The sequence below is a fragment of the Suricata suricatta genome, chromosome 3 (assembly GCF_006229205.1).
Source record: "Suricata suricatta isolate VVHF042 chromosome 3, meerkat_22Aug2017_6uvM2_HiC, whole genome shotgun sequence".
In the NCBI taxonomy this organism is placed as follows: Eukaryota; Metazoa; Chordata; class Mammalia; order Carnivora; family Herpestidae; genus Suricata; species Suricata suricatta.
In genome coordinates, this window is record NC_043702.1 from 133,300,968 (window position 1) to 133,372,444 (window position 71,477).

At 44.9% G+C, this 71,477-nt stretch overlaps 1 protein-coding gene across 3 annotated transcripts; it reads left to right on the top strand.

The window, feature by feature from the left end:
• Nucleotides 1-16,231: 16,231 nt before the first annotated feature.
• On the top strand, nucleotides 16,232-58,582 carry RGS8 (regulator of G protein signaling 8). Of its 3 annotated transcripts, none has more exons than XM_029935243.1 (7): nucleotides 16,232-16,424; nucleotides 30,098-30,171; nucleotides 34,612-34,713; nucleotides 35,753-35,817; nucleotides 52,117-52,283; nucleotides 53,523-53,644; nucleotides 54,723-58,582. In XM_029935243.1, exons 1-7 carry the CDS (start codon nucleotides 16,317-16,319, stop codon nucleotides 54,763-54,765), a joined length of 681 nt encoding a protein of 226 aa, XP_029791103.1. In that variant the 5' UTR covers nucleotides 16,232-16,316; the 3' UTR covers nucleotides 54,766-58,582. The 3 variants fall into 3 exon arrangements, with proteins under 3 accessions (XP_029791103.1, XP_029791102.1, XP_029791105.1); XM_029935245.1 differs by lacking the exons at nucleotides 16,232-16,424; nucleotides 54,723-58,582 and adding exons at nucleotides 29,736-29,749; nucleotides 32,038-32,167 and having other exon boundaries at nucleotides 53,523-53,890; XM_029935242.1 differs by lacking the exon at nucleotides 54,723-58,582 and having other exon boundaries at nucleotides 53,523-53,890.
• Nucleotides 58,583-71,477: the final 12,895 nt, after the last annotated feature.

Genomic DNA, 71,477 nt, shown 5'->3' on the forward strand with positions numbered 1-71,477 from the left:
ATTTACAGAATATATTTCTAAAAAGCTTATTGGGAATTCTGAGGCACGTATCTCACCCTCTTTCCCGGACTTGCTCCTAAACCTCTTCAATTATAGCAAAAGCTATTAAAATAGGTAGTTGCTTTTTCCTCGCTGAGTCAGGGGAATGAGAGGCATTTCTGGGAACTTGATTGCCTTCCAAGAATTGGAAAGGGCCAACAATTCTATACACAGCCTTTTTAAAAAAGGAACTTCACCCTCCACATTCTGTGTTCTTTTATTTATTTTGTCATTTGCTTGTACATGTACAAATATTTACTTTTACTTTAGCATTGATTCAGTGAGTATTATGGGATTGTTTCTAAGGCTTTTTGCTTCATGCTTACCTATATTAATGCTATATACTGTAGACAGAGTGACTTTTTTAAAAAAAACTGTGATACAAAATAAGGATATACTTGATGTATATGTCATTTCACATAACAATAGTTACTTTCTTTGTATATAAAAAATGCCATTTGATCTCTGAAACTGATTTCATAGGCCACTTGCAGCCAGGGGGGCAGGACTCATGTTTGTGCCTAGCTTGCATGTGCATAAATGGCCATATGTGGCGTGAATGCCTCTGATGATGGTGCTAATAATGTTGGCCCCTGGTAATCCTGGCTGGAGGTGTGTTCTGTAAATTCGTCACTCATTCCTAGCATGAGGCTACTTTTTCCTCCCAGCAATTTACCAAGGATGTCTTGAGTCTGAGGAGGTGTCCTAGAAATGGGGCATTAAGAGTAGATCTGGGATTCCCTAATCTAATGAGAGACACACACATAATCCACACCACCAGTTCTTTTTGGCAGAGTGGAAATTACAGAGAAAGCGGGAAGGACTCAGTTTTAATGGGGAGAATCTGGGTGAAAGTGTTGTGCCATGGAGCTACACTTTTGTCCCACTTTCCATACAGGTCCTTGCCCTTGCCCCCTTACTTGCTTTTCCCAAATTGGCACGTTTTCAGTGGGTGACTGAACTGGGAAGGACCTCTGCCCTCTGTGGGGGAGTGTAGCAGATTCCAGGCCTGGGGATATAGACCAAAGAGAAAGGGGTTATGGGGCTTGCCTTGAAATTGTTGAGCTGAGGACAACTTAAGACATTGAGTATTTGCTTCCTCAGTGATTAACTCATCAGTAAATTCAGACATGGAGTCTGAAGGGGAAACCTCTCCAACCCATTATTGGAAACGCTCGCATACTCTGGGAAATTATTCCCATGCTATTTTATATAAGCTGAGAACCTTGCATTTTATACAAGCAGAGAAACACAGAAACCTGCAGGATAGGAACTGGAGGAATCACTATTTATGAGTCCGATTAGATCAAAAGCGGATATTTGGGTTAAAAACAGTGCTATTTTGACTCACATGTAAGGTTATAGTTAAATCTAAATTGTATAAATATAAAGTCTTCATGTATTCTCGTTAGGAAGATGGGAAACTTTTTTCGGGCAGAGACTGTATCTCATCCCTACTGTGTGTCTGCCGCAAAACCAGATGCCGTGCTGTGCCATTTGTTGCTGTTCAATAAATATTTGTTAAGTGAATGATGCAACTAGAAGTTTTACTCCTACAAATTTTTATCTCGAACCAGCTTTTCTCAACACTCAGCCCACACCCTGTCCCTCTCCCTGACATCCCAGTCAGTGTGTGCCAAGGGAATGCAAACAAAACCTAATTAGGAAGGTAAATCTATTTGGAAATGCACACATATAAACAAATGTAGGCCAAAGGCAAATTTAAATGATTTCTCAGAATTGTCTGTGGTTATTATCCGTGACCCTGTGCTGGCCCAATTTTTACAGATAATCAGGTTATAGTTGATATTGGTTCTGCATTTCTACTTTAGAACAGAGGAAAAAGATAGGAGGATGCTGTGGGCACAGATTAGAAGAAAACAAAGTCATGGTGAGCTAAAGATACAAGGCAAAAAGGGTAGTATTTTTCTTAACTTAAGTCTCCGTGAATATACCTTTAGACCACCCCTGGACAAGTTCTATTTGCTCTCTCTTCAGGTTGTTTGGGATTGAAACGTGGGTGGTAGGTAGGATTTGTGAGACCAAAGCAGTTTGTCATTCGAATCAGATGCTACCATTTTCTCAGCCCCCAGGGAACAGTTCTGGGTCATAGCTTTTGCTACCACATAGGCATCTCTCCCAGAAATTTGGGTTGCAGGAGAAAGTGATCCTTCCCCTTCAGAGCAGAGGCACTGGGAGTTTGGAGCGGTGGAAGCCTGTAAGTGGGGCTCTTTGTAAAATTTATGTCAGGGCACTGACTTGGAGGTGTATGCTCAGTCTAGACCATTAGGAACCCCTCTATCTTGTCCAGCATTGCAGAATGAAGGACACAAAACAGGCCCTTCAATGAACGAGTGGATGAGCACATGAAAGCACTTGCTGGAAACAAAGTGTTCCTGCCCTTTTGTCATTTGCCTACACATTCCAAGGACCTAGTGCAATCCCATTTAGAGAAGGTGACTTACTGGACCATGTGCTTGGAGTTAGATGCCTGTGATAGAAGTGTGTTAGGCATCTGTTTGGTGTCAGTCATGAGACAAAAGTTTTTATCTCTCTGCACGTATTGGGTCATCACCTGGTGACCCATGCCTTGGACCTGGTCTAAAAACTCCCATCATTATTATCATTTAGGGGTCAGATAATAAAGAATTGAATTTCTTTAGGAAGTCACAGAAAAATGTAATATTTGCTTATTTAGGACATCATAGATAATGTTGGTATTTTACTTAAGATTGGACCTTTACCACTCTCCCAGGTTAGCTGTTTGTATCCTTTGTTAATGTGTAAATGAGATACAAGACAAGTCCTTTAAAAGCAAAGAAACCATCAGTGATGAAGGAAAGATCAGAGCACACATGACACCTCAAGGATTTCAGCTCAAGACTGATTGGAACTTTTGCCACTGTCTATTTATTTATTTATTTATTTATTTATTTATTTATTTAAAATATTTTTTTTGAGTGAGAGAGCCCAAAAGCATGAGTGAAAGAGGAGCAGAGGAAGAAGGAAAAAGACAATCTTAAGCAGGCTCCACACTCAGCATGAAGCCTGATGCTGGGCTCAATCTTATGTGACCTGAGCCTGGAACAAGAGTCAGACACTTAACCGCAGGGGCCACCCAGGTGCCCCTTGCCTCTGCCTATTTATGTAGAAGAACCTGCTTTCTAGTTTCTTCCGGGCTGCCGGATATGATAGATGCATCTAAAGACTAATCTTGGGGTCATCTCTGTAATCTTAGCTTCTTGGGCTTATTTCTGTAATCTTAGCTAGTCCCAGGAGTAGCAGTTCCCTGTGACATGAGCACTGAAGGAACCTCCTTCACGGTACACTTTGAGAGGCAAAGAGTTACATTTGTCCCAAAAGAAGATCAGGCATGGATATAGTCCAGAAGAAGTGATAACTTCCATCTGCCTCTTCTTCTGAGGCTAGTACTTTGTTACCAGGTAAGGTTTCCTGAAATGCTGCTGTTATGGTGCCACAGTTCTGCTGAGCGACAGCCAGGGGCTTGTCTATTGTCCATCAGCTCAAACTCCCACTCTTATTCTGCCACCAATTTAATTTCTTTGCCTCATTTGTGGTACACTTTCAGGTGGAGGAAGAAGCAGCCTAACTGCTAACGTGTGGGATCCATTTATCAGGTTTGCAAGAAAGCACAACAAGCATACTGGGTAAACGTATATGATGGTTTTTCAGTAATGCTTCACAGTATATGCAATTTATTTATTAAAATTGAGAAGGTAGGAGAGGCTATTCAGCTGGGATTGGGAAAACTTGAATATGAAGCCCAGTTCTGCTATATTACTCCAATAAATCCTTAGATAATTTGGTTTTCTTCTGGTGTCTCAATTTCCTCAAAGGTATTTAGTTGACTGGATTGTTGTGGTGATCAGATTAGAGGATTGCGTGAGAGTCCTTTCAGATATTAAATTTTAAATGCAAAGCACTTTCAAACACAAAATCTCATTTAGTTAATAAAAATTAGAGATGGCATTAATCCTTATGTAAAGTGTTGTTTCAGGGGGGTGTACTTAATAAAATGAGAATCTCATAAAAGGTATTCCATCCTCCCAAGACTCCTATGACTTCCAGTCCCTCTGCTGTTCCATGAAGGCTATGGAAATTCAAAAATGGGAGAGCCAGAGTCAGCCTGAGGAGAACCTGGAGTCTCACCCAGGATATGAGCCTGGGCTGGGACTTCCTTTTTTTTTTTTTAAGTTTGCTATTTTGAGAGAGACAGAGGCAGCATGAGTGGGGGAAAGGCAGCAAGAGTGGGAGAAAGAGAATCCCAAGCCGGGGTCCATGCTCAGCACAAAGCCCAAGACGGGGCTCAATCTCACGAACCCATGAGCTCATGACCTGAGACGAAACCAAGAGTTGGACGCTTAACAGAGCCACCCAGGCACCCCTGGTACTTCCTTTCTCTTGAGAGAGAAGTTAAGAACAGGGTTGTCCTTGGCTACATTTTAGGGAAGGGATGCTAAGGGGTGCACTCATTAAAATGTACAGGGACAAAGTAACCCAATCAGTTGTAAAGCGTCTGCAGGGTGAGGGGGTATTTTGGAGGGTCAGGTTGGGGTGAGTGGTTACACCTGCTTCCTTCCATTTTCCAGGGCAAATGGCTTCAGCTGCTGCCCAGCAACAGCCGGTTAATCAAAGCCTTTGAGAGTGGCTTTGAAAAATGTGTCAGCCAATAGCCAGGCAGGACCAGCCTAACAGCTGAGGGACGCCCCCTCCCCTCAGCTGCAGCAGAGAATGGGGAAGGAGCAGATGGAGGCCCTTCTCCCCTTGGCTGGCTCTCAGGGCACATTGTTATGCATTCGGGACTCAGAAGCTGAGACAGAGGCACACTCTTCACACACATCTGCCCTTGGCCCAGAGTCCCGGAAGGAGTCTTACCAACCCCTCTGTGGTCCTCTCAGCTGGGTGTGAGGTGTCGGATCTTATCCAGTTCAGGCACCCTAGAAGGGTTTGCTCTCCTATTAAATTTGCCTTCTCATGTGGCATTAATCAAACAGCTGAACCATGCTGGCACTGCCAGAGCACAGCATTCATTATAGTCCCCGAGGGATCCCTTTCTCTAGATTTCAGACCTCTGGCTCCTGGAATAGAGATATCCGTCCTGCCAGGAAGGCCCCAAGTCTGAAGCGTGTTGCAGTCCACTCAAGAGACTTTCCTTCCCTGCATCTTCATTGCAATCCCTGTGGTTCTGCAAGTCCCCTCGGATTCCTAAAGTTCCTGCGGGGATGAAGCTGACTTTCGGGAGCCACCGCACAGGAAGAAGAGCCTCCAATAAGGATGTGTTTGGGAGTTTTCTGAAGACACAGCCATATGGCGCATGTCTCACCTCTTTTGTAAAATATTTTCCATGTTCCCTGTGGCAAGCAGCAATCTTCAGAGGCTGGGGTTAGGAAAGTTCTCAGGCCTGCTTCCTTTGTCCTCCTGCCACTGGGCACTGGGTCTCCAAGCTAATCTTTGTTCCTGGGAGGTGTCCTGAGCAGTTGTCTGTCTGCAGAAGCCCACCTCCTCCCTCCACTCTGCTACCCCCCCACACCCAGCGAACTGCTACTGTGTTTCATATGCCAGGCTTTGCAGGCTGAAACACCCACTCAGCAAGGGCTCCTGAGTGGCTCAGTCCATTAAGCGCCCCGCTCTTGATTTTGACAGGTCATGATCTCATGGTGGTGGAATCAAGCCCCACATCAGCCTCTAAGCTGATAGCACAGAAACTGCTTCTCTCTTTTGCTCTCTTTCTCTTCCCCTCTCTCCTCTCCTCAAAATAAATAAATAAATAAATATTTAAAAAAAACCCCACTCAGCCATAACTCCTTCTTCAGTATCTTTTCCGTCAGATAAAATAGATGAAATGAATGAGGGCCTGTTTCTATCATGATCTGAAAAACCCTTTGCCCCAGGGATAGAGGAACTCAGGATGATAGCAGTACAGCAGGAAGAGAAGCTGCTTTTTTTTTTTTTTTAATTGACTTTTTACTTTCTGAGGTGCCTGGGTGGTCAGTCATTTGAGTGTCCAACTTCGGTCATGATCTCACAATTTGTGGGTTCGAGCCCCACATCCAGCTCTGTGCTTTCTGCTCCGAGCCTGGAGCCTGCTGCAGATTCTGTGTCTCCCTCTCTCTCTCTGTCCCTCCCCAACTCATGCGCTGTTTCTCTCTGTCTCAATAATAAATAAACATAAAAAATTAAAAAAAATTAAAAAATAGACTTTTTACTTTCAAGTCCAATGTAGTTAACATGCAGTATTATATTAGTTCCAGGTGTACAATACATTGATTCAACATACACATTACTCGGTGCTCATCACGATACGTACTCTCTTATCCCCATCACTACTTCACCCATCTTCTCACACCCCTCCCGTCTAGTGACCACCAGTTTGTGCTCTATAGTTAACAGTATGTTTCCTGGTTCGTCTCTCTTTTTTCCTTTGTTCATATATTTTGTTTCTTAAATTCCACATATGAGGGGTATTTGTCTTTCTCTGACTGGTGTATTTCCCTTAGCATTGTACTCTCTAGATCCATCCATGTTGTTGCAAATGGTAAGATTTCATTTTTTATGGCTGAACAATATTCCATTATATATACATCACATCTTTTTATCCATTCATCTATCATTCAATACTTGGGCTACTTCCGTAATTTGGGTTTTTTAAAATAACTTCAATAATCATGGGATATTTTTGTAATCTTCATATACATACCCAGTAGTGCAATTACTGGACATAGAGTAGTTCTATTTTTAATTTTTTGAGAATCCTCCATACTGTCTTCCACAGTGGCTGCATCAGTTTGCATTCCCATCAATAGTGCATGAGGGTTCTTTTTTCTCCACAACCTTGCCAATATTTGTTGTTTCTTGTGGTTTCGGTTTTCGCCATTTTCACAGCTGTGAAGTGATATCTCATTATAGTTTTTGTTCGTATTTCCCTGATGATCAGTGACATTGAGAATCTTTTCATGTATCTTTTGACCATCTATATGTCTTTGGAGAAATGTGTGTTCATGTTCTGTGCCCATTTTTAAAAAATGTTTATTTATTTTGAGAGAGAGAGAGAAACAGGGAGAATGGGGGGAGGGGCAGAGAGAGAGAGAATCCCAAGCTGGCTCCATTCTACCAGCATAGAGCCTGACTTGGGGGTCAGTCCCACAAACTGAGATCATGACTTGAGCCAAAACCTAGAGTTAGATGCTTACCTGAGCTACCCAGGGCACCCCATCTTGTGCCCATTTTAATTGGGTTATTTGCTTTGGGGGTATTGAATTGTATAAATTCGTTATATATTTTGGATACTAACTCTTTATCAGATACGTCATTTGCAAAAATGGAGAGGCTGCTTTTAATATGAGAGGATGGATCAGGATACATGGGTCCTAGCTCCCTCTATGCAATCACTCATCTTCTGCATAACCTTTTGCAGGATTATAAAAAATGGTCTGATTTAACCCAATAAATAGTTTATATTTCTTTGGGTGCTTATTTTTTCAGACATACCGTAAGTCTATGAGCACTTACAGGGACATGGTGACATACGGAACTACACGTTCATTATGGAGATGCGTGCACACAGTTGCGAATTCCTCTTGTTCCAGTATCCTCAGTGAATTCTGTGCTTATGAGGCAAGCCTTATTTCAGAGTTAAACAAAATAATGGTAAGCCTATGGCTCTAGCTGGGACCACTTTACCCTTTTCATGTTCAGGACTGGTGAAATTTTGAACACTGAAAGAGAGTTTTGCTCAGGAGCAAATTCACCTTCACCTAAATAAGATTGCTGATGTTTTTTGGTTCATCCACTGAAAGGAAAAGTCCTTGGGAAAGGTATATGTGACTTTAATCTTAGAGGGGAAGTAATTTGGCATCAGGGAAGGATGTAAGTTTCTTTTAGAAATTCATGGAATTATTTTTTGGCTTTCCAGAGAGAAGGGGTTATTTTTCTTCAAGGAAATTTCAAGTTTTAATAATAAATGACTTTATTGAGTGCTTCTGTGTGGCAGGCATTGCTATAAGTGTACAGGTATCAACTCATTTATAATCCCTGTTTTACAGATATGAAAACTGAGGCAGAGCAGGGTTGAATCACTTGTGTAAAGTCACATAGCTTTTAAGTGGTGGAATTGGGATTCAAACCAAGACAGTCTGGTTCCAGAACCTGCCCTCTTAAGTCTTATGAAAAATCTAAACAAAGAAACAAACCATACAATGACCCAGATGGTGTCGACTCCTTATCAAAGGCTGTCAACTAGTTTGTTGAATTTGCATGGCTTTGGCTTCTTCCTTCTCCCTGATTTTATATTGTTCCCCTTTCTAGCAGAGGGTAGCAGGGGAAGGAAGAAACAGGATTTAAATTCCTTTACCTTCTTTGATCATCAGCCATTCTAGGAACTGTCAAGTCAGGAAAATGATTATTTGTGTCCTCCTTCCCAGTATTACCTCTGGTTCCCTGACTTGGAGACATTATTAATGCATTAAAGATTTTGGAAACCCTACCCTTTCTCATGACCTTTCTTTTCTCCGACTTCAATTTGAATCATTTTAATAAGCACTTGCCTGGCCTTTGGCAATGAAGAGTTGCGGCCCACTGCATTTTCTCAATTATAAGATTCCATCAAATGAAAGATGAGTTATGTTTTTAATACAGTTTTATTTTTTGAGGAGCATTGATGCGGATAGGAGTCACCAACCTTACCACATTATACGTATATGCTGAGTGTAAAAAATCTTGGCTACAGAAATGTTAAAGTGTGAGGGAAAAAATGTGTCTTAGAATTGAGAAAATTTAGTATTTTGTTCCAATCTTTCAACAAGGAATAAGCCTTGTTAAGGTAGTATTTTATTAGGGTTCTTCATACATGGGCTCCCCTCTGTGGGTATCAGAATTTTGATTAGAGTTGTCAGCTAGAGTTCAGCCTGGTTCAGATATCTATTTTTAACAATAGCTGAAGGGTTGCTCTTTTTCAAGACAAGAGAAGGATTACTTAAGAATAAGGGAATGACTCATAGAAGGGGTCAGAGGTGCTTTCTTGTTAGGAAGGAGCTGGCTTCAGTGGCTGCCGCCAATGGGCTGAAAATTGAGTGAAGATTCCTACCTAAGGCAGAAGGTTTGGAAACAGCAAGGGAAATGAGTCAGGTTTGAGATCACCAGGGCAAGTAAAGAGATTCAAACTCTAGCAATAAATTCAGACCTAAGGGTTTAGAATAAGAGATTAGGTTTGGAGCAACAGCAGTTAAAAAACAAAAGATGGGCTTATTAGAGAAAGGCCTTGGGATGTCTATAAGTTATCTTCAGGACTGGCTGGTGGATTCTTAAATTAGATGGGTTTTGACAAAGGGATGGAGGCAGAGTAGGGAGAATGAAACCTAGAGAAGAAACCAAGATTGTGCTCATGGGCGTATTCCTAGCAATGGAAGGTAGCCTTGGCACAGTGCCTGGCCCATAAGAGGCGCTAAATAAATGTATGTTGGTTAAGTTAATAAATAAGTCGTCTCTCTTGTAGAAGTTTATTTGTTCATTTATCCTTTCACCGAATCTTATATTGTGCACTGTGTATTTATATAGATGCTTTTAAGTGCATAGATGTAGGTGCTCGATTCTATGGAAGTTTTGAAAGTCCACATCTATGAGACACAGGATGTATGTAAGCATTTTACTAAACACTTATCTGAAGCTTGTGTATGCATATATTGAACTGTAGTGTGTTCTGCTGTTTATGTCCAATCTCTTATAACTGAAGTCTGGATATGGACTGGGAAATGTCTCTTCAGTTCAGGCAGGAATTCTCTTATTCTTTCATTTGCTTCGACATTGTCTATTAACCAGGTCTGTGTACTGGGCCATTGATGTTAGATATTAGTGTCAGAAGCAGTGCTTTCTTAAATGTCTATTTAAGAGTGACTGTAGGCAGTGTGCAGTTTCTCAAAATTCAGACTTGGCCTGCACAGTCCCCTCAGTAGGATTCCTGAGCTCTATTAGCTGCACAGTTCTGAGTGTACTGAAATGGAGGAAGATTGTTTTCCTTCAAAGTGTTCTGGGAAAATGGGAGTTGGCAGCTATTTGTTACAATATGTCCATTTTTGTGGTGCTGAAAATTTATCTCACTTGTATCTGCTGCAGTGGTGGGAGGTCAGCACTTGCTCTAGTGTCTGCTTCCAGGTCAGTCTGAAGAAAGACTAACCCCTTGAGCAGAGGTTATGAATGCTAAGATATCCCCTAGGTGTTCCACCACATAATTGTTTTGTACACGCCGTGTTGTAGGTCAATGGTTCCCAAGTCAAGTCCATCTATGTGCCAAAGATAAAGTCATCACTGGTCACAGAAAAATGAAAGAAAAAAAATAACAATGCAGTCAGTGTGTGTGTGTGTGTGTGTGCGCGCGCGCGTGCGTGTGTGTGCACATGCGTGCATGCACATGTGGGCATATGAATATGTATGTGTTTAAATATTTCTTTATATTGATTTTATGTATTAAATGTGGGTGCAGGATTGCTAACTGTACTTTCATAGGAAGAATTATCCTTTTTTCTGAGATTATGTCCTTTGTATGTTTTTGGCATCAAAGTTATCCTTATTTTAGGGTCCCTGGATGGCTGAGTCGGTTAAGCATCCGACTTTGGCTCAGGTCATGATCTCACAGTTTATGAGTTCAAGCCCCGCATCGGGCTCTGTGCTGACAGCTCAGAGCCCGGAGTCTGCTTCGAATTGTGTGTCTCCCTCTCTCTCTCTGCCGCTCCCCTGTTCATACTCTGTCTCCTTCAAAAATAAACATTAAAAATTTATCTTTATTTTATAAAATGATGGCAATGGGAAGTAACTATTTTTAATGTTCTTATTTGGAAAAATAAAAGTTTAATGACCCTGTGGTTGCCATTTGGGAATTTTATAAATTTAACTGTGCCATGATTGACAGGTCTGGAAATCACTGAAATTCCACATGAGGCACTGTGAAGGGTAAAGAAGAATGACTCTTCGCTTTCCAAGAGTAAGCAATTCCTTTGGGAAAATTTTACACGTAGGCAAAACAGCCTGCACAAAGTTAACTTACAAAGCTGTGTTTGATAAGTCGACTATGCACCATGATAGGTGAGTAGATTAACATACCTATTATATTCAAGAAAAATTTAACCACCCTGAAAAAATATTCACCACTCTGAAGAAAAGAAAGATTGTCCAAGGTTTCAGGAGAAACAAACACATATTTACTTTCTGATAAATTCTGGGTTTCTTTGAGTTGTCTATGTCAGTTTTGCTCTTTAATGTTAGAAATAAAGTTGGGTGGGTAAAATAAAAATGACTGGTGTTCAGGACGTGGAGCTAGAAGTATCCAGAATGTGCTTCAATATCTGGGCTACTCCATGATGTATCTGAGCTTTTACTGTGTAACAGGACATTCTAAAACTTCTTGGCTTAAAACAACAACCATATATTGAGGTCTTAATAATGTAGGTCATTTGGACAATCGTGATTGGGCTGTCTTCACTAATCTTGCTCATGTGTCCAGAGTCAGCTGGTAGATTGATTGTTGGATGGAGTATCTGGAACGACCTCACTCACAAGTCTGGCAGTTGATTGGCTGTTGATTGGAACAACAGTGGTGATTAGATCACATGTTTCTATTCATCCAGTAAGCTAGTGCAGATTTCCTCACATGAAGGCTGCAGGATTTCAAGAGCAGCACGAGAGAGAAAACCCCAGTGCATGCATGCTTCCCAAGCCTCTATTTGTATCCTCTATTTGTCTGATTGGTTAAAGCAAGTTACATGGCCACATCTAGAATCAGTGCAGAAGAGAGTATCCAAGGGCATCAATACAGAGAGCTGTGAACAAATTGAAGTCCACATGTCAACAATCTACAATCCTGGTGATAGGTAATACCTGAGTAATGGTCTTATCAAATTACTAAGCATCTTTTGTCCAAAGTCTTCGAAGGATTTATTCCAGGTGAGGAGGAGAAATATAGTGCAGAGTTGTAGAAATAGAGAAATGGAAGAAAATGTACAGATAACGTAGCTTAGCCCTGTTATTCAACAGAAGACGAAATGGAGACCCAAAGAAGTTAGATGACCCGCCCACAGAGAGCTGAGTATTGATAAATATTTTAAACATCTATGCCTATGCTCTGGGAATTTAATCTTAGGTAAGAAAGAAAGCTCCATTTCATCTTTGATTTTTTGAGGACATGGATGAGGTGAGAAAAGCAAAGTAAAACAAGATATAGTTTCTACCTTCACAGAGTTTATAGTCTAGCGGGAATACACAGACAAGAACGAGATAATTAAACACACACATGTGTGGTAAGTATAGGATATTATGTGGAATCAAAGGGGGCATTGATCCTGAGAGGGTAGATGAGATATCCATTGGTAGTCTAGGCTGTCTACAGATAAACTCATTAATGTTCATAACATCCCTATAAAGCAGGTGCTATGAGTATCCGTTTTACAAGAAAAAGAAAAGTTGTGTCACAGAAAGGTAAAGTGATGTGCTTACGGTCACAAAACTGGTAAGTGGCAGAATTGGAATTTGTATACAGAATACCTGTTCTTAATGTACCACAATCCATGTTCTTGATTGTTTCCATCTACTGCCTGTGGAAATGGGGCTAGGGGAGAAGTGGATATGGTTGAAGGATCATTCAGACCTTCTACAGAATGACCTGTTTGAGGGCTGAATTCCTGGATAGGTATAAATTCTATTTTCTCCAAATAGCCTTCGGATACTTGCAAGTTTCAAACTCTGTGAGTGGTGCTCATGTGTGTGTTTGCACATGAACACATGCAGGCCTGTGCCCACATACACCACATATGGGGAGGGCTGAACTCTAACATATCAATATTTAAACTGGTCCATGTGATGAGGTTTGGCAGCTTTCTTTGTTCCTTTGATTAACTGTATCTATCTATCTATCTATCTATCTATCTATTTATCTATCTATCTATCATCTATCTATCTTTCCATTCATCTATTCTATTTTCTATTTGGAATCGCCTTCCTACCCTGGAACTGGGTTATTTTGATTTTGTTTCTGTTTTTGTTTACTTTCTTTTTTCAGGTTGGCAGGTTCTGCTTTCTCATTGCCAGAAGCTCTCTTCTTCTGCCAAAGGAGGCGGTCCCCTCCCTACTTTCCTTCTCTTAAAGCTTAAGCATTGACTAGGTTCCCTATGACAGATGATACCAGATGAGAGAGCAAAGAAAACCTTCCTCAACAATGGCTAATCAATCAGAGAGATACTGCCATTTTTGTTGGAAGTAGAATATGCCTGGGAAGGGGAGGGAGCCTAACAAATCATTTAACACTAGGCTCAGACATTCATTTTTGAGATGTATATGCATGTGTGTGTATGTTTGTATGTGTGTGCCTGTGTGTGCATGTATGTGTGACAGTGACATACTCTAAAAGAGATATTTAGACCTTACACTTCAGTGAAACACAGAGGTTTGTTTTGTTTTAAAATTTATTTATTTATTTTGTGAGACAGAGAATGGACACGTAAGGGAAGGGGCAGAAAGAGGGAGAGAGAGAGAGAGAGAGAGAGAGAGAGAGAGAGGGAGAATCCCAAGCTGACAGCACAGAGCCTGATGCGAGGCTTGAACCCATGAACCATGATCTGAGCGGAAATCAAGAGCCAGATGCTTAAGCAACTGAGCCACCCAGATGCCCCAAAGGCAGAGGTTATCTAATTTATGATTTTGGTTCTTCACTGTTTCTGTATGTCTACATTATACAAGAAATGTCCTAAGTACAACCAAGGACAGCCTCTGTATATTATTTCCTGCTGCTGTCATAACAAATGATCACAAACTACCTTCCAATGGTCTTGTAAGTAGGAGGTCTGACACCGGTCTCACTGGGATAAAACCAAGGTATTGACAGGGCTGCATTCCTTTCTGGAGGCTCTAGGGAAGGACCTATTTGCTTACTTTTTGGGGGTTTTTAGCTGAATTCAGTCCCTAGCAGTTGTAGGACTGAGGTCCCCTAGCCTTCGAAGGCAGTTTTCAAACTGATTGTAGGGCCATTCTCAACTCCTTCCAAACCTCCCCTGTTCTTAAAACTCCTCCCGACCCCTCACATCAGATCAAGCCCTGCCAATCCAACCTTTCCAAATCTCTGTACTTTGTTCTTTCCTCTCAGGTGCATTGTTTTATTTTGGTTCTCATTCTCTCTCCTAGGGATTTATGACATAACCTTGATTTGATTTCCTCTCTCCCAGTCCCTCATCACTCAAATGTGTCTTCTCAAAGCACAGGTCTGATCATGAAAATGACACTCTTTTTTTTTTTTAATGTTTTATTTATTTTTGAGACAGAGAGAGACAGAGCATGAGAGGGGGAGGGGCAGAGAGAGAGGGAGACACAGAATCTGAAGCAGACTTCAACCTCTGAGCTGTCGGCACAGAGCCTAAGGTGGGGCTCAAAACCACGGATGTGAGATCATGACCTGAGCCAAAGTCAGAGGCCTAACCGACTGAGCCACCCAGGCATCCCAAGAATGACACTCTTTATTTTAAGTTTTTTACTATCTGGTCACAATGTCCCCCTTAAATCACATCCTCCACGGTGGCCTCCTATTCTGCTGTACTTTCTGCTCCAGATACACCAGGCACCTTTAGACTGTGCCTTTGCCCAGGCTGTCCCTCTGCCTTGAGTTCTCCCCCAATAAACTCAAACTTGTCAAAGTCCATAGGTCACCTTCAAAGTGCAGGTCAGATAAGACCTCCTCTGGAAGGACATATCTGATTTCTCAGGTGGCTGTCCCCTCCCTCAGTGTTGAGGTGGCATCGAATCATCATCTTACTTATCCATGCATGGGAGTCATTTAAATCTCTCTCTCTTCTGGATCCTGTGAGACGTAACTAGGCTGTCTTAGTCATCTTTGCATCCTCCCAATACACAGGATGCTCTGATGATGGTTTGCTGAATTGACCTGATCTTGAATTGGTGTGATGTTTTATGTAGCAATGAGATGGTGACTGTGACCATCTGCAGAGGTGGTATGCTGAGCATCCACCGTCTCTGAGGGGTCATCTGGGGCAGTGCTTGGCAGGACTCTGGGGACAGGCCTGAAGAAGAGCACTGGCTTGCGCCAGGGATGGACAATTCCCTGGAAATCTGCGGCCCGCCAGTTCTCCATCCCCTCCGCATCCTGTCCTCTCCCCGCAGAGAAGGCCGTTATTTGAGATCTCTCTTCCCCTCATTAGCTGAGCTTGCTGAGTGTTCCCCAGCTGCAGCTTCCTTTGGTCTTCTCCAGCTTCCACTGTTTGTTTATTTTCCTTCCTGTCAGCCTCTTCCTCTGCTGTGGTTGTAAATAGAGCCAATGACTGTCAGCTCCGGGGCCTGTGCAGTGAACCTGCCACATGTCGGTGGCAGGTCAAATACACTCTAGCATCAGATGCTGTGGGTTACCCCTCAGGCTTAGAAGCTTCTCCAGGCACTGGCCCAAGCTGCCCCTCCGATTTTGCTCCTGACCATCCAAATGGAACTTTACAGACAGAAGCATCATGTGACACACTTCATTCCCTCTGGATGGGTGCTACCCCTGGTCACAGATTGGGCAGATAGCAGAGGGGCACTCAGACTTCCCTACAGTGTAGGGAGACATATGACACCAAACGTTTCATGCATCACAGTCTTTCGTGCCAATTTTTTCCTTCTCTTTGAGAAAGTTGGAGCTGTGCTTGGTCTAAAGTGTCTAGCTATTCCACATTCCTAAGGGAGAGTGGCCTTGCCAGTTGGTCACAGGAGATAGAGACAACCTTGATGCCAGGCCAGGAATGCAGTGCTTCATCTTTCCCCCCACACCACCTCATCAAGTGATGTTTTCAGCCTGGTCTGTCTTTGAGCCAAAGCAGCTCATCCTCGCTCCCCCATGCCAGTTACCCGACTTCACCTTCCTCTCTGTGCAACTGAGGGGATCTCCTCCCTCTCCCTCCCCCCCTCTGCCGCCCCCTCTGCTCTCTGCCTCTCCCTGAATTCTCCAGAGCAGCCGGCCCCTCAGTGACGAGCTGTCAGCGGGAGAGCCACACAGGCAGTGCCACCCTGCTTCAGTCTTCGGTCCTCCCCCAACTCTGCGTGGCAGTGCGCATCATCTGTCAGAGTGCCCCTCTCCCTCCCTCCGCCTCCCCGCCCCCTTCCCTTGCCGCTAGCTCTTTCCCGGTTCATGCAAAGCTCGGGCAGGCGAGCGGGAGCAGGAGCGGCACATTGCAGCACCTCTGCTAGAGGCGCAGAGGTGAGGTGGGGTGGACCGTGTCCCTCCGCCACCCTCTCCCATGTACCAGGAGGTGGCTGACTCTGTCACTCAGGGCCTCACCGAGCCATGCCCAGCTGGGGCCAGGGCCAGCCCCACCTTCCCGGCTGCACTGCCCACTGCCAGACAGGTAAGAGAGAGCAACTCCCTCCAGCGGGTCCTGGCTGGATCCCTGGACTGGCCAACCCTGGCCCTAAGTCTTGCTGAGAAGGGCAGGGCACCTCAGGGCAGAAAATGCACTGCCCTCCTGTTAGTCCTCGTTCATTATGTCACAGAGCTCTGCACCGCTGGGCAAGCCTGTCACCCTTGCCTGGATTGAGAGTGCAGGAATACGCCCATTTTTCCCACTTAGTGGGCACTAAGCTGCAAATGTCCTTTTTTGTTCTTTTTTTTCCTCCCAGGTCTTAACTCCCCACACCCCCTGAAACCTGCTTTCTGGTCCCAAGAGATGCTGTTTCTTCGCTCAGTTCTCTCGGGGTAGGGGGGTGGGGGTTGATATCAGGACTGTGGCACTGTCTCTTTTCGCTCCATTCATGTCTTTTCTGCTGCTGTTTTGAGTGGGTCACCCGCACAGCAGTCTGGCTGCCCACAGCATCGGTTTTGTTCCGTCCGCTTGCAGGTTCCGATGTTGCTAGTGACTAACACTGGTGACACATTCCAGTGCAGGACTCACAATCACAACGAGTCGGAGACAGATGAAAGTACGTTGGGTGTCACCGGTTGTTTCTGTTGTGATATTCCCCCCAGTTTTATTGAGGTGTAATTAACAAATAAAATTGTGATACGTTTAAAGTGACCAATGTGATGACCTGATACACAGATACATTGTGAAAGGATTCCCACCATTGAGTTAGCTAACATCTATCGGCAGGTTACTGATTTCTTTTTTTATTAATTAAAAAATGTTTTATTATACATTGCTGGAATAACATTATAGTTAAAAATTTGCTCACATTCTGGATTGTTTGCTAACATATATTCTTAAAAATAGACTTGCTGGGACAAGGCCTTTATTTTTTTAACTGGGATATAATTGACACGCACCATTATATTACTTTCAGGTGTACAACACAATGATTTGATCTATGTATGTGTTACAAAGTGATCACCACAATAAATGTAGTTAATATCCATCACTATACATAGCTGCTGGGTTTTTGGTGTGTAGGTGGGTTTTTTTTTTTTTTTGGCAGGTCACCAATTGCTAAGCAGTGAATTGAGGGCATAGTTGCCACTTATAGGAGGTGACGAGTCCCTGGCATCAGCTAAATGGGTGCTTCTCAGGGCTGACTCCGTAGTGACTTTCAGGAGGTGTGGAGGATGAGAGGGGCTTTTCTCTTTCTCTGTTAGAGCCACTCAATGTCAACCCATTGTTTCGCTCACATCCTGAAAACCTGGCTTTCACGTCCTTCTAAGTTCTGATCTTGGGGTCCTTTCAAACTAATGAGTTAAGAAGGAAAGCCTACCACATCCTGCAGTGTGGGTTATTTTTGGGTTATTTGTTCCTAAGATTTGGAAAACTTCAGGGTTTTCTTGGAAGAAGGAGGAGGTGCTGGAAAGTGGGGGAATGAGATAGCTGTGATCCTGAGATCATATAAGTGTTTGGGAAAAGCTCAGAGCTGTAAACAAGCAATGTGGTATTAAGCTATTGATGGCTGTTAGTATTTTGGGAGTGATAGCCCCATGAGCACTGAATCAATCGAATAAACTAGTTTTTGTTAACCATTTGCTCTCTGCTCAATCCTTAGAGCAGGTTTCCTAGAGAAGGCCCATAGGACTGGGGTGGGCAGGGCTATTAGAGTATGTAGAGGGCCCTATAGTCCACCATGGCTGGGCATTGCTAAGCCACCCCTGGGGACCCGCTCCATTAGTCACTTTTTTAAAAAAAATTTCCCCCAGTGCCTAATACACAAAGAATCTGAAAACTTTCTCATAATATGTGTCTAGTTGAATTAAGTTAGCTTCTGAAGCCAAGGTCTTTCTTTCATGGGTCAGTTAACTCTGACCTGAATATCATGGTTCCTTAGTTATGATAGCCATTTCACAAATGCCACGTATTCCCAGGGGATTGAGGGAGAGCATGGATGAATGGTGGAGCAAATCCCATCATATTTCCATTAAAAAAAAATCCCTTCAGATGTGGATCTCAGTGATGGGTATGTAGTAACAACTATTCTTGTTGAAATGTGGAGAGTAGGGAAAACCCTGGCAGTCCTGGGTCCAAGTTTCCCTATTCCGTTAATGGAATTGCCCTGGGCCCTTCACTCAGGGCCACTGAGCAACTTTGCTTTTGTAGTCTGTAAAATGGGCACAATAACCAGCATCCAGCTTACCTCCAAAGGTTTTTGTGAGATCAACTAGAAGGAATAATAGTAGCTCCCAGTTACCAAGATGTGCCAGATACCTTTGCTAGGTACTTTCCCTAAATGATGCTGTTTAATCCTCTCAACTTCCCAGAACACCTTGAGGCTAGGAGGTTAAGAACTGATCAAATTCAGCCAGAGAAGTGAAAGTAATTTGTAGGTTGTAATTGTGCCACATAAATGTAAGCTTTGTTGTGTGATGACTTCATGGCTTAGACTTTCTGTGCTGCTCATCCTATCCCAGGCTCTCTGTTTCATGCTTTTTTAATTTCCTCTTTGTCCAAACACCTCACCTCCAGAGATGATAGAAATGCACCTTTGCTCCCCATCTGTGACTCAGGGATTGGGGTATTTTTCACTCTCCAGGAAGCTTCAGCCTTCTCATCAGTTCCTTTATTAGTGTGCTGTGTTTGGAATTTCCAACAGGCTTCTGAATTTTTCAACAAAAGGTCCTAGAAGGAAGAGGGCCTCTTCCGACCAGGCCTTGTGTCTCAAGGAAAAGTGTTAGAATCTGCTCACACCTTTGTGCCTCAGAGTGCCATCACACAGCCCTGGGGCCTCCTCCTGCCCCCAGGGCAGACATTAATGTGCACCTGGCACAGGCTCAAAAACACGTTGCCTCCTTTCCCTGAGGGCTCTGTGAAGGTAGGAGCATATCCCAGCGGGAGAGCTGCCCCAGGAGGAAGCCAGGGCTCCTCTCTACTGATTCCTATGCTGTAGCTGCATCAGAGCTCATCCCTGGTCTGACCTGACGGCTATGAGGAGTTTCCTTTTTGCGCGATTCTAAGTGGCTGGCCAGAATGGAGCTGGTGAAAGCCAATGGCTGACGACATTGAAAATGGAGGATTAGAAAGAGCTTGTTTTATATTCAGATGAGGGGAAAGGGCCGAAGCTGCCTTCTGCCCACAGCTGTAGACCCTGATGGCAAATGGTAAAGCTTTTGTTACTGCCTAAGGAGGGGAAGAGATTGATAGCCAGGGCCCTAACATGGTGAGATAGGAGGAGAGAGCCACATTTCAGTCATGGCAGTCCCTTGTGCTTACATCATAGCCTCAGGGCTTTGAAAACTAGGTTCTGCCACTTATGTCTCTCTGGCCTGCTGCTCCTTCCTCTGCAGTCTCCACCCACAACCCAACTTGGTGTTGGGCCTCTGCTTTCTATGACTGACGCCATCAATGTGACTTGATGTTTTCATGGGACTGAATAGTGTACAATCCATGTTTGCTTATATATCTCACTGAATTCTTACAATGAAACAGGAGGTTGGCATTGCCTTAGTGATTCTGATTTCATAGATAAGAAAGCAAGGTCTTCAGCCAAGATGACCCAGCCATGAGTGGGCAGAGTTGGAACTTGAACCCTTGTCACCAGACCCTGGACCCTATGCCATTTCTATGACTTTAAGCCACCTCTCCCTGCCAGCATTCTGCTCTATACTTGGTCTCACCCACTTGTCTGCTGGCTGGTTCAACAAACATTTATTGAGCATCTTTTTGGTGCCAGGCACTGTGTGTGGTGTTGGAGATGTAGCAATGGAAAATATAGCTTTCATTTACATAATGTGCACAGATAATGTACTATGCCTGGTACACTGCTTGACACATAGGAGATGCCTCTATGTTAGTTGAATCAATGGACGAATGAACGAATGAGTGAATGAATACACTTTCCTGCCCTTGATGAACTTAAGAGTCTGATTAGAAGATGAGAGTTTCAGGCTCTTGATTGGGCCATGTTCTGATGCACAGAAGCATGTCTGGGAGCACACAGTACTAGGGCACTTATGGAATCTGGGTGTGCAGGGGATGCTGCTTGGAGGAAGTGGACCTGAATTATGGCTTGAAGGATGAGAAGGCATGAATGAGGCCCAGAGATGTGGAGCCTGTGGTATGTCCTCAAGATTGTGAACCACAGGGGGTCATTAGAGCACAAACCAGGAGAGTGGTGGACAGCCCTCAAGGCAGGCGGGACCCAGCTCTTAGGGAGCTCATGTGTTAGGATGTTGAACTTTATCCACAGGCCAGGGTGCTTATAGGTTGTGAGGAGAAGTGATTTTACTCATATTTGTGATTTAAACTGGTGACTATGGATACAAAATGGAGTTCATGTTAAGGGGGGAGGCTGATCACAGACACCAAAGACAACGAGGACAAGAACCAAAGATGATGAAATGGGACATGGAGCAGAGCAGTAAGGATAGAGGGGAGGGGACAGATGTGAAAACGATGAAGGACATTTAATCAGTATGATTCAGTAGTTGGTTGTGAGAGAAAAGGGAGTAGCATCTAATTACTTCCCTATTGCTGGCTTGAGTTATTCAGTGGATGGTGGTGTTAGAAACTGAGACCAGGAATTCCAGAGGAAGAAGATTTGTATGAATGTGTAAGGTGATGAGGGTGGGGTGGAGGATAAACTGGGCCAGGGGGTAAAGGGGCTATGATGTGGTGAATTTTTAGACATATTTTTATTTTGACATATTTAGACATATTGTGTCTGTGGAATATTTGACAGGTATGTCCAGCAACCCATGGGCTATAAAGAATCTATAGGATTGGAAGAGGGACCAGAATTAGAGGAAAATATTCAGAAATGGTCAGTATGCCCAATGTAGCTGGGGCTACGGGCAAGGATGATATTGCCCAAGGAGCACTTAAAGAGAAAAGAGCTTGAAACCAAGGTTAGAGGGCTGGACGATGTCAACATTATGGAGTGGGCAGAGGAGGAGCCAGCAAAGGAGACCAAGGGGAAGGCCAGTGAGGAGGGTCTTAGTAAGGCCAAGGAGGTCGAGGGAGTGGGGGTGCCAGAACTGAATGGGCACCATGGCAAATGCAGCTAAGAGGTCCATGAGGACAAGGACCCTTGACCACTGAACCTTACGATATGGAAGTTGCTCTTTCCGGGTAGTGGTAGGGATAGAAGCCAAATTGTAAAAAATGGAGGAAGGGATAGGAAGTGGGGAAACAGGAAATTCTTTCAGGGGGTTTTGCTGACAAACGAAGGAAGCTCCCACCCGCAGGGGAGAGTTTTTTTTTTTTTTAATGAAAGAGTATTTTTATTTGTAAATATAGAACAACATAGGAGATGGAAAGAGAAAGGTAAAGGATTGATAAAGCAGGGCAGATGGAAAGGAGGGTTTCAGAGCCACAAGAGAAAGGATTTACCTTGAGTAGACACATCTATGAATGGTGGGAAGGAAGGAAGGTTGTGTATAAGTGTGGATAGACTTGCAGGGATGAGACAGGGAAAGGGCTTGAGATATTTCATACCTGAGGCTTCGATGATCTTGGTGAAACAGGAGATCAGGGTAGGGGTGTGTGAAGGATTGTGCGTGTTGCATGAGCCCTCTCTTTGTCTACACATTGGACTCCCACCCTTAAGATGCCCTCTCAGAAGCCATCTGGCCAATGGAAACATTTATAAGAGCCAAGTTCACTGTTTGAGGCTGAGGTTACAATAGGAATGAAGAAGGGTTGGGAAGGTAAGCAAACAGGTCATCATTTGTATCCTGATCCAAGGCTGACTTACTGGGCTGGATTCTGGATGTGGAGTTGGGCAGCTCAGCAGTGGGAAGAAGGGGGATATGGTGAGATTCCACACCAGGAGCTCTGGGCTGGAGTTCTGGCCATGCCTTACAAAATGTGACCTTGGGCAAAATCTGTAAAGTTTACTTTCTGTAGGTGCTAACAGTCATACCCACTCTAAACCTCTATGAATTTTGGCACCTGCTCCCTAGAAGTCAAATAAAAGGTTTTTCTGAAAATGGATTTATCCATGGGAAAGAAAACTTACGAGAAATCAATTCCCATTCAAATTGCCTTTCAATATTTCAGTTTCCTTGCACTAATAGTTTACACTTCATAAACTCATTTTACTGAAGCATATATTGTGAGTGGTCACACTATTCAAAACATTTTTATGCACAGTTTCAAATATACACAAGAGAATAGAACAGTGAACACCTACCTGTGTATCACCTCCCAGCTTCAACACCCTGCACTCCCCACCCTAGATGATTTTGAAGCAATTCCCAGATAACATATCAACTCTAAACGTTTCAGTATGTATCTCTAAATAAGAAGTTGCTTAAGATAAAAACCCTCGATATGACATTATTCTCAATATCTAATCAGTGCTTAAGTTTCTTGCAATATTTTTATGGTTTTAAATTTGAATCAGGGTCCAAAATAAATTTCACATATTGCATTTGGTTGATGTGTGTCTTTAAACATATGTGTATATACATACACACATATCTAACACTGGTGACCATTGTTGCAGGAACAGTCCTGTAATACCTAAAATTCCTATAACACCTCCTCATTTTGTGTCCTTTTGCCCTTGTTGGTGTACCATTTAATTTTAGGAGGCCTAAGGAACAATTGCAGTTTAGACTCCAACGTCTCTGAAGTTTAGTTTTAAAATTCCTTCCAGATACACTTATAAGGAGAAGCATAATGACAGTGAATAAAGAAGAGAGTATAGAAAAAACAAAAGGCTGCAGTGAGTGGGTAAGGAGATGCATGACGGCTCAAGAGGAACAAAGGAGAATGAAAAAGGTACCAGAGACACATGTAAGCTCCTCTCCACCAGGGCGCTGGGAAAGCCTCACAGATGTTTTTCGTACATTTTTCCGTCACCTCGCTGAGCAGGTAGTACACATGTATCTTTTAATAACAACATAGTATTTATTTAGGGCATTTTCCTGAATAGTTTATCAAATACTTGAGCAGATGTCATCCAAGTAATCCCCTGAGTGAAGCAGGGAAGTAGTGGGAATCCTAATTCCCATTTTACAGATGACAAGCCATCTCCTCGATGGCTAATGATAGTGACTTACACTAAACACTCATTTGCCAAGCATTGCATGAACTGCTCAGTTAATTCATACCACGAAAAAGCCTGCAGGCTTTGGTACTGTTATCTTCATTCTACCTGTGATGGAAATGACTTAGGGAGAGTAACGTGCCCATATACGTATCTGGAAAATAACAGAGTGGGGATTGAAACTCAGCCCTGTCCAACCCACTTTTCTTTTTTCCAAGTCAGTCTATTCCCCACGAAATCAGTGATTTTTTAAAATACATACATACTTACTTGCTGACAGAAGAGAAGCTCAGAATATCACCAATTTTTCCTCAACTTAACGATGGGGTTGTGTCCTGATACACTGATCATAAGTTGAAAATATCCTAAGTCAAAAATGCATTTGATACAGCTAACCTACCAAACATCATAGCTTAGCCTAGGCTACCGTAAACATGCTCAGAATGCTTACATTAGCTACAGTTGGGCAAAATCATCCAACACAAAGCCCATTTTATAATAAAGTGTTGAACACCTCATGTAATTCATTGAGTACTGCACTGAAAGTGAAATGCAGGATGGTTGTAAGCATACAGGTGGGTTGTAAGGACATCAATGGTTGACTCTCGTAGTCTCATGGCTGTCACTCACTGCACAGGACCACGGGAGAGTGTCCTGTCACGTACCACCGGTCTGGGAAAAAGAGCAGAATGCAAAACACAAAGTCTGGTCTCCACTTTCTGCGCTCCCCTCTCTCACCATGGCAAAGTCAGACAGGCATAAGGGGAACAATCACAGGTGGGACCAGAAGCCGGGGACCATCTGTGTAGGGTATACAGCGGACTAGAATTTACAAGGTATTTTCCTTCCCACATCCTTTTTCATTTCTTTCTTATAAACATTCTGAAAAATAGACGGGACAGTTTATTTGTGTTTTATGGGAGAGGAGATCAAAATTCAAAGCTCTGTTGATTAAATAAACACATGGGCATTTGGCAATAAACCTCCTCCTCTACTAACGTGGCTTTTAAAAAATACTATATTGCAGACTAATTCCCTCTATCTTCGTGATATTAGTGATCACATAGTTAGTTAGGGTAGTTAGTGTCATGGAGCTAGTTAACGCAGATTTAGGACAAGAGGCCCTTTCTTCTCATTCCAGATCCTGTGTTCTTTCGGGTCTCTGTGCAAACCTCATGGGCCCACACCTTTGACTTCTGACTTCTTTCCACATCCCCTCTGATATTCCTTGTGAGAAGCTGAGCAGAGTTATTACAAATTAAATATCTGGATGCTAGAACTGATGAGCAGGAAATGAGGCTGCTAATACTCAGAGGGATGAAATCGAGACATTTTTTTTTTTAAGTAGAATTTTGGGCCGAGTGGCCTCCTTCTGTCCTTCCCTTCCCTGTGTCCTTCCAGTCTCCATGGAAACCCCAAATCAATGCAGCATATGTTGATTCATGTTTCTGCTATTACTAGGAAGCTACAAAGTGGAAACTGCTTTTAAAAGATTTGTGGAAGAGCTTTAGCTTGCTGACCAGAATTCAAATCTAATACCTGAATGACTGTTTTATTAAAAGCTTTTAATGTGGCACTGTCTTAGGTGGTTTGTTGATTAAATAAACACACAGGGGGCATTTGGCAATAAACCTCCTCCTCTACTTATATGGCTTTTAAAAATATTATATTGCAGACAGTAATTCCCTTTATCTTCAATTTAATTACATTTTTGTGGCCTGTGTGACAATGCCAGGTGCTCCTTTTGCTCTTGATTAATTCCTGACCGGGCTGTTGGGAACAATAGTTCGAAAATACCCATGCTGCTGCCCCTGAGCGTCATTAGCATTAGGCTGACTTCAGTCATGACCCTGAGACTGTGGAAGCCCAAAGTGTTTGTGCCATAAGGAATCCTTGTGATTTTTCAGATTTTTTTTATAAGCTCAAAATCAGATTCAGCTGACATTTATTAAACACCTGCTTCATATGAGGCAATGAGAATTGATAGCAAGGGGAGTAAGTCAGAGAGTCTGTCTTTGTGGAACACGTAGTCATTTGGGAGGATCAGAAAACATAAATCATGAGGATAAACTATAGACTGTGATGTGGACTGTCAGAGAGTCACAGGGCAATGTGGTGGTGTTGGGATGGAGGGATTCCTTTTCTGACTGAGGGCGTTCTGAAAAAGCTTTGGAAGGAGAATTTTTATTTTGGAGGTATTGGGTTGAGAGAAGGAACTGGGAGTTAAGAGGTAGATCTAAGGGGTGGGGGGACATTCTGGGCAGAGGAGGCCGTAGAGGGACAGGCATGTGTTTGCACAGTACGATACAAGACTGGATAGGTAAACAGGGCCAGATTATTAGGATGTCAGGTAGGAGAAAATGATGCCCATCAGAAGTGACTATACAGATGATTCGCTTTATGGTACCTGTTCAGTGGGTAACTCTGGTAGTAGTGTAGTGCTCCAGGAGGTTTATGGGGGATGAGGGGAGACAATGAAATGGGGGCAGGAAGATCAGCTACTTAGGAGGGGGTGAAGGCATGCACCAAGCTGGGTGCCCAATGACCTCTGAATGGCAGCGTCAATGAATGAAGGGGATAAAGTTGAGAAGCAGTTCAGAAATGTAATGAGAAGTTTTAAAAATCAATTCAATGGGGCAACAGAGAAAAATAAGCCAGAAATACCTATACTCCGTGCCCTGGGGCTAGGACAGAGCACCGTCATGAGCAAGCCTGGGGAGCCCAGCAGGAAGGGAGGATTTGGAGGGAGAGGAGGTTGTTCCCGACACAGTTGCATCTGCAGAGTCTGAGGGGGATGGAATTGTCTAGCTATCCTCTGGAAAAGAGGCAGGACTGAAGCACGGATGCCAGAGGTTGGGTTTCCCAGGAAGAACAAATGGAGACAGAGAAGAGCTGAGAGGTGCAGGGCAGAGTGAGAAGCCAGAGCAGAGCTTGTGATGCCTATTTTCCTGGGAAAAATCCTATGTCACAGCCAGCGGAGATGTGCTGTGCCGAGTCTTCAGCCAGCAACTCAGGAGCAGTGACCAGAAAAGAATCCAGGGCTCTGTATTATTCCTGGGCCAGGGCTCTAAGCCCAGGGACACAGAGTCCAAGTAGGTGAGTGCTTTTGTCACTTACTCCAGCTGCTTTCCCTTCTCTATCTCTCTCCTTCAGGAGAGGCCATGCCTGGGTGCGGGCCCCCTCCTCTCTGCTGAGTTCCTCACCCCTGCTGGAATTCCCTGTGCACCTGCCTCTATAGGAAGAAAGATGAAGTTAGAGTCCTCCCCTGTGAGGGACCCTGTACTAGGTCTGTGCTTCTCAAACTAGGGTACTGTGTGGTTATACTCTGAGGATTAGGACTATTTGGGTAAAAAAAAAGTTTGGACTAGTTTTAATTTTTTCTTTTTTTTTCAGTCTATTTATTTACTTTGAGAGAGAGAGATGGAGAAAGAATACATGGGAGAGGGGCAGAGGAAGAGAGAGAATCCCAAGCAGGATCTACGTGTTCAGTGCAGAGCCTGATGCAGGGCTCTAACCCACAACCTATGAGATCACTACTTGAGCCAAGATCAAGAGTCAGACGCTTAATGGATCGAGCCACCCAGTGCCCCTAACTTTTTCTTTTTACTCATGCTAGATGCATGTCCACACACTCTCCCTCTCCTCTATATTCCTGCTCTTCCTTAAAATTTTATTAATGATCCTGTCTTTCCTTAAACATTTGGGTTGGCTAATTGACTTCCTAGGACTATATCATTCCCCCAATGGCTAATTGAAGATTCTGATGCCGAGTTTATATTGGTCAGACCCCACTTGACACTTGGGCCCATCTGTACCCCTGCCCTAACTTGTCAGTGTCTTTAAATCCTGGAGACCAGACAGGGCAGCATGGGACTTGAAGGAGGCCTTTAGCTCACCATTTTAGCACCAGAAGGGGAGTCCCATGATGATACTACCTTTGTGTTAAAAGCAAGGGACACAGCAAGTGTTGGAAACAGGAAGTTTGGTATCAGGCACCAGCTCTGCCATGTTTGAATGACTTGTCTCTGTTTCTCCATCTGTAAAATGGGGACGATAAAAATGTCAGCCTTGTAAGTTTGTTGTGAAAGTTAAATAAGACAACAGCAGTACAATGTTTAGCACAGTGTCTGGCACATACTGAGTGCCTGTTAAACATGGCTGTATGCATGGAATCAGGGAGGATCCACCTTATGGAATAAACTTATCTTGGATTAGGGAAGTGCTTATCAATGGGCTTTATACAAGGTTTATCTGTGAACCTGTTTCTTACCGTTGCAATGTATCAAGAAAATATCCAGAAGCAAAGGATTCTCTGTGTGCTTAAATTCTAAGGTTTTTAAAAAAATTTATTTACTTTGTGAGAGACAGTTTGTGTGTTAGAGCAGGGAAGGGGCAGAGAGAGAGAGAGAGAGACAGATAGAAAGGGAGAGAGAGAGAGGGAGAGAGAATCCCAATCTTGGCGTCAGCATAGAGTGTGATGCAGGGTTTGAACCCATAGTGCCTTGAGATCATGACCTAAGCCGAAACCAGGAGTCCGACGCTCAACCAACTGAGCCACCCAGGCACTCCTATGCTTAAATTCAAAGCCCCAGCTAGCATCAGGGTTCAAGACAGGGGTTTTGAGAAATGGAAAACATTTCTTTTGCGTCTCATTTTATAACACGAAGTTCCCTTTACCTAACAGAGGCACACTGTGGACATTTTCAGAGGCAGACAATGAGTCACTGTGGAGGCAGCATTAGACTTTTTATTTCATCCTATCGTTAGGTAATGTGTGCTTGCGGCAGACTTGTGTCATTGGGAGTATATGGGTTATGCACCAATAGAGCTGCCAGGAATTCGACGCTGGCATGACGTAGTAGGAAAAGCTCTAAAGTAAGAGTTTTAAGAAAACGAGTCTGGTCCTTGAGTTGCCCCTGATGTGTTGTGTCACTTTGAAAAAGGCATGCTACCTTTTCTAGCCTCAATTTTCTCATCTGTAACTTGGGGAGAAAAATACTCTCTCTGACTATGGAATCAGGTTGTTGAAAAACAATAAATGAACGTGCTTTCTGCATTATAAAAGGTTAAACAAATGGAATCTAATATTTTTATTATAAAGCCATGACCTTCCATAGAGATTTCTGCCGCCTCTAGCAAATGCTGCCTTCTGCAGCGAAGGTTCGGTACTTTTGGAGCTAGCTCCTGAGTGGGAACAGGAGGCTCAGCCTTAGAGACTAGAGTGGAATGGGGAGAAGGTAAGCTTTGTCCCGGGGTAGTAGTTTGCAAACTTTAGCATGCATCAGAATCACCTGGGAAGGAGGCTGGTCTCCATCCCCTGGATTTCTGATTCCAGTAGGTCTTGGGGTTGGGCCTGGGAATTTGCATTTCTAGCACATTCCCAGGTGATGCTGACGCTGCTGGTCTGGGGGCCATACCCAGGGAGCTGCTGTACTAGGGCAAACAGGAAGAGGGAGGGAGTCCTCCTTCTGGACCTGCACCAGACAGTGGGGAGGTCCATGGGGGTAAGGTGGTTTGGAAGGAAAAAATGCAGAAGACAGAAAACTAGGGATAATGTGCAGATTGGGCAGAACAAAGGGAAAAGTCTCACTCCATAGCAAATGCAAGTAGGGGGAAGTTGCTAGGTGATGGATGAGGGAGAGAGGTGAATTTCCACTGTAGGAAAAGCCAGCAAAATTGGAAATATACATGTTTTGAGGAGGCAGAAGAGGTGGAAATTTCTCATTAAGAAGTCAGGAGTGGTGTGTTTGGTGGTGGGGGGTGGGAGTAGACAGACTGGGGGAGAAGTGCCTTCATAGAGCCAGAGGACAGCTGAGATGTGGCAGAGGGGGTAATTTCAGGGCTGTGTGGTTTGGCTTGGTAGTGAAGCACAATAGAAATTGGGAGAAAGGGGGTGGAATTTAGATGTGTGACCTGCCCCGTAGCTTTCTTGCTCTCTGCATTTATCACATCACATCACACCCAGCAAGACAGCCCCCCTCCTCCTGGCTCATTAGGAGATTTGATTCGGCTTGGCTCCTGCTGTCAGCAGCTGTCTGGGGCAAGATCTTTATGCTCCCTGCTCCCTGCGCAGCAGCCAGCCTTCAGCCAGCAGCAGGGCTCATTAGAAAAGGGCCCCCTGGACACTTGATTTTCAGCGCATTGGTGGCCGGAAAGAGTTAATACCTACGGCTTCACTGCCCCCTGCACAGCCTCTGGGTGCAGAGAGAGGCAGCTTTGGGCTGTGGGGACTTCTCCCTGAGCTGCAGCCAGAGGAGCAGGGAAGCAGGTTAGTGAGGCTGAAGAGGAAGGTACGGGAGGAGTGCCAGGCGAGCTCTGCTCAGGGGCACCTCCTGCATCCTGCCAATGAGGATGGGCGTGCAGACTGTGCCCGGGAGCTGAGCCGCCGCCCGCTGGGTGTAGGCTGCTTCAGTATTTACTGGATGTGACAAGCAGAGAGAAGAGCTTTCAGCGGGGCCGCCTGCTGCCCAGCTCAAGTGGTGGGAGGTGTGTTGTGCATGCATGCGTGTGTATATGTGTGTGTGTGCACGCACGAGAGTGCCTCTGCATTCATGCACACATGTTCTTCACCCTCCGAGGATCTGACTGCTAAAAGAAAGATCTACTCTTTCCCCAGAACTCCTTAATCTGCAGCCTCTCTGACCATCCAGTTGGCAAAGACCTGCAGGCCATGAGGACCGGTCAAAGACAGTGAGTATTGCTTTTGCTTTTCTCTTTCCTCTTCAAGGTGCCCATGTGGGCTGATTACATTATCCATATTTAATTAACCTGCCTCTCCATGCATATTGATTGCTTTCTCCCTGCTGAGACTCTTCGTTCCTCTTCCCCTCTGTAAAAATCATTCCTTTTTGCTTTTAACCTTTGTTTTTTCCTCGAGTACCCACTCTTTCCATTATGTCCCATCCTGTCTGCCTCGGAGTCACCTGTAACTTGATGCCCACCTAAGAGGGCACATTGCTGTAGGCCTTTCTGGGCTCTGGTAACCCCAAATTCTGTCCCCCAAAGTCAAGAGACAAATGGAATTAGAGCCCCAAGGTGCTGGGATGAATGAGGAAGCGGGGGCCAGAGCGTCCTGCGGATTCTTATTTAGTTGAATCCAAGGCTGAGCTGAGTCAAGGGATGGTGGAAGGTCCGAGGGGCAGTGGTGGGCAGTCCTGGATTCAGAAGGGAGAGAGGCAGGCATGGAGGCAGTCCCGGCAAGCCAGTATGAGCTAGCAGTGGGAACAGGAAGAGCGACCCGGCAGTGACTGGAGGCCTGGTAAGACCTGCCCCAAATGACCTTGCCTGCCATGTATGTGGAGAGTAGCTCCTGGTTCGGTTCAGCACCAGAGCAAGGAAGGCCCCTGGCACAGGCTTCCCGTTCTCTGTGGCTGTTTCCCATAAGCAAGAGGGAATGAGGCATAGCTGCCCCAAACAGTGATTTCTTGCAGCTACAGGAGAACCTTAAAGCTGTGAAGAGTTTCGATTTCCCCACTTCTGGCCAGGCAGGTGTGCGTACCATGAGGACAAGGATGAAGGAGACATCCTCACTGTCACGGAACATAATCTAAGCTCAGTCTCCTGGGGATGGGCTTTCACACAAAGTCTGATTTTTTTTTAGTTCAGTTTTAACAAAGCAATCTTTTAATTTTATTAATTTTGGTATTATTCGAGAAGGTATTTTAAAAAGTATTTGTTGAAATGTTCTGTGTGATATCAAAATAACTTACACGGAGTAGATCGAGTAGGGGCCTTATCTATCTAAATTAGGTTTCTTTTAAAATGGATTCTATGTTTGGTGTCAGGGTTCCCTGGGGGAGCCCTTTATGGATAGGCTGCTCTCTTCACGTGTTTCTTCCTATTATTTCTGTGGGAACAAAGGGTTTGAAGCACTGAGAGTGGAACCCTCAGGAGAGAGAGAGATGATCAGTCAGTGAGCCCTCAGCCTCAATATCCCCTTTCCTGAGGTCCTCCCCCTTTCAGGTCAGGAATGGGCCAATGTCCAGGCTGAGGAAGGTCAGGCAGCCTCCCCGTGGGCAAGACAGAGAGGCTGGCATATTCATTTCTTCAGCTTGGGCCTGTGATCCCTGCAAAGGAGCGAGCCTGTGCGGTGACAGTGCCCGATGAGCCTTCACCCCTCCTCCTGTGTATGCCCTCCAAGGCTCCTCGCGTCCCATCCTTGGAGGGGGGCGAGAGTCTGAGAGGCAGCCAATCAAATAGCTCTAGAACAAGTGCTGACCCACCACCCCCAACCCCTGACCGGCGGGTCACTCGGGCCCCACTGGAGTCAGACAAAGAGAACGGTAATTTTTGGCTTGCCAGGCCCCTGGCTTCCTCCCCTGGGGCATGTGCCCCACTTCACTGTTGACGGGCTGTGTTTGGGGACATAGGAGCCACCCAGCAATTTGTCCCTGTTCATCCTTGGTTGGTCACCCTTCCTCAGGGCCAGCAGGCGTTAGTGGGGAGTGGGCTGTGTGTGGGAAGGTATTCTGTCAGCGAAAGCCATCCAAGAGGATTTGTAGCACAGTCAGATAAGAGAGGGCAGCCCCCCTCTTACAGCAGATTCTTTGATTTTAGGTAAGAGGACGTGAGAGGGATTTACCCCTGTGCCCCGCAGTCTTATCTCCCGCCCTGACGTCCCTGCACACCGGCCAGAGGGTTAACCGTAAGCGTGTGCCTGCATGGCTGCTTTACTGATGCCACGCAGGTAATGATGCTAACCTGTCTTCCAGCGCCTGCCCCTTTCCCCTTTCTCTCCTGCTATTTGAGCCTGCCCAGCCTTCTAATCCCACCGGTGGTCCACTTGCATCCAGCCCCTCAGGCCATCTGTGCGGACTGTGCTGTCCTTCCTGGTGCTTCTTGCAAAGTTGTGGCCTTGCAAACGGAACCCACCTTAGCACCAACCCCTCCTATTGACTGGTGGGACTCATGGGGTGGGACTGTGCATGAGCTTGTACTGAACCATTTAGGGACCTCTGTAGGGTACTGGAACAGGGAAGGGAGATGAGGGCAAGCTTTGAGTTTTGGTTTTGTGTTGTTGCTCTTGCTGTTTTAAGTAACCTTAACCTGTGACTCTCACCTCTGCTCCCATTATTTCAGACCTAACTAACAAAGTTATAATTCAGGTCTCAGCTATACAAGATGGAAAATCAAAACCATTTGGCCCCAAAGAATATCTTGAGGAAGATCTTTGCAAACTATTTGGGAGAATCACCGTTGTCTTGGTAACAAGTATACCCTGTACACTGGCCCCTGCTAAACTTGGCTAGATGGCTTGTGTGGACTTGACAATTTTTGAAGTCCTCTTAATTGTTCTCCTGGCGCATTGGCCTGACTGTTCTGTGACTGATGATCCTGGGGTCACCGAGGAATGAACGTACTCCCTGAAAGTTGGGTTTTGGCCTTCGTGCAGCTGAAGCAAGACACCTTTACTTGAATTCATTGAATGTGGTTACTCGAGGGCCCTTTATCAGTTGCTCACATGGCCTGGTGTCAGAACACCCCATGATTTATAAGAGTGAGTGGACTCAACATGCTCACCATTGCAGGAGATAGAATGGTTAATGCCAAATGCCACAAAATCGATGGCTTCATAGTGCGCCTGGCTGAGATAGAGGTGGGAGCATAGGACGTACAGACCCAGTTTTCTGCAGGAGAGGGGATATTTCTGGAAACTTGGATGTTCCAGCTTTAAAAGGCTGTTGGAGATGGACTGTGGAATACAAATGTCCACTCTTGCCAAATATAATACCATCCCAGTAGACATTTGTCGGATAAGCTGGGACAGGGATGAGAACCCACGTGGACTGAAAAGAAAAGATGGAATTGGACAGCCTCTAGTGTCTCTGCCCAGACCCAGGATTCATGAGACAGCAGAAGGGAAAGCCAGGCTGGAAGGACTACCTTTCCACATGGAAAATAACATCTGTAGGACTATTTCTGTGGCAAATTATTACCAGTGTGCATGTGGCAGTGCCCTTTTAATGTCACTCTTAAGTCCTGATTTGATTACACCAAACCCTTCCTACTTACCTTTGCTCTCCATGTGAGGAGCTGCCACGGTTAAAGGTCCAGGGTCAGTAAACTTATTCTGTCAAGGGCCAGAGAGAAAATATTTTGAGCTTTATGGGCCATACGGTCTGTGTTGCAACCATCCAGCTCTGCCCTTCTGCTTGGAAGCTGAAGACAATATGTCAATGAATGGATGCTGTTGTGTTCTAGTAAACTTTATTTACCCAAACAGGCCTTGTGCGGAGCTGGGGTTTGCTGATCTCTGGCTAAAGGTTAAAAGGGGCTAATATTGGAGGTCAGAAAGAGACATTAGCGTAATTTACCATCAGACTCCCCATAACAGAGAACCTTTAAATGTCTTAGGAAAATAAAAAATATGAGAATTTCACACATACAGGTTAAAACTGCAAACATGTGATTGAGATAAGCTAAAACAAAAGTAGGAGTATGAGAGATTAGTGAAGCCCATGAAAGAACTGAGAAAGAGGTTCTGGTTCTTGACTGATAATTGTAGTCCCCACAGGTGTTGGGCCCTGCTGGTCCATAGTCATTTGGGAATATAATATTCCCACGTTTGGGGGATGAGTGGGGAGATCCTGAGTCAGAATTAATTTGCCTTAAAGCTTCGTTTGTACGCTGTGGTCTGCACCCCTGTATGATGCTTGCAGCCCTCCACCCTCCACTCTCCGTGTGGGTGCCACTTCTGAGGCTTTGCAATCAGGAGCTGCTGCCGTTGCTGCTGCTCCTTTGCTCTCCTAGCGAGAGAGCAAAACGTGGATTGTTATTTTGTCTTCACTGTATTTCCTTTCCCTACAGAGAATCCTAATTTAGAAATTCTTCCAAGCTAATGACCTTCATTGACTTCCTCTCAGGTTGAATGTTGGCTTTGAAAAAGCCTTAAGCCTCTAGGGGGTAGGGTACCTATTACCATTCCAGTAGTCAAGGTAGGGAGTGAGTATATCCCTTGATCTTCCAGGTATTTCTCCTCTTGTTCATGAAATCTTTAGGGACCGCCTGGGGCAGGATGGGGGGTCAGGGGAGGCAGCTGAGGCTCCCGTGGCAGCGGTTGTGGGGGCCCTTTCTAGAGCTGACAGCTACGATCACAACAGATCCCCGTCCTTCTGCCCTGTGTTGTTGCAGGAACAAAGGGATGAGGACCCGCCTGGGATGCCTGTCTCACAAGTCAGACTCGTGTAGTGATTTCACAGCTATTCTTCCTGACAAACCCAACCGTGCTCTAAAGTGAGTAGTGTGGCCACGTGCCATTCCCAGGCGGCTCACCATGGGGCTGTAGGATCTGTTCTTTTCTACTGAGTTGTTTGACCAGATGAGCCGAGTAACAGTAAATCCCTGCCACTTGGCAGCTCCTTTTATATCCTTGAACGTGAGTGCGTGGATGTGTACTTTCCTTTTCAAAATGCATGATTTAACTCAGAATAGAAGCCCTCCTTTTACCTTTTTTAAAAAAATGTTTATTTATTTTTGAGAGAGAGACAGAGTGAGAGTGGGAGAGGGGCAGAGAGAGAGGGAGACACAGAATCCGAAGCAGGCTCCAGGCTCTGAGCTGACAGCACAGGGGGGCTTGAATCCACAAACCACGAGATCATGACCTCAGCCGAAGTCGGATGCTTAACCAACTGAGTCACCCAGGTGCACCCCGCTTTTTACTTTTAAGAGAACCTTATTATCCACCACTTTCATAAATCTGTGATGAAGGATACCCCCTGGTTCTACTTAGTTGGCAATCTGAGCTCTCAGTTTGGAAACACTCAAATATATTCTAAAAATGTGTTTAAGTTCAGATAATCTGAATTCAGTGCCTGTACTGTCCAAGTACTGTGTTAAATGATGTCCTAGATGTTACCTCATTTGACCTTTGTGAGGTTCTGGGATGCGCATCATGATCCCCATTGCAGAGGTAAAGAGATTTAGGTCACAGTAAAACATGGAGTCAGGAGCTCAGCCTACCTTTTCTGACTCTAAAGCCAGTTTCTTTCCATTGTTGTCTTGGCATCTTTATATTATGCACTTACTTAGCTTGGTATTTTAGACTGAAAGGCAATGTACTGAATTCCAATACTGAGGTTTGCCATCAGTTACTTAAGAATGTACCCATTGACGGTGACAGAACTGCAGGACCCCGGGTGTGGTTCTTCATCTGTACCCCCTCCCCTCATTGTTCTGATTTGTTTGCCTGAGTATATCTCAATGGTTACTGATGGAGTGGGGGAGGGGGAGGTCATTTCAGAAATATTCAACAGAGATGTTTCTTCTTTCCTAGGAGACTATCCACAGAAGAAGCCACGAGGTGGGCAGATTCCTTTGACGTGCTTCTCTCCCATAAGTGTAAGTAGAGCTCAGGTCTCATTGTACCGCAGCAAATCATCCATTTAGCAAAAGAGGCACCAAATGCCCACCATGCTTCAGGTACTGTGCTGGGTGCCCCAGACAACTCCGGCCCCTGCTCTCACAGAGCCTTCTGCTTAGGGGAGTGGATGGATAACAAAATACAATTTAAATGTAGTGGGAAGAGGGCCTTCTTTTCTGCATTCTGGGTTGAAAGTATGGTCCCAAGAAGCTTTCCTGTTTTCAGCAGTTCTAGTAAGAAAGAATCAGTTTAGGGATTTGGAGTGATGGGCTCAGTGGGAATGACCATCTAGTTTCCATTCCATATCTTTTTTATAAAATTAAATGACCTCCCTCCAAGTCCCTGGAGAGCCTTGGGTTACTCATCCATCAAATGAATATTCTGTGCATTTTGTTAGTCTCTCGAGTTGGCGTAGTTTTGTGTTTTCTTGTTGCTTTTTATTTTGGGGCTTTACTCTTCAGTTTCTGGCTGGGTGTGGTTTTTACTCGAACACATTTCTGCTGCCCCTCCTCTTTCATTTTCCCTTTTCCTCATTTCTCATGCCTTTTGTCCCCCAACAAATAGAGACATAGTCATGCATATTTTGGTGTGGGAAGGGCACTTTGATGCTGGCCAAACTTTTCAGCTCGTGCTTTTTTATCATCATAAGCAAGTCCAAAATCATCTGGCTTTGAAATCCTACTGGTGGGGCATCTGCGCGGTTTAGTTGGTTAAGCTTCCAACTCATGATCTTGGTTCAGGTCATGATCTTAGGGTTCAGTTCATTGGTTTGAGCCCCTGCTAGGGATTCTTTCTGTCCCTTTCTCTCTTTGCTCCTCCCCCTCCCCGGCTCATGCACTTGCTCTCTCTCTCTCTCTCAAAATAAATAAAACTGAAAAGAAAAAAGAAACCCTAGTGGCAAGAAATACATAGGAGTGAGAGAGCAGGGGTGAGGAAGAGGTCTTTTTGCAGAGGAAAGGATTCACCCAGACTTTCAGGGTTCCTTTTACATCCTTCCTGCCAATAGTAGAAATCCTGATTGATCTGGGTACAGAAGGGTACTTTGAGCTTAGAGTCTTGCTTCCACTTAATTGGGGAACATGATTTTATACGAGGAGGTTAAGGGCATTGGCTTGTAGTCAGATCTGTGTTCTTGATTTTGACCCAGCTCAGTAACTAGATAATTGAGTGGCCTTGATGGAGTCCCACAGATGTCTTTGGAAGTGATTTTGCTCTCTGCTGAATGGATCGTTCCCTCTGACTATGCTCCTGATCCTAATAAATTAGTTAACAAATGCTCTTGAACAGATTTTAAAATGAAATGTGAGATCTAAGACTAAGCATATATTGTAGCAAGTAGTTTCGTGAGACAAATAGTCATTTTAGTGTTCTGTGATTTACACTCAGGACAGAAAACAAGCCGGCACAGGTAGGGCAAGTGTGATGTGTGGCTATACCCCAAACAGCCAGCTTATGTGGTGAATTTGCCAAGGCAATGGCATATGTTCAATAATATTTAGGATTTGGCAGGAAGACTTTACTATTTTTTTTCTTGTTTTCTAGAGTCACATTAGGCTACACAAGTGTCACTATTAATTTACACCTTCTTTTCTGGCTGGATTTACTTCAAGGTCATCTTGAAGTTTGGTTTCTATTTCAGCCTCTGACTGACTCACTTAGTTCAAGTCCCTGAGGCTGTTTCCTCATTCTGAAATGGTGATAGAAATACCTGTGTGCTACCTATCACCTGGGTATGGGAATCTTCACAAGAGGACATCTTTATTGGGGTTTTCTACTTGAAGATGTTTTGTAAGACTATGGTGGTATTTTTTAAATGATGCTTTTATTTATCAAATGCAAAATAAATGTGCCTTAATAATTTGCAAAATTTGCTGCCAATTATTAATGCTGAGCCATTAGAGACAGAGCTTATGGTGGTTAAATTAGCAGCTGGAATCTTAGGGTAGAGTTGGACTGCTGCAGTGACAAACCTGGAAATCAAAAGGTTTACTTTAATTTGTTTGATTCAATGACTTTTAAAGCTGTGGACACTTGGTCTTCCTTCTGTCAGGGATGCATTTGGTTTCCAGGAAGTCAGTTACACCTTTCTGAGATGGGGATTCCACTAAGGGGCCACCACATTGCTTCTTTGTCAAAGCACAACAGAAATAGGTTGTTTTGAGCTTCGACATTCTGTGATCCTTCTTGGAGTCTGATGTTCTGTTTTGATTTCTGTTTAGCATGGAAATAAAAAGTCAATGGAGTGAATGTCTTTGAGAAGAAAGAGGCTGTATTCACAGGTCACTGGCAGAAGTTCAATAACCTTCTTCTCCCTGCGAAGGCTAGGGAGGAGTTGGAGCCCAGGTTACCTTGAAGGGTGTTGACAACTCTCTTAAAGTCTAATTAATTTAGGTTAATGCTGTGACTCAATTAGGGCTGATTAAGCTTTTCCAAAGGGATTGCATGTGTGCTGGTCCCTCAGGAGGGACAGTGGTTGATCAGAGGTGTGCAGGGCTTTCAATTAAGATAGCAAAATGTCCTAAAAAGTAAAGAAAGGAGAATCACTTTCTCCAGAAACAATGTGCATGAGTCTAGAACCCACCCCCTGGTAATCCTCTGTATGTAGGCAACTGTCCTCCCTGAGTTTTCTGTTTCAGATCATTGTTCCCCCTCACGCCACCTCCATTCTCGGTTTAAAGAGCATCTTTACTTCCCTGCTCTGCTCGAGTGTGTTGGGCACTCATTTATTTCAAGAAAGGTGTAGTAAGTGTTTATTATGTTTGAAGTCTGTGCTAAGCAGTTTGTTGGGGGTGGGGGCACAAAGATGGACAGGACAGTACGTCCCTGGTACAGAATGCAGCCTTCTGAGATGCAGACATAAGAAATAATACCGTGTGCTGACTACAGGCTAGGGAGTTTCAAGATTTCAAATAGAATCCTGATATTGGGTGTTTCTCTTAAATTCCATTTTGTCAGTGTTAGAAGTCCTTACTGACCTGGCAGCAGTACATCTGCTTTTAGCTTAGAGCCCTGTTTGCACTTAATTGCAGAATATGCTTCTGCACAATGACATTAAGAACATTAGCTGGTAGTCAGACCTGTGTCCGAATGATTTTAACCCGGTTCTGCTTCTGAATAGCTAGGCAGCCTGGATTAGAGCCCCGCCATCTCTTGGAAAATCTGGTTCTTCATCTGCACAATGAAGGCTGTGGAAGAGGGTGTGTCAGAGACTGGAGGCAGTACTACCCTCTTGTTCTAGGATGTTGTCTGTAGCAATCACGGAGACTGAGCCATAGCTGAACACCTATGGCAGGGGGTTTGCTTCAAAGCTGAAATGGCTCAGGCAACCAAATGAGGGGCTGAATTCAGCACCTGGGGTCCTCAACAGGGTCCCACCATGTAGAGAGCTCTTCTCAGGTTCAAACCTCAGAAAGAGAAGAAAGCAACTTTATTTTTTAAACTTTAGAAAGAAAACAAATCTGGGAAGCAAATATTTGGAGCAGTTTGACTTCCAATCAAATTTGCTTACAAGTGCAGGACCAAGCTGAAGAGGTACCATGGAGGTCTGGGAGACAGCCACTTGCTGAGGGCCTCTTTTTTTTTTTTTTTTTTAGCTAACAAATGAAAAATAAAATTGAAATTGCTGGTGACTTTATTAGCCAAGGAAGGATCTCTAATGTGAGTTAATTTGGTATCTTTTACCTGCTCATCCAGGGACAGTTAGACTTGGTGTCTGTGGGCTGTGCTCCTTACAGTGCCCTGGAGGGTTGGTGTGTGTCCGTGTGCGCGCGCCCACCCAGAAGCTTTCCTACCTCTGCAGCTCATACCCAGGACAGCGAAGGCTCCCAGCTTGTGGGAGAATTCTTTTCTGACAGGTTGCAGGAGAGCAGGCACAAAATTGTATGTCTTGGGCTTTGATTTCCTCATGAGGTTCATGTCCAGCTTTTAGCGGGAACTTCAGTCCTGAACTCTGAATCAGTTCAAACTCTGAATCTCCCTCCTTCCTTCCTTCCTCCCTTCTTCTAGTGTGTGTGTGTGTGTGTGTGTGTGTGTGTGTGTGTGTGTGCCGACATAAAAGTTGGATTCATTCCAGTTTTAAGAGGAAGGGGTAGACAGAGTTCTTTTACCTTCCTCTTACCCATTTTTTTTAGCCTGATCCTATACGTGGATGACTGAACACCTCACCCTGGGCATCCATTTGGTCCTTGGCTTTGTTTCATTGTTTGCACAGAGCCTGGAGGGTCTATGCTTACCTGTCCCCGCCAGGCCCAGGGCTGTCGGGCAAGCGGAATAGTACAATTGAAAGCTCTTTTGCATTCACAGAGTATCTACCTCTAAGAAAAGGAGACCAATAAAGACACTGTTATTATTATTATTATTTTTTAATTTCCCAAAATTCTTTGGGATAATGATGGAGACATAGAAAAATATAATGACTTGATCTGGTCACAGAGCAGCCAAGAAGAAAACCCAAAACAAGCAAAAACATCAAAATTATGAGCTAATGAAATTCCTTAATTATTCATCCAAATGGTCATTAGCTTTAGAATGTACAGTTTCACTATCACGTTTCCATTCATTGCATAGCCCTCCCCACATCCTTCTCCAAGCCAAAAAATTCTAGAACAGTGTTACTCAATGTGTGATCCAAGGAAAGCAGCCCTGCAGCTGCTGGGTGCTTTGTAAGAAGTGAAAATTCTGGGGTTCTGTCTCAGACCTACAGAGGCAGAATCTCTAGGGGTGGGCTCAGTAATTTGTGTTTCCTCAAGTCCTCCAGTAATACCGATGCCCACTGAATCTTGAGAAACCCTGCTCTAAAACCTAAGTAAGTAAAGCGATGAATCCAGAGCATCTTGGTGACGCAGGTGGCCTGTGCTTTCCAAGAAACATGTGAGGACTGTGTCCCAGCCTTCCAAAGTTCTGAGGCAGCACAACCTTTTGATGGTATGATGCTACCTACGCAGGAGGTAAGGTGGATGGTGGTCATGGTAAATAATCAAATATGGCAAGTGTGTTTTCTGGATAAATGGAGACTAAGGGTTAGAAAGAGATATGTGAAGTAGACATGGATGGAAAACAAGTGTCTCTTCTTCTGCCAACCTTTCTACATTGCTGATTCTTATTTGCACCCAGGAATGTGGGTTCATTTAGCCTTTATAGAAAGAGTGCCAGGAATAGATAAGGCAACTATTGAAAGTCTGCTGCAAAAGGTTTGAATGAAAAGCAATTGGATGGGCCTCCAACACCCATTCCGTTGGTGGATTACTGGCTCTGTGACCTTCGGCAAATTACATAATCTCTCTAAACTTCGCTTTCCTCATCTGTTGAAGGGGAATGATAAGCCTTGCCTTGCATAGTTGCTTTCAGAATTAAATGTGGTTATGGTTGTGAAATGCTAAGCATGATAACATGATGTAGAGGGGCTCCACAAAAGAGAACTATTTTGATTATTTTTGTTATAATACAATATTACATTTGTCGAGGAAACAGGAATTCTCTGTCTATATGCTAGAGACGGCATCAGACTCTTTCCACGGGCAGCTGGGGGTTGAACACGAGGGTTGGGCGGGGATGGTATTAGAATTGTGGGGTGGGGGCTTATTCAGATTCTGTAATACCTCACCCTCTTCATGTCATGAGCTTCTGGCAGCCTTTCCTCATCCCTTCCCAATATCCCTTCAGTCTGTATGACAGAATCCCCTGGGGGTGTAGTTTTTAAAAACCCAGCGGGCGAATATGATGTGGTCCCTCTTTGAGATTCAAAGACATTTAATTTTGGGAACCTTTTAGGTGATGGACTGGTGTACCTGGAGTTTTATAACACTTCCCTTGTATTAAAGGAGTCATTTGTGAATGCTTTTACCTATAGGGACATTTTTTGTTTGTCTCCCTTTCAATACAAAACTCCTTGCTAATTTCTTAAATTTTTTTTTTGGGGGGGCGCCTGGGTGGCTCAGTCGGTTAAGCCTCCGACTTCGGCTCAGGTCAGATCTCACATTCGTGGGTTCGAGCCCCGCGTCAGGCTCTGTGCTGACAGCTAGCTCAGAGCCTGAAGCCTGTTTCAGATTCTGTGTCTCCTTCTCTCTCTGACCCTCCCCCTCTCATGCTCTGTCTCTTCTGTATCAAAAATAAATAAAACATTAAAAAATTAAAAAAAAAATTTTTTTTATGTTTGAGAGAGAGAGAGAGAGAGAGAGAGCATGAGTTGGGGAGGGGCTGAGAGAGAGGGAGACACAGAATCTGAAGCAGGCTCCAGGCTCTGAGCTGTCAGCACAGAGCCCAGTGTGGGGCTTGAACTACAAACAGTGAGATCATGACCTGAGCCGAAGTTGGACACTCAACCAACTGAGCCACCCAGGGACGCACTAATTTCTTACAATAATTGCAGATACAGGCACTAGCTTGGTTTTTGTCATTGTTGTTACTTGACCCAGCTTCTGCTTGATAAAATAGAAAAGAACATTGGAATAGGAGTTGTAAGACCCAGTCTGTCCTTAGGCTTCTGCTACCATGTCCTAGGAATAAGAAACCATCCAACCTCAGAGCCGCACCATTTCTTTGTGTCCAATGTAGGCCTTAACCATAGGGTCTCTCAAGTCCTTTCTGGTTCGCAGAGTCTAACACCTGTCAAATCCTACTACTATTGTAACATACCATTTTGCTATATGTACTCTAACAAAGTGAAGATCATTGAAGAAAATTATGTTAATCACAAGCTGAAGTCTAATTAGCATGCCAGTTGCTTGCCAATAAATGTCAGTAACTGGAAATAGTTTGTTCTCTAAATAATCTCTTTACCTAAACCTTGCTAAGCCCTAGTTACTTGTTTAAAAATCTTCATTTTATAGATAACACAAGAGAAAGACTTTGATCCTATTGCTGCTCTCGTCACAAATTTCAAAGTAGTGAACTCGGTCCTGCATCAAAGAGATTTTTGACTTCACCATCAGTATATGTATCCTGGATTTTAGGAACATATTTGCCTTTCTTATCCTCTGACATTGGAATCCACTCACCAGTTTATTTTTTTCTATTGATCAGGGATGCAAGAGAACTCTGTGTTTGGGACAGCACTTTGGTAAACAGAGAGGTCTCCCCCCAAAATCTTTCTTGTGATCCTGTATTTTTCCGAGCTTACAAACTGAGCGAGGCTCCAGCCCACCCCATGCCAGCTGAATCAGGGCTCCTGGACCTTGAACTATTACCTAAGCCACCCTTCCCGCTGCACCAGCTGTACTGCTCATTCATAGTGACCCAGTTTCGGTTCTTATGTAAGCGCCCTGCATCACAGAACTAAGAGGGAGATGCCGGCACCAGGCAGCACGTGTGGCCATGGGTGGGTATGTTCTTGGAGATTCTGTGCATGCCCGGGGGATGCCAAGATTCTGCTGAGTGTTCCAGGAATTCTGGACATGAGCCTTTCCCTTCCTACACTAGATAGACACTAATTTTTTAAATAACTGTGTAATGTTCATAGAGCCTTGACTTTCTTAGAGTGTCATACAAAGAAAACCAAAGTGAAATTTTTTAAAAAATGAAAAAAAAAAGACAGATACTCCTGATTCTCTCTCATCTTCCTGAACTGTTCACCACCCACCACCTTTAAGTTATCAGGATTGATTTGGGGCATTAGGTATGTTTATTCTGTATGATGACACCTTAAGCCACCAAAATACAGGCATCATGGTCACTAACAGGCATGTTAGTGTTGAGCCCTGCATGTCCTAACTCCCCTCACCACCAGAGCTCCATGGAGCAGGTACTGTTAGGATCTGCATTTCACAGATGAGGGAACTTGAGGCACAGAGAGGTTAAGCTAGTGTGTGTCAGAGCCAGGACACAATCCCAGGCAGAGTAGTTTCAGGGGTCAGAGAGGAGACCCTCTTTCCTTCTATTTGGGATCTCTGGGGGTGCTAAAGGGGCAGCCTCCAGTTCCCTGGCTATCTGGGAGGGAACGGGGTCTGGGATGCATAGGGGCCTTGGCTGAGGAGCACATCTAATGCAAAGCAGGTCACAGTGGGAGATGCCAGTAAATGCTCATGAGCCTCTCAGAAATAAACCGGCACCCTTCATTCTAACCAACTGCCGTTTATGGACAACCAAAAGGGAAGGAGAGGGTTCTGATGAAGAAAAGGCAAGAGGAAAAGGAAATAAGGGGCAACAAGGGACAGAGGACAGAAGAAAAGGGAGAGAGGCTGGGAAAAGATGAGGAAGAGTCAGAGCAAGGACCAGACAGACAGTTTGCCAGGAAGAGGTGGGAGGGGATGGAAGGGGGAGGAGAGGATGTAGCTGAGAAGAAAGAATGCCTCTTGCTCTGGTTCCATCCAATTCCTTTGCTGGGTCCCAGAATCCAGAAAGGTGGGCCAGGTGGTCTGTACACAAAGCCCACTCCCACCATCTGTGCTGGGAGGGGGAGGGGCTTCTATCCCTTCTCACTTCCATTGTTCCCAGGTGAAGTTTCTCTTTGCACAGTGACCCTCACCCCTGCCTCCAGAGCCAGCCATGGGAATATGGAGGGTGGTGAGAGATTGGGGTGGAGAGGGGTGGGAGAGCAGAGGAGGAGGGCTGTGGGCAGGCACGGTCTGTGCAGGGCTTTGTGAGCTTTTTCTTTGCCACAATCTGTTCTCTAGACGCGTCTGCTTCTCAGGTCCCGACCCTTCCCATCTCTCCTCAAGCTCTTCCTTTGAAATCCCTGACGAATTTTAAGTGCCATATTTTGCTTTGATTCCTCTCCCACTCTCTCTGAAGCCAGCCCTGGAAATGCAGATGACCGCATTTTTGGGTTGAGGCTGCCTGAAAGCGCTAGGCATCTTTACAAGGTCGCTCAGCCATGCTTTGTTACAGTGTCCCCAGGCCACCGTTGGGGGATGTGCCAGTCTGCTCAGTGTGACGCTGCTGGGTCTCAGCAAGGATGCTCAGGGAGGTGTCAGTGCTGCGGGAAGAGGAGAATTTAGGCCTCAGTTGTCACCACAGATAAGGTGATGGCAGGTGTCCTTTTATGGGAGAATCTGCAGCTCTGTAAGCTAGATGTCACGTTCACCCCACTGTGACGTACTTTCTGGTGATGGCTCAATTTGGGGTTATTGTCCATCCCCGCTTTGGCGGAAGAGATAATGTGAGGCTCTCCGGGATCATGTGAGGAGACACAGGCAGACTGGGCTCTGAAGTCTCACAGATGTGTGTGAATCCACTGTCCTCTGTTACTGGCCAAGTGACTACAAACACTGAACTCAAACTCCAAGTCTCACTTTCCCTCATTGTGAGCTAACATTTATTGACTGCTTGTAATGAGCTCTGTGCACTTTTACCTGGATTGCCTCATTCAGGCCTCAGAACAATCCAATGCAGTAAATCCCAGCATTCTTCCCGTTTTACAGATGATATGATGTGGGCTTCAAGATGTGAGGACACTTTTCTGAGGTTGCACAGATTCGGACCCAGGCAGGCTCTCTAGACTCCAGAAACTCTACCTTGATAATAGGGTTGGTGTGAGGATTGAGTGAGTTGACATATATAGATTGGACAATACAGAATTTGTCCGAGGTAAGTCCTCAGTGTATGGTGGTGACAATGTTGATGAGGAGGAGGACAGAAAACAATCGGCTAAGAGCTGTGTCTGGGGTAGGCATGACTTACAAAGGGAGTGCAGAGCAGAGCACTGACTCTTCTTCAGGGAGAATTAATAAGATCCAACCCCCTCACCTTACAGATGAAGACACTGAGACCTAGAGAAGTCAAATGTGTTGTCCAAGATCATAGAGCTAATTATGGGCATGACTCTGATGAGAAGAGATGATCCCAACTGGGACAGTGGTGCTCCAGTCCCACATGGGACCAGAAGGATTCTGTAGGCTGCCTCAGTGAAGCTGACAGAAAATCATGAGCTGAGTATAAGTTTGCCGTACATTTCCTTCAAATCCCCATTCCCCCTGAGTCCATCTCCACTGCCTCCAATGTAATTTGGTTGCATTCTGTTTCCGATGTCTATCCTCATCTCTAGGTTGTTCTTCTACCCGAGGAACACCTCTGCCTTCCACAGGGACTCTTTCTGTTGCCATCATTCCTGGAAATCTCACCATCCATGGAGTTACTCATGGCCCCCTTGTCTTGGGCTGAGATGGCACTCCTTTCCCCCTCTCCCTCCAGCCACTGCTGGTGCAGGCATCTTTTGGACCCCACCATGATGCAGAGCTAGAGATAAGACTCCTGACTCACATAAGAACACTGGCTTTATAGTTTGGTATCCATGCCACTTACTAAGCATGTGACTTCGGGCAAGTTATTTAACTTCTCTAAGCTTCATGTATTTACTGTAAATTGTAATAATATCAGGACCTGTGCTATAAGTTTGCAATGTGGAGCAAATGCCAGAGGTACATAAAGCATTTAGTGCAGTGTCTGGCCCAAAGTCCGTGCTCAATCAATGTCTGCAGTGGTTGTTTTCAAAATTCCTTCTCTAACTTCAACTTTTTCAAACCTCCTATTTATCCTTCTCCCCTTTTCCTATGTTTCAATGTTTAGATCCTAAATCCTGCTCTTCTCTGGGTTTAAGCTTTATTTACCAACCTGGACCTGATGGTCCTTTCTTTGACTGAGAGGCACATCCCCAAACTACAAGTTCTTGCTCCCTTGTCCAGGATCATATCCTTGTTGTAACATTGTCCAGGAATTGGACCCGAGGCCGTTTCAAGTGTTTGCTTGTTTCTTACCATGTTCCTATTCATTTTTCCAAAGTAGCTTTTCTCAACCCTTCCCAAACCCTACAGCACACATGGGACTTACAATTATTCAATTAATTATTTTAAATGATTGCTCACTACATGTGACCCTAAACTAGCTTTTGAGTTCTGTGAGGTGGCGACTTCATTTGATTTACTCATGTCATATCCTCAAAACCTAGCACACGGAGGCAGAACACCTTTACAGGGACTTCACCCCAAATTAATGAAGATCAAGGCTGTTTATACTTGTGCATCTCAAATATGTCCCTTCCCCAACCAGTTCTTTCCATCTTCATCCACCCTACTTTTTTCCCTCTGCTTTTGATTTTAAGAAACACAAGTTCTTCTACCTCTTCTTGGTCCCCCTCCTTCTTTAGGATTTGCCTTCACCAGATATATTCTTTGGTTTCTTTAATCTTTTATCTTCCCTTGCTCTTTTCCCTCTGCCTGCAAACACATCTGGAAAGATCTTGCTTTGGAGTCATAGGGACCTGGTAGGGAAACTTGGCTTTTCTTGCCAGCTGTATAACTGGGACATTGCTTCGACTTCTGGAAGTAAGCTTTCATATCTTCATTTGGAAAACGAGAGTGCTTCTATCCATAGATCAGCATTGTTGTGAAAATAAATTGAGCTAGTGTTTGCAAAATCCCCAGCAAAAAGTATGGCATATAGTAAACAGATAAAACTCCCTGTCCCAAATCCTAAATAAATATATAAAAATAAAACCCTACTATCCCTAGGTCCCACCACCTTCTCCATCTAAAATCAGACAGGAACTCCTTCATTTTCCTGCACCCAAACCAGAAAGTTCCCAGTATACACACGCAGCCCTTTCTCTTTCTTTCCATCATAATTATGTTCTCAGGCTTATTTCTCTACCTTCCTAGGAGTAACATTTTATTAGTTAAACTCTTTCTTCCCTTTGATTTCAACTCCTTCTATTCAACCAGTCTTTTCTGATTAGATCAACATCAAACATACTCAAGACTATCTTACAAAACAAAACAAAAACCACAAACACAGAAAACCCTATTTTTTCCTGACCTCCTGTTTCCTTTTCATAAAGCTATCTGATCCTCCTATTCCCCTTCTTGCAAGAGACATCTGAGTTAACTGTTTCTGCTTCCTCTCCTCTCATTCACCACCACGCTCACCACAGTGTGCCCAGGGTCCCCAGCACACCACTAAAGCTGCTCCCTCCTGTGGTTGCTGAATCTCACCACCTAATCCAACAGCCACACCTTAGACATAGCGAGCTTGACCTCTGGGTAGCACTGGACATGTGGCCACTTCCTCCTCCTTGAAATGTTCACTTCCCTGGCTTTTTCCAGCACTTCTTCTGTCTCTATCCATCTCTCTGGCTCCTTCACAGACCTCTTGATGTATCTTACAAGTAGGCTCAAGAATTGTCCATATTATTTTTTAAATGTTTATTTATTTAATAAATAAAGAGAGTGAGAGCAGGGGAGAGGCAGAGAAAGAGAGAGAGAGAGAGAGAGAGAGAGAGAGAGAGAGAGAGAGAGAGAGAATCCCGGCAGGCTCCGTGCTGTCAGTGCAGAACCCAACTTGGAGCTTGAACTCTCGAACCATGAGATCATGACCTGGGCCAAAATCAAGAGTCAGATGCTTAACTGACTGAGCCGCCCAAGTGCCCCAATAATTGTTTACATGATGATGATGATGATGATGATGATTAAACACTAGTCTTATTGAACTATTTCTAATTACTGAAATGTTCTTAATTCTAGGCCTTCACTTGTGTGGCTCCCCCTAACTGCAATTCTCTTCGCCACCTTCTCTTCCCTTCTTTCACTTAGCTTCCTTCTCCTCAACTTCACATCTCAGCTTTGAAGGTTCTCGCTCCTGCACATCTTGCCTTTCCTCCATAGGTCTGGCTCAGGCACCCCTCCTGGGTACTTTCCCAGCAACCTCTGGTTTCCCTGTCATATCACTTTTCATGTATACCATAATTACCAAATTATGTTTTCTTGGCTCAAATTGCCCTTTCACTGTAAGTTCTGAGGGCTTTGTTGTGCCTGTTTTTAGCACCTTGCAGAATGCCAGAGTCTCATAATGGGTGTATGAATTAGTGAATGAATGGGTAGAGGTGGCATTATTGCTATTTTGGATTGGGGATTAGTATCCCTTATATTTATAATGCTACATAGAATTACTTGCATGAACTCAGTCAAGCCCCTCCTCCAAGCTTCTTCCTTCTATAAAATTGAGAAAAGTGCAGCAATATTCCTGAGGGCACTTTGCAGGTAATCTCTCCTTTTTAATCTGCACAAAGGCCCAACAAAGTTGAGACTTTGATGAAAGGAGATAATGTCTGCATCTCATCTAGCATGGATGGTTTCCCTAGCAGGATTCTCTTCACCAGTGCCGTCAGTGAAGGCAGAAAGGTAATGTTCCTTCTTTATCTGTAATTTGATTCACGTTGCTCACAGCGCTTGTTTTTGCTTGATGGAAAACAACACAAAACCTATCATTAACCACAAACCTTGAAAGCTTTGCCATTCAAGGTATTTAGTCTCTTCTGATTTAAAAACAACAGGTTCTTCCAAGTTACTCTTCCAAGTCACTTTGAATTTACCCTTTTAATGTTTTTTTAAGATATTTATTTATTTTTGAGGGAGAGAGAGAGCAGGGGGTGGAGGGAGGTAGAGAAGAAGGGAGACACAAAATCCAAAACAAGCTCCAGACTCTGAGCTATCAGCATAGAGCCCAATGCAGGGCTTGAACTCACCACCATGAGATCATGACCTGAGCCGAAGTCAGATGCTCAATCAACTGAGCCACCCAGGTGCCCCTGAATTTACTCTTTTAGATAAATGCACAGTGTTTTAGCATCCTCTCTCTGCCCTTTCCTTCCCACCCCCTGCCCACAGCAGAGGAGCAGCAGGAGAAGGCCTTTGGCCTGTGGTCCTCACATCCTCCTTGCATCCACTGATAGTGTCCATCCCACTGCTCAGAGACCACCGTGCTGAGCCAGCTCTGCCTTGGCTCTCATGGGGCACTGAGTCTCCTTCCAGGCTTCCATAGCTCCAAATGATATTCCATCCAACCTCTCCCTCTAGCCTCTGCTACAGGGGCCCCTTCTTCAAGCAATGAAAATCTCCTGGCAGGCAGGCTAGCTCTCAGGTCTGTGTTTCTTGAAGCCGGTGGAAACTTCTGGATCACCTCCATAAGAACTTGGAGGAGACAAGGTATGGAAAAAAGAGCGTCCACAAGGGATTTTATGAGCAGAGATTTCATGACCTGTTTTCTGATATATTTTGTGCATTCGTAGTTTATAAAAGAAACCATTGAATGAATGATTCTCTGGCCATCCTCTGCCTAATCATTGCCATGGTAGTGTTTCATGCTGTCTTTGATTCTCATTTTATCTTGGATTTCAACTCTCTCCTCAGGAGTTTGAAACACAATATAGGAATGAGGGTGAGTGGAGCCCTGAGTCAACCTCTCATAGGAGTCTAACCTTTGTTACTCCCCTCTCCCTTCCCTGGCACAGGAGCAATTTTATTTCCAACCTGCCTAATTGGAAACAATATTACATCATATTCTGCTTTCTCCATACTCCTTGTCTTAGAGGACTATATGTCTTGTCTTAAGGTGACCGTATGTCCTGATTTTTGCCTGTGGTAGTCATGGTTTAAGCCCATTGTCTCTGTGTAATTAATAGGCATGCCCCTCTTCACTCTTAAAAATGTCCTGGCTTAGATGGTAAATTTCATGGCTATCCTGCTTTTGTTAAACACTTAAAACTCAGGCCTCCAGACTTAGATTTCTTTTTGATTTAAAGTTTGGGTTTGAAAATTGCTTCAAGACCCATTTATACCTCAGTTTCCTGGCTCTTGCAGGGAAAGTCTTGGTTTTTATGACTGTTGTTCTAGCAAGGGCATTATAACATCTATTTTATATTTTTTAATGTTTATTTTTGAGAGAGAGAGAGAGAGAAAACACACTGGGGGAAGGGGAAAGAGGGGGGAAGATACACAATCTGAAGCAGACTTCAGGCTCTGAGCTGTTAGCACAGAGCCTGACATAGGGCTCAAACTCATGAATTGGAGATCATGACCCAACGCGAAATCAAATGCTCATCTGACTAAGCCATCCAGGTGCCTCATAATATCTATTTTAAAGACAAATATGCCCAATGACTTTTTAATTAGGAGAAATGAAAATGTTTCACAAAAGTAAAAACAAACATTTAAATATAGCAATAGCACAGTGCGACCAATCCATGATGCTGGGCAGCACATTGTCCTGGTGCACATTGGTGGGCCGCAGAAGCTCAGGTGATCTCATCCCTCAGAATTAAGAACTGTTAACATATTGTCCTTTTGAAAAATTTTAGAAAAGAAAAAAAATGTTGTAGCCAGAGTCTTTTTTTTTTTTTTTTAATTAGAGAGAGAGAATGGCAGAGGGGCAGAGGGAGAGGGAGAGGGAGTGAGAATCCCAAGCAGGCTACACACTCAGCACAAAGTCTGACTCAGGGCTTGATCTCACAATGGTGAGATCATGACCTGAGCTGAAATCAAGAGTCAGAACCTTAATCGACTGAGTTGCCCAGGTGCCCCCAGAGTCATTTTTAACCAATGCAGTCACTTTATTCTAGGCCATGTCTGCCTATCCCTTGAGGACAGTTTGTAGAAAGCTGTAGCTCTTATTTGGTTAGTGAAGAGTGTGTTGAGGGTTAAGATAATTCATAAAATATATTTTAATACAAAAACATTAACTGAGTATATAGGCAATCAATGAATGCGGTTTTCCAAATCTATGTGGTAACGTTGCTCATCTTATTCTGATTAGAAGCTTTGTTTCGGCAACATGCATGACATTGATTTAAAATAATGAAAAGATGTATTCATCATTAAGTCATTTGGGAGAAAATTATAATTAATCTGAATTAAAACATGTAATTTGATAAGCAAGATCTTTTAAAATAAAGTATCCATGGGATGAACCATTGAAACATGGGGCCTCAAAGACCTTTAGTTTTTTAAAAGAGGCTGGGGACCTTGTGCAGGTAATTGAATGGCGTCAGTGACTTTTAGTAGGGTGTTTACTTTCAGACATTTTTCTGGTAGTAGTGAAGGATTTGCCCTGAGGCATTCACAGCCTCCCCTGGTTTGTCTTGTAATAGATTGTTATTTCAGGGTAGTTGACTTGGACTAGGGTATGGAATGCATTACAAATATCACTTTGGCCTAATTAGAGACACAGGCTCATCAGGAGACTCAGGGGACAGCTGACTCTGCATTAGGGGACAGGCAATGACCACTGAAGGCTGATGAGCAGTGACCAGGGCTTCCCATAGTCATCATTACTATGGTTTCCTAAATGTTTCTCCCTACTATCACTCTGATCCTTGAGTGGGAAGCAGAGCCTGCCTCCGAGGGTACCTGTGTGTTTAAGGGGTAGGATCTTCAAGAGAATGTGGAGGAGCAGTGGGGGTTGGACAATAAGGGCCAGTTTCACATTATTACTACTTTTCTCTCTTTCTTCTACAGTTCATGAGCTTAAGCCTCTTCCTATCTCTCTCTTACCTTTCACCTCCCCCACACCCACAGATGGGGTGGCCGCCTTCCGCGCCTTCTTGAAGACCGAGTTCAGCGAGGAGAACCTAGAATTCTGGCTGGCCTGTGAGGAGTTCAAGAAGACCAGATCAACGGCAAAACTAGTCTCCAAGGCCCATAGGATCTTTGAGGAGTTTGTGGACGTGCAAGCTCCCAGGGAGGTGTGTTGGCGGTGGTGAGAGTCTTATAAGACCCCTATCCATGGCTCCTGGCTTACCTCTCTTTGTGGGAGTTTGAGCCAGTCTTGATGGGGACTGTCTTCTGAACTGAGTCTCACCACTCTGATGGCTCTTAATGAAAAAAGGATCACTTCTAAGGTGCAGAACCCAGGGCTTCTAAAAAGGAGCTCTATTAGGAGTGTTTTAGCTGTTGGTCAAACATGTGCCTGCAGGACTTGTGTTTCTGTAGGGATTCTGTCAGGGATAGATGCCGTTGAATCCATGTTAGTTTTCCTAGTGGAAGGCAGCATGGCTTAATGGGATGAGCATCCACTTTGGAATCTTATTCCAGTCTCAGCTCCACTAGTTACTAGCTGTGTGGTCTTAGCCAAGTTACCTAGTCTCTCTGAATCACATTTGCCCTCATGTGAAAGTATATATATCACTTACCTTACAGTACTACTCTGAGTATCAGGGATAAAGCACCTAGTCAACATCTGTCACTGCTTATTAATGAGTCATTACCATCATATATTATTTTATAATAAGTTATTATCATTTATAGTAATAAAATGGATTTCTATATATAGTTGTGCTGAGTTATAAAACAGAATTTAATCGGGAGGGTTTTATAGAAGAAAAATATTTGCTGTCTATGAGTTTTGGTGCATTATGTACCTAAGACACTTCAATTATATGCTTTGACTTGGGAGGTAGGAGGTCTTTGCCCAGTGCCCAGGATGCTGTAGGCTCTTTATAATGCTGCTTAGAACAAAGATGTCCACTCTAATCATAATCTCTCCTCCTGAGGCATTTGTTTCTTTAGTAGTTAAGAATGAACAAGAGGGTAAGCTTACTTTAGGGAATCCACATTAATACTTACCTTCAGTCTCACCCTTTGCTTGACATCATGAAGACCCCTGGATTAGGCATTACGTGATTTGGGATTTTGCCTTGGCTCTGTTACTAACTTTCCATACTGCTTTAGAGCAGCCTTTTAATATCTCTTTTCTTCAGTGTCCTTATCTGTAAATTGGGACGAAGAATATCTGGCCTTCAGATCTCACAGGATTCTTGCTGGGATTAAAAGGGATAACCTCCATGAAAACAGTTTGACAAGCATGAATAAGCTTACAACATGTATAAGATACTGTCATTAATAATTATTACATAGCTCGGAGCCATTGCCAGGCACCTTGGCCCTTGAGGGCCTGTGACCATGCTCTCTGTTTGTGTCTCCAGGTAAATATAGACTTCCAGACCCGAGAAGCCACGAGGAAGAACATGCAAGAGCCATCCCTGACTTGCTTTGACCAAGCACAGGGAAAAGTACACAGCCTCATGGAGAAAGACTCTTATCCCAGGTTCCTGAGGTCCAAAATGTACTTAGATTTGCTGTCCCAAAACCAGAGGAGGCTCAGTTAGACCTCAGATGGGGACTCTTGGAGATCACTGGCTTCCCCCCCACCCCTTGCTGCCAAGACCATATTCTAATGTGAAATGTCATAGGTGTTCAAAAAGCAGTGGCGTTTAGGTTGGGAGCCTGGGGATGAGGAATGGATGAACGGCCATTCCGAAGTTAAGATCTAGTCACCAGAGCTTGGACTCTATTCCATTTATCCATATTTGTGTTTTGGTTAGCGGTAGCACCTTGCTGCTGTTACCCTCCTTCTGGGTCAGCAACTTGCCCTTATAATGCCTTGGGTCATTTCCGCTGAGAAGGCAGATTTGCTATGCTGGGCTAATGTGTAAATAATGCAAATGCAATTTCCACCACTTCCACACCCTCCTCAGTTAGGATTCCTGACTCTAACTTGTACTATATCCCTGTGAGGAATAGCTAGAGGACTCCGGCTCACCTAGGTGATTTGCTGTCACAATATAATGGCCAGTCCTAGGTGCTGGGACCTCATAGTGTAGGAGAGAGATTTGTGGGGAATACCAGGTTTCTTGTGCTATCATTGACAGGTGGCCTCTGAGAGAAGGAGTAACCTCTATGGAATTGGCTATTTCTTCCATTTCCATTGGACCAGTATGAAAAGCTGTCATCACTGTCCATCTTAGCCTAGGAAAATCACAAGACATTTTTACCCTCGCAATTCCATAAAGGGTTTTGGGAGATGTCTTACATGATTTCTGATGTGATCTGCTTTTAAGAAAGATACAACTTGAAAATCTTCCTTGATTCTACCAAGAAGTATTCCAGAATACTTCTGAATGCCCAGGGAACATAGCACCAGTAGACTTTTGTGCAGTGGGGTGCCATATAACCTTTCTGTTGCTTCATGTATTCTCTGCCCTCACCTCCCTGTGGCATCACACATCACTGATCTCTTAGGATGACAAGAGAGCTTGGCAAAGGGAGGTGAATTCCCACAGCATGGACAGCTTTCATGGTGCCTAATACTTTCCTTGTCTCTCCCTGTCCCCTCTTCCATGCAGGTCATGTAATTATGATGGGGGAGAATGGGAACTTAGGCTGTAACTCTTCAGCTCGCTTCTTGGGAGCATGCTTTTGTAGAGAGGTCTCTCTCATGAGGGCCATCTTGGTTATTCAGCAACTTCCTTCTTGATCTCTGACCTTTTGGGATTGAACATGGAACAGGAGGTGAGGCTAAGATCACTGTGAACATCTGGCTATGGAGACTTTTCCTAAAATGCTTTCATGGTACCCTGAGGCTCCTTTGGGAAATGTGTCAGGATACTCTTCCTTGGAGGATGAGCACAAAGCACTCTAGCTGCCTGAGAAAAATTTACACAGATTTACAGTGCCAGGGATATGAATCCTCAGCAGAGAGATGGGAGAGTAGAAGAGGAGCCTGGAAGAGGCTGGTCTCCAGGTGGACCAAATCGTAGAGAATATTGTGGAGGTACTACTGGGGTAATTCACAGCTGATGGATTTGGATTCATTGCAGATTTCCAAAACGTTCAGCTTGATTAAATGAGATAGCTCTGATTAGACATCATCTCTGGAGTGTAGGTGATTGAGAACTGGGCTGAAGCATTCTCCTTTTGTGGGGTGATGGGCCTCTTTAGGTACACAGGATTCCAGCGTTTGCATTCCTCTCCAGTAACTTTGTGCATCTCTTCCTTCTTTGGCTGCAGCTAGACAAGTTCAAGAAGGCTCTTGAGTCCACTGGTGTTAGGGTCCATCGTCCTGCCATGACACGTTGTATCTGTAAGTGAGGGCTGGTGAGTCTGTCTGAACCATCAAGGAGCAAGAGAACATGTACCTCCTAGCCCTCACACTGAAGCATTCTGTGAAATCTCATGTTCAAGAACTCTGAAGCCTCAAATAGGTGTTGTTAGTTAGATCAGGTAGTGTTCCCCTGCCCCCACTGATTAAAAAAAAAAAAACCAAAAAAAAAAAAAAACCCATTCTTAGCTAAAGCTGCCGGAATTAATTTAATGATCAAATTCTTGAACAGGGTATTTTAAACATTGTTTACATATGAAATGTACATCTGCTGCCAACTCTTCTGTTGAATATGAGGTGCATGTAGATTGGAATGGCACAGAGTTATGGAAAAATGAAATGTTTCAGAGGGGCCTTTTTACCACTTCCATTATCCCCAGGAGAAGTCTGAACAAGACTGTAGTGCAGTGGCCTCACCTGAGGCCTTGAGTTCTTGCCAACCATTGGCGGAATGAAGGCTGCAGATGGCGGTGCCGTGGCGCCCGGTGACTTCCTCCCACAATGGGGAGGTGTGAAGGACCAAGCTTGGGTATCCTGAATTTTGCCGCTATTTGAGTGTACGTGGGCATGTGTCTGTGTGTTGAGGAACGTGATGGCTATATTTATGGTACTCCCATGGAGTGTTTGCGTGCGTGCGTGTGTATGTGACCATTGTGAGCATGAGTCCAGGACATCACAGAGACCGTCTTCCCATGGGGTGGAGCTGTCCTCACACCCTTTCTGTCCTGCTTCCCACAGAAGGCACAGAGCTCTCTGCTCGGATGCCTACATTCAGGCACTTAGGTCATGCCAACCCAGATTTTGGTCTGTGATGAAACAAAGAGAAATGTTTACAACATCTAGAGCAATATCAAAGCATACCTCATCCCTGACCTTCCATGTCCCCCAGTCCTTGCCCTCTTGCCCATCTCCTCTTCCACAAGCCCTCATTCCCCTTGCTAAGTGGGCATCTGCAGGTGCCATTTCTTCCATTTAAGGTCTTCCTTTTGTCCTCATGCCGGGCTTGTGCTGTGGACTGCCTTCTGGGCTTGAGGCTTGCTCTGGGCCTGGGACCTCTGAAGACCCAGGGCAAGCCAGAGCAGGAGGCCAGGTAGAGCTGTAATCTTTAGGACTGCTCTCCACCCCCAAGTGGCCTTTTGGTCCCACTTGAGTGTCAACCTGTTTTTAGGCTAGTGTGAGATTTCTCGTTGCCTTTGGCAAACCAAAATCAGTGACAACCATTCATAGCCCTGGGGCACCTTTGGGGTGAGGAAGGATCCTCTGAGCATGCCCAGGCTCACCCAGAAAACCTGTAACAACTGCTAATTCCCAGGGGGCACACCCAGAGATGCTGATCTGAAACACCAGGGTGGGACCCAGAAAATGGCATTTTTAATCAGTTCCCACAGACCATGCTTTGAAAGAAAGATGGTCTAAGATGGTGGCTCCCACCATTGACTGCTCATTGGAATAACCTGGGGAGTTTTAAAACCTAAATGTCCAGGTCCCACCCCACAACAGCTTGGGACCGGGAGCCAAGACATCAGTAGTTTTTAAAGCTCCCCAAGTGGTTCCATGTGCAGATGAGGTTAGGAAGCACTGGCCTGGGGAGTGAGGATGAGCAGAGCTGAGCTTATAAAAAGGTGTGGCCAACAGGGCTGGAGCATGCCCAGATGCAAACAAGCGCAACAGCCTGGAGCCCGCCAGCCCTGAGCTTGATTTTCGGAGGCTGTCTCTGGGCTGTCTCAATCTGATTTGCTCCTTTGAGACCAAAGTGTTCCAGCTGCATGCAGAGTTAAGCAGCAGGTATGCCAATGGCGGGGGGCTCTGGCGGGCATTTGAGAGAGGTTCTCCCACTCATCCTGAGTCTCATTCACAGTGCTTCCTCCAAGTTCGCTTCCTGGGCTGCTCCCTCGTCTGTTTGCTCTCATGCACTCTGTGTTTGGTTGTCTGCGTTAGGTTGTACCTCTGCATCCAAGGCCATGAGAGGTGGTGGTAGTTGGAGCTCAGGTAGCAGGTGAAGGGTGTGTTGGGGTAATAACAGTGGTCGCAACTTCCAGGTTTCTCAGTGGAGGGTGTCCCACCCCCGGAATATCACGCTCTTCGGGGCTTCCTTTTCCAAGGCCATGGTGGGGCTTCAGTGCCGGCTGTTAGCCCTCACAACTGCCTCTTTGGTCTCAGGCCGGGTGGGCAGCTGAAAGTTCCTAGTTGATTTTATTCTCTGGTGCTTCCCTCCCCGGAACTTGCTGCTCTGAATAAACCAAAGCTGTGAAACGGTGTTCTGCCCAGGCTGCAGGCCCAGCCTCCGGGTGCGGGCCCGGGCTGTGCACCTGCCCCGGGCCCTGGACTGTGAGGGAAAGACACGAATCCATCGTGTTGAGAGCTAGGGGGGTGGGGGTGGGGGGCGGCGAGATGAAGAGGAAGGAGCCGGGTGGGAAAGAGAAATGGCTGAGGTGCTGGCTGGCTCTCCACAAAGCAGAAGGGAGAGGTGAAAAGCCGTACAGGCAGAGGCAGAGATGGTCCCCATTGACACGAACGCCCAGAACCGTCCCCACCCTGTCCGTGCCTGCTTCCAAGCAAAGCAGAGGAAGCTGATTTTCCACCCTACACTGTCAGTTAGTGGGCTGAGCATCAGCCCTCATTAAGTATGCATCTCTCCGGGTCAGAAGCAGGAGAGGCACAAAAGTCACCCCTGCCTTGAGAACCTGTGCCACCTAGCCTGAGATCGTGGAGGAAGAAGCCAAGAGCAGAAATGTCTTCCTGTCCCTGTGGCCTCTTGGGACTGCCCAGGGATGCCGTGGACCAAGATGGGAGGCTGCAGGACGGGGCCACTGGCCTTCCCAGGTTTGGGATCCAGGCCCTCTCGATAAACTGCTCCCTTGTTTGATTGTTACTCCCTTTGGACCCTTGGGCCCCTTCGGCCGCTCGCGCGCTCCAGCCGCGGTAGCATTAGCTGAGTCACACGGCGCGCACAACAGATCTGTAGCCGCTCATCTGCCATGTAAGCTGCTTGGCTGATGGAGTCCTCACTGAGTTGTCTCATTACTGTGCAAAGTGGAATAATGTCATTCACCTTAACTGTAAACAAGGCTGTGAGAACATAATAAACAGACCCTGAACACACTGCCCTTCGCTCTCTGCCCACATTTCTGGCCAGCTGACTGTTTTTGAGGAGACGCTTCACATAACACACGGACTCCCCCAGGGGGGCACGTGGCCTCCGCAGGCAGGGGCTGGCACAGGGCTGGCCATCAGGAAAAGCAGCCCAGTGGGTGGGGAATGGTTTGGGATAGTGCGGGGGTGGAGAGTGACTTGGGTTACCAGGGTGGCTTTGGAACTGTAAAGTGCTATACAAATACGAGGTGGTGTTTTTATTAGCACCACCTACCGCTTGAAATACAGGGAGAGAAAAGGCTGAGGGATGGTTTATATGTTTGTTCAGCTGAGCAATCTGAAAATGGAGGGGGTTGTTCTTGCTCATGACTGCACCGCACTTTATACAATCCGTGTGTCCCTGAAAAGTGTGCTTTAGTCATCAAGCCTTTGAGTGTCTCTGATGATCGGGTCCGTGGAGGGGACTGAAGAAGAAGAAGGTGCAATGTTTGCTTGTAAAAGCTCATTTTGCAGGTGTGGGGAAAAACTAGAGATACACAAAATATTAATAATCCAGATCATTAAAATGCACCAGAGAAGGTCTGTCTTTAAAGGAAACCGGAGGTTTCTTCACAGGTGGAATGCTTTGGGTTAAATGAAAAAGCCTTTTGTAATGCAAACGATCACTCCCAAATTCCAGTGTTGTGGGCTGGGCTTTGAATGGTAACAGGAACCTGCTGCTGGGGAGGGTGTGTGATTGGTTCCTCTCTTTCCAGCTACGCCCCCTACCCTTATTGACACTTGGGTTTCTGACCCTTCCAGAACTGAGAAGGGCAGGGAAAGAAGAGAGAGATGGAGCAAGGGGTTGTCCCTGATGCACATGCCTTCTGGCATAGGCCTCTGGCTCTCTGGGAACTCTGGTGGGTCCTTCCTGGGTTCCTTGGAGACCCTGTCTCTGAGGAGACTTTCCCTCTTACCTCCAGCTCCCAGACAGGCTGAATGCTTTCCTCTTCTGGCTGGTGGCTTGCTCCTTCCTGGGAGGAGCCTGGCTTCTCTCTAGAGCAGTCTGTTTGTCTCCCCAGCCCCTTGGATGATCCCATGCCAGTCCTGGTCTCAGAGAGCCACAGCTGGCCAATAGGAAGCGTTTGGGGCATACTTGACCCTAGAATTACAAGGCTGCTGCTCTGCTTTTGCTCAGCAGCCAGAGCCCCCAGCTAGGGGCTCCTGTGTTTTTATTTTCCAGTCCGGGATCAGGTTTCCAAGCCTTAGGGGCACATGTCAGGCTCTCCCAGGAACCTGGTGTGCCCACTCTCCCTGAGGGTGAGGTGAGAGGCAGGCACTTAGCCCCATGGCAGGGAGGCTGGACTCACCGTACTCTCAAAGCTCTCTCCAAAAACCTTCACAAATTCTCTCTAGCCCCTGACCTTTTTTCTCTGTGGGACAGATTTTGAGTGCTCCCCACTGGTTCTCTGCTGCCTCCCTGCAGTGTTTGCTAGGTCTGGAACCCTTTGGATCTGAGATCTATCTCCCAGGCCTTGACAGAGCCTCTTTCAGATGAAAAACACTTAACACTATGCTGAGCATCTCATTAACACACAGTAAATGTGGGAAAAACAAGCAAAATCCCTTCTGTCCTATTGTCTACATCAGCCAAGTGGCCAGAGGAAAACAAGAGAAGTCATTGATATAACTCCCTCCTGTGGATGCATTTCTTAGTTGGAAGTCTGTCCTTGTCCCCTGTCCAGGAGGGAGGGGCCAAAGCCATTTTGAAGGCTAGAAGGAAATTGTGGGGGACCCGTCATGGGTGCTGCCTCCCCTGTGCATGACTGATTCTGTGGTACAGAGGGGAGACCAAGCCCCTCACTGCACGTCACAGCGACTCTGTGTCCAACCATGAAAGCAGAAAGCTGAAAGCCTAAAAGACCCATCTATGACTGGGGTTCCATCAGCACACTCTGCCAGATAATTGGGGGCTCTGACACTAGACAGTTTGTGTTCGAATCTCAGCTGTTAACCCTTACAAGTTGTGTGAGCCTGGGAAAGTTATTTCCCTGTGCTTCAGTTTTCTCACCTGTAGAATTAAAATAATAACAGAGCCAACTGCTTGGGGCTATTGTGAACACAGTGTAAGTTAGCATGGAAGCCTGTTTATCATTATGCCTGGGACATAGTAGGCATAGGAGGCACACAGTGGGTGCCAGCTGGTGCCTTCTCTCTCACGGATCACCAGGACTCAAGCCAGCACCTCCATTCAGAGACCACTTGGCTTCTTGATTGAAAGTACAAGGTAACTATTCAGACCAAATGATGTTACATGAACAGTGTCTCCCCCTTCCCTACTAAACCATAAACTTCCTGAAGACTGCCTTGTTCCCTACTCCAGTCCCTAGATATTTGTTGAAAGAATATTCTTTCTACAAATGTTTTTGAGCATGCCTTTCTAGATTAGGCACTTGGAGACTGGAGGTGGAGGCCAGAAATCTACCAGCTGGGCCCTCAGAGAACTTACTTAACATTCACAGGAACTTAACTCATCACAAGGCTTACCAAATGAGGGGTGTAGAAAGTGAGTGGCTACATATTCAAAAGTGGCCAGACTAATAGAGGACACTTTAGGAGCCAGGAACTTTGTAGAGCAATTTAGATTAGCTCTGTCTAGGTGAATCCCCACAACAATGCTATGAGATGGGGTATTGATTTGCTAGACTTCCATCACAAAATACCACAGACTGAGTAGCTTAAACAACAGACATATTTCCTCACAGTTCTGCAGGCTGGAAGTCCAAGATCAAAGTGTAGGCAAGATTAATTTCTTCTGAGGCCTCTCTTCTTGGTTTGTAGAAGGCCATCTTCTTACCGTCTTTCCTCTGTGACCTTGCCCCTCGGGTCTCTTCCTCTTCATAAAAACACCTGTTGGGTTGGATTAGGGCTTACCCCAACAGCCTCATTTTAATTTAATCACATCTCTGAAGGTCTAACTCCAAATTCAGTCATATTCTAAGGTATGTGAGATTAGAATTAATCAGCATATGAATTTGGGGGGGGGGGACATGACACAGTTCAGCCCATAACAAGTAGACACCATTTTGGGTTATTACTCCCACATACAGATGAGGAAACTGAGGCACAGAGAGCTTAAGCAACATACCCAAGGTCATGCAACCTGTAGGCAGCAGAATCGGGTTTAAAACCCCAGCCCTGTAAATTGACAACTGGTGCTCTGAATCCCTGCTTTGCCGTGGACTAGAAGGGAATGCAGGAGTGAGGTGGGGTGTATGGGTGCAGGGGAGGGGAGGGGGTGCCAGAGCTGAGCTGTCCTTGGAGTGGGAAGGATGCATGTATACGCCAACACAGGTGGAGGCGGAGGTGAGGGTCAGGCTGAAATGGGGGTCAGTTCTGTATCTTTTGGTTGCTCAAAAATCTGGGCTCCTGGAGATGCTGAAGGCCTGATGGAAGATGATGGTGGCTGACAGATGCACTGCAGAGCTGGCTGGAAGTTGGATTCGCCAACAATCTGCCCGAGCTGTTCCCTAGCTGTGCATTCAGGTGCCCTTGTGCCAGTTTGCTTGATTTCTGTCCTGCTCTTTGTGCTCTGTCTCCTTTAGGATGATGGGTCCATTACTGTCTCCTTCAAGCTCATAGTTCTTCTGGGACAGGCTGAGTCACAGCCCTGCCCACAACCCCAGACATGCTGGGTCTCTGTCTCCTGCATCTGTCATGGGGCCAGCACATCCATGGGGTACAGGCTCCAGGTTTGCCCTTCCCACGGAGGGAGAAACAGCCCCATCTGCTCAGGCACTAAGATTAGTTTTACAGGAGCCAAAAGGGGCAGGAGAGAAAATGGGGATTCAGATACCTGAGACTGAATCCTGAAACTTTTCCTTATTCTGGGTGTGTGACCCTGGGGAAGGAATTTTGCCTCTTCTAGCCTCTCTTTTCTTACTAGCAAAAAAGGGATAGTAGTACCCACATTTCCAGGCAGGGTGGCTGTGAGGATTGGAGATGAGATGGGCAAAGCACGGGGCAGGAGCTGGTATGTGTAGGCAGCCCCAAAATAGTAGCCACAGGTATTGGAGATCCTGACCCTGGTTTGCAACCATCCCAGAACAGCTCCTGGGGCTGTCAGCAGTAGAAAGTCCACAGCGGTTGGACTTTAGGTTGAATCTAAGCTGTATTGACAAATGGGATGTCTGACACTAGAAACAAAACAAGGTGCCTTTCATTCAAGAGGGTGCTCTGACCCAGCCAGAGCACATGCCCTATGACCTAAATTAACAGGGAACACTCACTTGTCATGCAGGCCTTCCAGTGAGACACACAGAATGCAAACAAATTAACTGAACTTTGAATTGACAGAGTTAAAAACAAAATCCTGTGTCTTGCAAAACCAAATCATCTGATGAAGCACTTTTGGTATGCCCTGCCCTAATTTGTGCTGGGGCCAGAATGCTACTTCTGACTTGTAGCCTTTGGAGAAATGTGAGAAACGTCACTGATGTGGATGTTCTCACTCAAGGCGCCATGTGGCTCTGGAGCCCATCTCAAATACAGAAGAGCTGTGTATATGTTTGCTGGAATGTTAAGGGAAATTATTTTAATCTTATGTTTTAAAAATGAAATTGTGAGGGTGCCTGGGTTAAGAGTCCTACCCTTGATCTTGGCTCAGGACATGATCTCATGGTTTGTGAGATGGAGCCTCCGGTGGGGCTCTGCACTGACAGCGCAGAACCTGCTTGGGATCCTCTTTCTCTCCTTCTCTTGCTGGCCCTCCCCCACTTGCACTCTTTAGCTCTCTCTCAAAATAATTTTTTTTTCAACGTGAAAACATCACTTCCTTTATTTTGGGCTCCCAAAGTCAAATGATTAGAACTATATTAACCCAATCACGGATATTTACTATATTCAATGCTATAATTCACCAACAAAAACCCAACTGCAGTATTACACCACTTTCCTGTGTTTTACATCATTTTCCCCCATAGCTATTGAAAGTTTCAAACACAACCCACATGACAGGCTATAAATTAATAGTTTTGCTTCTTTGGAAAAGTGCTATGGTGGCATTTGCTCATTTTAGCAGATAGCACAAGGGAAAAAAGGAAAAATACACATCAGATCCATTGTTGAGGTTTTGACAATACTGAGGAACAAAAACCCAATTGTTGAAAAAGAACAAGCTATTGTATTGGTCTCGAAATGCTGCCATCTCTTCAGGTTAGGAGGCAGACTGACCCTGTTTCCTCGCCTCTACTGGTTTTCCCTTCTACTAGAGAAAGATCCACGTAGTCTGTCAGACTAGGTGCCTTTGACCCTTCCCAGTCCTCCCTAGTCTCTTCCCTGTGACTTTGGCAAAAACATCCAGTTCACAACTGTAAGCTGCCTGCTTCTGATGGGTAGGGGTTGTATAATCAACATACTTCCTACCAAAGCACTCCAGGGTCTAGATAAAATTTGTTTTCAGCATCAATATAAAATTTTAAAACAACTTAAAAAAATGAAGTTGTCAAGGTTTTCCAGTCAGTGCTTTCTAGGTCAGTTGTAACAAACAGCAAGCAATCTGCAGGGCTTAGGTGGCAATATCTCTCAGGAAATGGCAAGGAAGGGGTGACAAGCTAGGAAGGGAGCTTCTGGGACCTTATGCATCATCATCACATTCAAATCACAGAATCCTCCAGATGGTAGCGGGGCTGAGCAGGGCAAACTTCCTCTCCCTGCATTGAGGGCAGACAGGGAGCTGAGTCCTGGGGAGACGAATATGCAGCAATTACCCATAAGAATAGATTGGTTTGCTTTCCTGACTCAGGGCTGCCAGTTGCTAAGATAAAGGGGTCTTGCAAGAGAAGAGGCGAGGTAGTGCCTGTGGGCAGCCAGGGGGCTGCAGCACCCGGCTCCTCCCACTGGCAAATGGCCCTTTGCGGGCAGCTCTTCTGAGGGGCTTGTCTCAGCCAGAGGAGACATTCTCACGCAGAGGGGTGGCATCTGGGCCTGCTTTGTAGCCACGGAGACAGTCTTGCTCTGTTGAGGGAGCAGCTGTTGGCCACCTGCTCACCAGCCTGGGTTAAGCCCTCCTTTGAGGAGGAGTGAGAGAGTCTGGTCTCTAGAATAAAGGAGGCGTTCAGCCTTGCCTGCCTGGGCCATTAGCTTTGGGAGGAGAGCCGTGGGCAGGGTGCAGTGGCCCAGATGCTCGTCACGTGCCCGTCCTGCCCCACCTAAGGTCCCACACACAGGGCCCCCCTCCACACTCTGGCAGCTGGCCCGTCTGCCAGCCTTTTTGTCTTAGTAGCACCTGCCCCTGCTTCCATGTCCCCGTCACCAGGGAAGTGTCTGTCCCCAAACCAGACAGGCTAGCAGCAGGCTAGACAGAGGCCAGCCATGCCAGGCTGCGGTGGAGAGATTCAGGGGCTCAGCCTATTGCTTTCGCCCTTCCCCGAGGACGGGTCCAGCTTACCCTACAGGCCCCACCTTTTGTGGGGGGGGGCGCGGATCTGTGCTTTTGGAGGGGGACATTGGTGGGAAGAGAGGAGCAGGAGTTACTCTTTAAAGCTTAGTGAAAAAATGCCGTATGTACACATGCATGACCAAGAAAGAGAGGAAAGAAACAGACAAGGTGAGGAAGTATAACACTTCCTATGATCATTGAGTTGGAGTAGAGAACTTGATGGGGACCCGCAGTTCTTGATGTAGGGACCACTGCTATTCATGAAGCGGGTAGCATAAGCCCATGCTTTACGAACATTTTCTTTTTTCCCCCTCATCATCACAAGGCAGGGCTGTCCTGGTTTTTGCTTTTGTCTGTTAATTGAGCTTTTATTGACATATAACATTTTATTAGTTTCAGGTGTACAACACAATGATCTGCTATTTGTATATATTGCAAACTGGTCACCACAGTTAAGGCTGGTGAACATCTGTCTCCTCACAGTTACATGTTTCTCATCCTGTGATGAGAACTCTGAAGATCTATTCTCTTAGCAACTTGCAAATATGCCATACGGTGTTGTTAATTACAGTCACTATGCTGTACACGACATCCCCAGGACTTATTTATTTGATACCCCGGAATTTAGAAACATTTCATTGTGTAATCCTCCACACAGCCCTGTGGGGCAGGTAGTATTATCCCATTTTATAGAAAGGTATGTTGGGCTCTGACAGCTACTGCCATTTCCCCGGGTGAATGGCAGGATGGGATTGTGTCTGATTAGCAATAAGCTCTTAGCCAGAGCCTTCCACCACTCCCTGGGTCTGCGCCTTGCCTTCCTGAAGAAAAGAGCTCTCCCGATCACTTCCTTTACAGGAAAGCTAAGCTACCTATTAAACTTATTGTCTGTCGTTCATTTTCTTTTTCTTTTTACCCAGAGTATAAGCTCCCAAATGGCCAGTGTCAAGTCTGATATTTCTTGGAAGGTAGCCTGTGCTGCCCAGGGTTCTTATATGATGCACAGTGAAAGCCTGGATGTTCCCTCAGAGTCAAGGTTACATTGAGCCGTCCTTCCTGTGTATAGATATCCCTGACTCTCTATCTGTAGGGCTTCAATATCAGTTTTTTCAGTTCCAACCTCCCTTAAACTGCTTGCAAATTCCACTATAAGGTGAATGGAAGGTGACAGTGTGGGTGAGGGCAGGTCTATGGCCTTGGGAAAGAGTGAGGCCTCTATCCAGAGGAACAGGATCTGCACCTGGAGGCCCTCAGAGGAGGGGTTTTATAGGCCCTGCCATTTACTTAAATATACACAGATCTGGGAATCCTGTAAGCCTGAGGCCGGTGAACAGCTGCTCTGCCAAGGGCGTATTTGTCTGGTAATTCTCATTTTTATTTGAATGCCCATCTGCCCCATCACTGACATCACCGCGCAGCTGTAGGTCCTGTTTTCCCTGCCTGTTGCCTATGCCTGTGGTGTGGCCTTGCACTCAGGATGATTAAATGGCTCTGTGGGTGGCCTCCCTCTGTGGTGTGTGTGCATGGGGTGGAGGGGGCAGGCCGGGCCAGAGCGGGTGAAGATGGAGGCTGCCCATCAGGAACAACGGGGAGGCTCTGGTGTGTGCACCATGGGGGAAAGCGGGGCTGGGCAGGGGCAGTCTGGGAGCACGGTCTTCGGTAGGAGGGAGGACATGCCCTGGGAACGCTCTGCTTCTGAAACCCAGAAAGGTTTGCCGCTTTCGTGGCTGAGCATTCAGCCCAGGAGATTAAAGAGCCAAGTGACTTCATCCAGAACCAGGGCTGTCTAGAGGTTCTTCCAACCTCTGGAGCTTCCCAAGCCCGGCACAGACTACAGCCATGAGAACAGGTATGCAAAGTGCTGAAAACGTTCAGTAATTATAAGTTCTAGTCTCAAGATAAGATTATTAAATATAAAGTGTCCTTGTTACTCAGATTACCCTCTCTGTCTCCTATGCCCAGTATTTCTTCACTTACTGTTCTTCACTGGAGTCCTGGATTCAAATGCTGGGTCTGGTTATCTACGAGTTGTGTAATCTTGAACTGTTTCCTTAACCTCTCTGAGCCTCAGTTTTCATACCTGTAACATGGGCCCAGATTTATAAACCTTTGAAACATTTTTATACATGGACATCAAAAGAAGTGCATAATGGTGTTCTCAGTAGTACTAAAAAGTCTAGCAAAGGACTGGACACCACATAAAAAGCTCTCAAAAGAAGAGGATAAATTACGGTACATTCACACAACAGAATATCACATAGTTGTGAAAATGGATGGCGTACAGTGATACTGCAGCAACAGTATGGATGAATTGAAGCAAAATAGTGTTAAGCTAAGAAAGCAAATCCTTCTATCAAAATTTAAATATAATTAAAATAAACAATATATTTTAAAGTTTCCATAAACATACAATGAAACTAAAAAAAGAGTAAGGAAGTGATGGGGGGTGGGGTTGGCCTGTCGTGAGGGGAGGTAGGGAAGGATTTTTTTTTAAATCAAGTAGATAAACTTATTTATTTTGTTATTTCAAGAGTTCATGGATAAGAGAGACTAAGCCAGCAATTCTTAATAGCCTTTCGAAAATTAACTACAGGAGAGGGCCGGTATGTTGTTTTAATTTGTGACAACATAGGAAAGGAGCATATGACTAGATGTAATTCTTGGGGAAGATGTAGGTTCAAAGGTGTTGATCAGATCACTAAAATAGATGATTGAAAAAAATCATTAAGACCCAAGCTTGGACCAATAAGGATAGTATGAATGAATAAAGTATTATGAGATTAATTCAGTTTTGTGCACTGAAGTCCATTAGAAATATGATTGCAGAGATTACAGGATTGTATCAAATGAAATAATGTTCATAACAACCTCCTAATGCACTGTCTGGCATCCAGTAGGTACTCAAGAAATAAAGTTAATTTTTCCATTTTCCCAACCACCCATGGACACTATCTTGCTCCCCATAAATCAGGATTCTAAGTGCTTTGGTCCTTTAGGGATAGAGCCTAAGTCACTCATTAATTTTCTTGTGCTTTCTTCCTCTCCTTCCTCTCCTGTTCTCTCTTCCATCAGGGCAAATAAAGCTTATCTATCCTGTGTTGCACAGCTCTGGGGACATATGTATGAGAAAGCTAGGCTGTTAAGTGCCCCCAGTAAACTCTTGGTTTCCTACATGCCCTGCATCCTAGTGGATGGAAAGAACAAGATACAACTTTGGAGCCTGGGCAGGTTCTCCAAGTGACATGGACACATGGCCATGCTGTTGGTGTTTGGAGAGCAGAGAGCCTGATGTGGTCTGTAATATTCTAGGAGGATGCTAGAGGAGGCAGCCTAGGCTTGTACCCAGCATGGCTCATGTGGACTAATGGAAAGAAGAGGGGACTTGGACCTGGGGCTGTAAAACCTGGGTTAGAATCCTGAACTTCCCACTCTTTGGCTTTAGGTGGGCAAGTCACTCAGCCTCACTGAACCCTGTTTCCTCATCTGTAGTCTGCAACTTGGACTATAAATTAAACCCACTCACACATGTGCACCCTCACATACAATGCAATGTCTGCCCGACACAGAGTAGACATCCAAAAACTGTTTGCTGAATCTGAATCCTCTCCAGAGCTCCGATGTTCCTCCAGGGGACTGATAGACTCATGCCAGTCAGAGTGAAAAATGCCTAATTCAGACCTGACAAGGCAGTGTCATTTTGAGTTTCAGTGCTGATAGGTTTGGTGGAATAGATGGGAAACATTTGTCATGGGGATGAAAGCAGTTCCCTAATTTGTATCCCTATATCCTGAGCCCCCTTCCATTGGAGTGGGATGGTTGGAAGGAAGGAGGAGAAAGGAAGTGACAGAAGCAATTCTGGAGAAGCCTCGTGGTGGTGGAAATCGGGCAGATGGTTTGGGGGTGCTGGTGATTTCACAACCCATGGGTCTTTTAAAAATTGTTAGGCTTATGGAAACCAACTTGACAATAAACTATATTTTTAAAAAAAATCATTAGGCTTGACCTGAGATAGTTACCTCCTTTTCCTTCAAAAAAGTGATTTAGCCCAGCCCAGCAGCATGATTAGGTCTAGGTCTGTGAGACAGACCGGAAACTTGGGGTGAACTCTGTACTTATTTTCAAAACAGATCTACTGAACACCCTGTATGTGCTAGACATGGTGCTGAGCTTTTTATGTACTTAAGAAAAAAATCTTCATGGTATCAGAATCATCGGAATATCTCCAACTATTCATCACTTTTAGGTGTGAAACAGAGTTGGGACAGTTTCTTAGGTCAGATGGGGCTATCCTAGATCAATAGTGAAAATGTGGGGGCAGAAACCAGGCGTTGGGTGGAGGTGGCTGCCACAGACAGGAAGTGAGGGCATCCTGTATTTTAGGTCACAGTTGCCTGTCTAACTCAGAGGCGGGGGTGGTGTCTGCGGATTTTGACCAGAGCACAGTTATGAGACTTGGAAGGGGGCCTCCAGTGTCCCCACTGGAAATACCTCCCACCATTGCCATTACTGTCCCCCCACCACCAATCCTGTCTCCTACCCACAGAGGGTGACCAAAGTGTGCCTATCTTTCCAACAGCATTTGCATTTGACAGGGATAAAGACCTTAGCCTGAAGGGATAAAGCTTGATTAATCTTGAGCTTCAGTAGGAATTTTGGGGAAGGTGTGGGGTGGGGGTGGAGGGGAAGCTTCAAAAGGACCCTTTATGTGTCTTTTCTCATCTCCAAGGGGCCGGAATTCTGTCCAAATTGAAAATGTGGCCAGCCTCCCCACTCCCCATGGCCTCCCATATACTTAAAACTCTAGGGTATTTGCTTGTCTTTATGAGTAGGGGAAAGGTCTTTTTATATTTAGGAGCTTTTCTTTTCTTTTTCCTTTTTCTTTCTTGCTTTCTTTTCTTTTCTTTCTTTTTTTTTTCTTTTTTTTGGATATAGGGTACATGAAGGTGTTTTATAAATAGTAAAAGGTTACATAAGTGTAAGGCGATGCTTTTCTTATTCCTTCCTATGGAGCCCTGCTGCAGGCAGAAGTCTCTGATCTTCTTCCCACTGGGAGCCTTTCTCCCCTCATAGGGGCCTGGCCCAGATTGGAATCCCAGGAGAACATATTATGTAAGGTTTGGCTAAACTGAATAGATCTTCTCTTCTCATTTTCAAATTTGGTTAGATTTATTTCAATTAAAAAGTTGTATTAAGTGTCAACAAGGTACCTGGGCACTGTGCATAGTTGAGGACTCAAGGAATAAGATAAAGAGAAAAAGTGGATCATTTAGTTAAGTGAAAATTTAGTAAAAGCCTCAACACATAAAACGAAGTGAGAGGTTGCTTTGATTGAGGTGGGGACAGAGGAAGGAGGAAGCAAAGGAGGTAGAAAGTCAGGGTCAAGGTGGCTAGACCTCAACATTTTCCCTCAGGGCCTTTCTAGGGTTTCTCAGAGGCTAGTTCAAAAAGCAATAATTTCCATAAGGCTTCTAGAAGAAAACAGGAGAATACATTTCTGGCTTGGAGATAGGTAAATATTTCTTTGGACACAAAGCACACTACACATGAAAGGGAAAAATGATAAATGAGACTGTAAAAATTTTAAACTTCTGCTCATCAATCAACATTGTTAAATAATCAGGGAAGGCACACTGGGAGAAGATGTTTACAACACATATATTAGACAGTAAGCTTGTAGCCAGAATATGTAAACATTAGCTACAACTCAATGAAAAACAAAGAATAATTTTAAAAATTGGTCGAAGACTCACATAGGATGTACTTCCCAGAAGGATGTACATTAATGGCCAATACACCAAATTAAAAATCTTGTCAACACCATCAATCATTAGGAAAATGCCAATCAGTTTGCCAACAGCTAACTTTGTAAACACTGGTGCCAGCATTTGAGACAAATTTGTATCCTTAACAGTTTGATGGATTTATAAGTGCTTCTTTATATTTAAATTATAAAACTTTTTCTTATATCCTTTCTCTTCCTCCAAATTATTTTTATCTACAGAACCAAACCCATGAAGGTGCAGCTAGATTTTTTTTTTATAGATGTCAATGGTTATATAATCTTTCACTGGTGGCCTCTGAGGCCTCTTTTCTAAGTTCGCAAATGACATATTAACATTTCTCTTTGCCAAGGAGCCATCTCCCAACGGGCTAAGTCAGCACCCTCTGTAAACACAGAGACCCACATTACTATTAGCATAGCCTCATAATGATTCTGCTTGCCCATAAATAGCCACACTTGTGAAGTACAAATGACAACCCAAAAGAGTGCTAAGAGACCCCTGTTTGGAGCTCTAAGAGGCTCTTCCAGGGATGAGGGAACATTTGGAAAAATTAGGACAAAACCAACAGTGAAGTTGCACACCCACCAAAATATGTAAAATGAAAATCCTGATCACAAGAAGGGTCGGCAAGCATGTGGAATAACTAATTCGTATACAGTGCCAGTGTGAACACCAGCCGTCACAAAGCACTTTGACAGTTTCTTTA

What these genes read in the sequence shown, in the direction of transcription:
- RGS8 (XM_029935242.1), top strand. Translation starts at nt 16,317, where the DNA reads ATGTACCAGGAGGTGGCTGACTCTGTCACTCAGGGCCTCACCGAGCCA. An exon ending in ATGAGGACCGGTCAAAGACA is followed by an intron (nt 30,172 to 34,611) that starts GTGAGTATTGCT and finishes GTGTTGTTGCAG; the next exon opens with GAACAAAGGGATGAGGACCC. An exon ending in AAACCCAACCGTGCTCTAAA is followed by an intron (nt 34,714 to 35,752) that starts GTGAGTAGTGTG and finishes CTTCTTTCCTAG; the next exon opens with GAGACTATCCACAGAAGAAG.